Here is a 72,089-nt window from a genome sequence, read left to right as displayed (position 1 = left end):
GTCAGTTAAAAAAAATTACATAAATACTCACATCTCACACCTGCTTCCTTGCCTAAGGGAAAGGCTCTTGATGACACCATTTGTGCTGAGAATTTGCTTTCAGGAATTTGCAGGTGATTTCTACAGCTTCAGAAGTCACTTTCACTACATTGGAAGTCACTCTCATTATATTGGAGGATTGTGCCTCTGATCTCCATTTTACCTGGCATCTGTCAAATCAGCATGAGTGCCGCTTATGCTGTTTCACCTTGGACCTCAGATTCGGACCAAGATGAACCCCAGCAGCAACAACACCAGTGACACCAACAGGAGCAGCAACAGCCTTCTCCTCAATGCCTGCTGCTCCACAGGAGAGAGGGGATGAGCACAGGGGTGCACCTTGCAGTAGGTGATACCCCCAACACAGGGTATATAGACAGAGGATCAGCTTCCTGGACATGACTGAACACCAGTGCCTTAGGAGGCTCAGGCTATTGTGTCAGGTCATGGCAGACATTTGTAACTTGCTGGAAGAAGACCTGCTGCCGAGTAGACCTGGTGGACAAGCTGCCAAAGTCACCACCGCCTCAGACTCCTTCCAGGGATCTGCAGGAGACATTTGCAGGATCTCACAGTTGGCCGCCCACAAATGCATCATCCAGGTGACCAATGCCATGTTTGACAAGTCAGGCACTCATTTACACTTTGCCACTGATGAAGCCAGTCAGACTGAGTGAGCACTCAGCTTTGTGGCTCTGGCTGGCTTCCCACAGGTGCAGGGCATCATCGACTGCACACATGTGGCCATCAAGGCAACCCCAGACCACCCAGGAGTGTTCGTGAACCAGAAGGGCTTCCACTCCATCAATGTGTAGCTCGTCTGCAACCACAAAAATATCATAATGCTCATGTGTGCCAGATTCCCAGGGTCATGATTCATTCATCCTGTGCCAGTCCATCCCCCCTCAGCTTTTCGTGCCTCTGACCAGACTTACTGGCTGGCTGCTTGGAGACAAGGGGTATCCACTGAAGACATGGCTGATGACACCCTTGAGGAGGCCAAACAATGAGGCCAAAGAGCATTACCATCAAAGCCAGGTGACGACGAGATGTGTAATAGAGCAAGCAATCAGGATGCTGAAGATGCTCTTCTGAAGACCCCGCCAAAGGCTGCTCCTCCTGCACGTGTGCGGGGGCAGACTCAGCCATCGGGATACGAGGCAGCATGTGGGGCTCTGACTGAGCCGGGGCAACGAAGGAGAAGTGGGAGCGCTTTGAGTCCCCACTTCCATGTTCCCTCTCACCATTATCCCTCTCATGGTCCACATGGACTTCCCTGCTAGCAAAGGGCTGGAGAGCACTTTGCTGCACATCAGTGGGGCGATTAAGGGCCATCGCTAGGTTTCTATCCATCCTAGATGAGGCTGCAATCAGAGTCTGAAAGCTGTTGTTCACAGAATGCATGCACTCATTCGACTGGCGCATTTAATGCTCCATGCAGGTGGCCACACTTTCCATGGACGAACACATCGTAGCAATGGCCTGTGATATGATGCTGCTCATGTTGGAGATGAACACATCCATTCTCCCTACAATCAAGCACATCAAGGCTGGAAAAGCTGCCAGAGCCTCCCGCAATTTTTGTTGCTCCTCAAGAATCATCTGTTTTATCGATGGCCACCCGAATTTCAGCACCTTCATCCAGCTGAGCATTGCTTGGAGTATCCTGCGCCCTCCGACAAGGACTCTCCACTGCTGTCCCTGTCTCCACCATCTGCTCTTGCTCACATGTGTTCTGTGAGACACCAGGTGACAACACTACTCTCTCTCTCACTGGACCCACCGACGTGTGTGTATCTGCGCTGGTGCTGGGTGTGCATGGGTCGTATGACGGTGCACCCTCAGAGTCTCTGGTTGGGCAGTGGCGGGGACACTTGATGTGCCTGTGGAGAGTAAAGATATGAATTAGAACTGTTATTATAAGAATGTTTTAAGTTACCATTATGCACATGATCATATTTCACTGGTTGATGACATCAAGTCAACATGAGTGACTCTTGTATGCCATGTGGCTGTGTGATGATTAATTCCCCCTCTCTTTATCTCCCACCACCAGCAGCTCCGCAATGTGGCTCAGCTCCAGTGCCTGCTCCTCTGCTGAAGTCAGTGGTGTGGTTACTGGTGGGCTACCTCAGGTTCTTTGCCTCTCCCGGGTGTTCTGTGCTCTCTTCTCTTGCAAGGAGGAAAACAAGAGATCTTTGAGTGAGAGTGATGGAATGAATGTAAGGGATGGATGGGCTACATCTGTTGAGAGTGACTATGAGGGAGAGGTGTAACATTGCATTAAGATGAGAGTGAGTGTCAGTGGTGGAAGGTCAGATGGGGATGTGAGTAAGTGCATAGACAGTGAGGAATGGGTGCATCTACAAGGTAGGCTGGTGTGAGGAGTGATGTGCAGGAGTAGGCTTGGGAAGGCAGAGTGAGGGGTTTGGGATGACACGTACATCAGGATGTAGGACAATGTGGCATTGCACTCACCTTTCATGACCTCATGAGGTTATTAAAACATTTCCTACACTGGATCCGTGTCCTTTGAACAACACTCCTGCTGCTCACTTCTGCTATCTCCAGTCATGCAGTTTTGGTCATGACTGCTGGCCTCTTCCTCCCATCAGCAGAGTACAGGATGTCTCTGTGACTGCAGGCCCTCACTCCTTAGAGCAATATCTCCAAGGAGGCAGCACTAAACCTGGGGGCTGCTTTCTGCCTTTGATGCTGCATAATTAAGGATTTAGTATTGTCAAAGTGTTATAGCGCAAACAATTCCCCTCTGTCACAGTCTGGCCTCCACCAGCCTTAAAGTCGTCGTCGTATGTGTCTTCATACTGTTCCCTTTGGGGAACTGTATGAAGTGGTGGAAGGATTTCTGGCCACGATTAACGCTCCTTCCGTGACCGTAACCATCTTCATACCAGCCATTAGGGTGGTTAGTCCTATGGCGGGAGGATTTTACAGGCTCCCACAACCCATACGAGGGTGGGGGGGGGCACCCACACTCACGGTCGCAAGTATCCCACTGGATGTCAACCCAGAATTTAGAGCCGGAGCTCCGACTCCACTTGCCGGGACTGTCTGGCACGGGGTTCGAAACCCTACGCCTTCTGGCCCAGCGGCGGGGATGCTACCGCTATGCCAAAGGCCCACTCCAGCCTTAAAGTGACATTTGTCCATTGCTCCTTTAAATATCTCAGCTGAAGTCGAGTCATCCGTGACATCATCGGACCCGCTCCAGTTAATTGGTCAGGAAACCCTGAAGTCTGATTCAATTGCAGTGGCTTTGTTAAAAAGCCACTGCAAAATGCGACTCTCCAATGCTCGGGTTCCCAACGCGATCCATCCCCCCCCCCGCCCCGCCCCGCCGCCCCGCACCCATCATGACTCCAAGGTAAAAATTCAGCCCACAGTATCAAGCTAAAAGTAAAGGCTTACACAAATGCAAGGAAACGTCAAAACCCAACAGACCGGGGGAGCTATACAAAGCAACAGTGGGATACAAAGAAAGTATTAAAAGAACAAAAATGGAAAAAAAACTTGCAAAGTGTAGCAAAGCTAACAGTAAAACTTTTTATCAATATATTAAGAGAAAGAGAATAGTAGGGGGAAATATGGGCCTATTAAAGACAGACACAGATGAAACTTTAATCGATAATAAGGAACTAGCAGACTTGTTAAATGAATATTTTGTATCCATCTTCACAGTAGAGGATAAAACACCAGCAATGCAAGGGAACCTAAAAATAAATCAAGAGGAAGAACATACTGGATTTAATATAAGTAAAAAAATGGTAATGGAGAAAATAATGGAACCTAAGATAGATAAGCCACCAGGACCTGGTAGTTTCCACCCCAGGGCATTAAAAGAAATAGATCAGGAAATTGCAGATGCATTATCCATAATTTTGCAAAGCTCTCTTAATTGTGAAATTGTACTGTTGAATTGGAAAATTACAAATATCAGTCCATTATTTAAGAAGGGAGGGAGAGCGAACCCATGTAACTACAGAACTGTCAGTCTAACATTAGTTCTGGGGAAATTACTGGAATGTGTCATTATGGACAGAGTGACTTAGCACCTGGACAAGTATGAGCTGATCAGAGAGAGTCAGCACAGATTTGTGAAGGATAATCTAATGTTTTGAAGAGTTCACTAGCATGGTGGATAAGGACGTGTCGATGGATGTTGTCTATATGGAGTTCCAAAAGACATTTGATAAGGTGATTACTGTACTAGCAAAAATGAAAGCTCACGGAATTGGAAGCAACCTTGTGGTATGGGTTGGAAATTGGTTGGGAGGCAGGAGACAGAGAGTAGGGCCAAAGTGAACATACTCTGATTGGTGAAATATGACAAGTGGTGTTCCCCTGGGATCTGTACTGGGGTTTCAGCTTTTCACCATATATATCAATAACCTGGATTAAGGATTAGAGAACTGTATATCCGTGTTTGCAGATCACACTAAGTTGGGAGGCAAAGTAAGTTGTGCAGATGGGAGCAGGAAGTTACAAAGGGACAGAGATAAATTAAACAGGTGGCCAAAACTATAGCAAATGGAGTTCAATGTGGGGAAGAAAGACAAATTGGAGTATTTTCTTAATGGTGAGAAACTAGGAACGGTGGAGGATGTCCATGTATACAGATCACTAAAAGCTAACGGACATGTACAAAAAGTAATTAAAAAGGCTAATGAAATGTTAGCCTTTAACTCAAAGAGGTTGGACTACAAAGGGGAGAAAATTGTGCTTCAGTTGTAAAGAGCCTTTTACAGACTCCATCTGGAGTCACTGCATTCAGTACTGGGCACCACACCTCAGTGAGGATATATTGGCCTTGGAGGGCATGCAGTGCAGATTCACCAGAATGATATTGGGACTTAAAAAGTTAAATTATGAGGGCAGGTTGCATAAAACTGGTTTATATTCCTTTGAGTATAAAACATTGTAGGGTGATCTAACAGGTGTTTAAAATGACAAAAGGATTTGATAGGATAGATACAGAGATAATGGCTTCCTCTAGTGGGGGAATCCAGAACAAGGGAGCACAATCTTAAAATTAGAGCTAGGAAATTCAGGAGTGAAATCAGGCAGCACTTTTGCACACAAAGGGTAGTGGGAAACTGGAAATCTCTCTAATAAAAGGCTATGGATGATGGGACAATTGAAATTTTCAAAATTGAGATTGAATGGCCCAGAAATTCAATCTGGGCCATTCAACCTTTGCCTATCCTACTGATGTCATGCTCCCTTGCCTTGCTGGTTGACCTTGAGGGGCTGGTGGCTGGGAGTGTGAAATCGAGTGAAGGTGTTTCTTCTTCTTCTTCACTCTCCTCTCCTTCTTCTTGGTCACTCATTGGCTGGGCAGGCTGCATTTCTTGGGTGCGTGAAATGAGGAAGGCACAAGGGTGAAGTTGTGGTGAGGGGAGAGCAGGAAAGCAAGAGGTGCATGCGAGAAGGAGGATAACGTATGAGAATACCAGCATCTTGCATCCTTTCAGCCCCGCTGCTGGCCAAGGGCTCGGCCATGCCCCTGCCAAGAATGGCCAGCACCATCTCCTCCAAGGGGGTGAGGTGAAGCTAGGAATGGGAGCTGTGCCTCATGTTTGGTACAGATTGTTGCTAGGTGAGTGAGTGGGGGGGTGGGAGTCATGTATTAAGCAGTGTGCGAGGCTAGTGGTGCAGTTGGTAGGAGACTGCTTTTGAAGATGCATTCACTGACCTTGACCACTGGTCTGAGGTCATGAAGCTTCTTTGGGCACTGCAGCCAGGTGATGGCGGTGACACTACTGGCAGTGATGGTCTCGGTGATCTGTTCCCACATCATTCTTTCTGGAGGGCCTCCTGGCCCCTGTGGGTAGAGGACCTCTCTTGCAGTGTTGACCCCTGCACAAAGCTGGAGTGCTGCGTGCAAGACCCTGGCTGCTCTTTCCTTGGTTGCTGAGCCATTTGTGTTAGTGCTGAGGCACTTTTAGCATTTTTCTAGGTGCAGAAGGCAATTCAGCTTTAAGAGCTGAAGACACCCATTTGGGAATTCTTTTTAATGTTCATTTTTGTTTTCAGAAGGCAGTTGAGTTGTAAGGCCAAAAACCGCCTATTTTTACATGACTTTTATTTTTTCACTTCAGAAGGCAGCTCTCCTTTAAGGGAGTTCTGCTTTCTGACAGCCTTGCTTTAAGGGAAGGTTGTTTATGCTGCAATAATACTGCGGCCATGCTACATTGGAGCTTCCTGCCAGGACTACCACCATGAAAACAGCCTTGCATGGTAAGCTTAGCATTGGGCTAATGTTAATTAGCCACTGGCACCAATTTACCAGTCCTGTGTACAGATAACTGTAGCTGTAGTAAAGACAGCTGCTTGACGGTAGCTGTAGTAAAGACAGCTGCTTGACGGCAGTCAGATAAATAGGAAGCCATCTTGGCCATGCGGCAGTACTACACAAGCTGGCACTGACTCAAGACCTAATAAAGAGTACTCAACGATATCTACTCGTAAGCCTCTTAATACTACGATATAAGATAACATTACATGGTACCAGGATTTATAGAACACATGATACGGGCATACCACAACAATGGAAGGGATAAAACCACCGACTAGCCTGCAACTTGAAGGAAATCTGGATGAAAATTGGCGCGAACTCAAACAACGCTTTCTTCTCTACCTCACAGCGATCGACGCCACGACTAGCTCTGGAACATGTAAGGTAGCTTTGTTGCTAACAGTGGCTGGCTCACAGGCAATCGAGCTGTATAATACATTTACGTTCGCAGCTGAAGGAGACAAAAATGATCTGGACAAGGTGATAGATTTGTTCGATAAATACTGCACACCTAAAAAGAATGAAACGTTCGAGAGATTTGTTTTTCGCTCCCGCGGGCAAAAGCAAGGAGAATCCTTTGATGTTTTTCTGACGGACTTCAAAACAAATGCACAAACATGTAACTTTGGAGACTTGAAGGAATCGATGATACGCGATCAGGTCATTTTCAGAATACATGACAAGAAGGTGAGGGAGAGAATGCTTAGGGACAATGACTTAACTTTGGATGCTGCAGTAAAAATATGTCATGCTAGTGAACTCTCAGCCATGCACATGCAAAAATTCGATGGGAGAACTACAGCAACGGGCGTGAGAGCGCTGGGACTGGACAACCTACCAGTGGATGTAGTACACAGAAGAGACACAAGAGGGCGCACAGAGTTCAGGACTATGACGCCATATGATTGCAGACGGTACGGCAATAGACACATGGCAAGACAGTGTCCGGCTTATGGGAAGAACTGCGCAAAATGTAAAGGCAGAAATCACTTTGCTAAAATGTACTTTTGGGAAGAGAAAATTGAAGGTTAAAAGACAGTGCATGCTATTGAGACTGAAGACACGGAATTGGAGACTTTGTATGTTGGAATGGTGCAAAATGACTTAAAACAGGGTAAAGATATGGAAAAGGAAGTACATTCCGTAGGACTAAAGACTGAAGTTTGGATAGCCCCCTTGCTGATAAATGACACCATTGTTCCCTTCAAGCTAGATACAGGTGCTAAGGCAAACCTCATAAGCTGGAGTGATGCATGGAATCTCAAAGTGAGACCAAAAATACTGAACAAGACAGTGGCTTTGAAGGCGTACAATGGACAAAGTATTGAAGCAAAAGGAACGTGTAGGCTGAATGTTAAGGTAAAAAATCGCATTCAGTAAGAATTCGCAATAATCTACAGTTCTGAAGATTCATTTTTTTGATTAAAGGATCCCTGAGCGATGTGCTTTTAAATTTCCAGGGATAAAATGGCAGTCACCACATGGCTGAGACAGGAAGGCTTGGAATGCAGCTTCCTGTGTCTGGAAGTAAGGTTCAATGAAGACAAAGGACAATGCTTTGTTTACAAAGCAACTGAATGCTATTAGCATTTGTTTAGATACACCTGACACTGCAGAAGAGACTTTTTGTATCTTAAATGGGAAGCATTAACATTTGAAAGGATTTTAAATCACCCAGTATCTCCCTTTTGTTTCAGCACAGGGAGCTCTGAAAATCACATTAACTCAATCTAACCACTTTGAGTTAGCCTATCACAGCTTTGGGGTAAATTTTGCACACAGCCCTTGCAAGGCAGGATGTGAGGGGCTCACCAGGTATAAAAAAAGGGCTGAGCAGCCAGCTCGCTCTCTTGACTCTCTCTTGACTTCCTGGGACCATAGGTGAGCTCTCTCTCTCTCTCTCTCTCTCTTCGCTGGACCACATGTGAGCAGAGTTTCTGACTCCTCAACAAGGCAACCTAGCAGGAGTTAAGGGGGGATGGTGATTTAAGGGTATTGCTAAGATTGTTTAAATAACATTGTACCATTGTACCCCTCGTTTTCACCGTCTGCAACCCCCCTGCTGTATAGTTTTACAATTTTACTGTGTTCATGTGGGATAGTTTGATATTGTGATTATAGTTTCTTTTAGTTAATAAAGCTTGATTTTGTTCTCTCATCCAAACCACTTGTTCCATTTTAATATCATTAATTATAAGTTCCTCCACTCAGAACTAAAGGAGGGGTAGCGATTTGAAACCGCTGTTTGTAAATTGGTTTAGAGTGCAGCAGCAAAAAGACTGCTGGCCAGGTAGATTACCTTAAACCAGTTTAAAAGAAGCCCCCGAAATCCTTAAAATGCTGCAGTAAAAATATGTCATGCTAGTGAACTCTCAGCCATGCACATGCAAAAATTCGATGGGAGAACTACAGCAACGGGCGTGAGAGCGCCGGGACTGGACAACCTACCAGTGGATGTAGTACACAGAAGGGACACAAGAGGGCGCACAGAGTTCAGGACTATGACGCCATATGATTGCAGACGGTGCGGCAACAGACACATGGCAAGACAGTGTCCGGCTTATGGGAAGAACTGCGCAAAATGTAAAGGCAGGAATCACTTTGCTAAAGTGTGCTTTTGCGAAGAGAAAATCGAAGGTTAAAAGACAGTGCATGCTATTGAGACTGAAGACACGGAATTGGAGACTTTGTATGTTGGAATGGTGCAAAATGACTTAAAACAGGGTAAAGATATGGAAAAGGAAGTACATTCCGTAGGACTAAAGACTGAAGTTTGGATAGCCCCCTTGCTGGTAAATGACACCATTGTTCCCTTCAAGCTAGATACAGGTGCTAAGGCAAACCTCATAAGCTGGAGTGATGCATGGAATCTCAAAGTGAGACCAAAAATACTGAACAAGACAGTGGCTTTGAAGGCGTACAATGGACAAAGTATTGAAGCAAAAGGAACGTGTAGGCTGAATGTTAAGGTAAAAAATCGCATTCACCCATTGACGTTTGTTATAGTGCCTGAAGGACATGAGTCACTGCTGGGGGATAAGGCATGTGTGGATTTGGGCTTGGTAAAACGAGTCTATACTATTAATGAACTGAACTGTGTGCAGAGTGCCCCCCAAGACAGTACAAATATATAGCATGATGCTATAACACACAAGTACGCAGATGTATTTCAGGGTTTCGGAGCACTGCCCTTTACATACTCCATCAAACTGAGAGATGACGCACAACCTGTGATTCACGCACCCAGGAGAGTTCCAGTGGCCCTCCGTGAGAAACTGCGGAAAGAGCTAAACCGCATGGAGGGACTAGGTGTCATAAAGAAGACTGAGGAACCGACTGACTGGGTAAATTCCATGGTTTGTGTCAATTCAAAAAAGACTGATAAATTGCGTGTCTGCATGGATCCCAAGGACCTTAACGTTAATATAAAAAGAGAGCACTATCAAATCGCAAAGAGAGAGGAAATAGTCAGCAAAATGACAGGAGCAAAATTCTTCTCCAAGATGGATGCCTCGCATGGATTCTGGCAGCTGAAACTTGATGAAGAGAGTACTAAGCTGTGCACCATTAACACCCCGTTTGGTCGATACTCTTACCAGCGCCTGCTCTTCGGCATTAGCTCCGCCCCAGAAATCTTCCACAGAGCAATGGAGCAAATCATCGAGGGCCTGGATGGTGTGCGGGTGTACGTGGATGAACTGATATTTTTCACTATGAAGGAAAAGACTATGGCCTAGAAATTCAGTTGGTTGCGCCAGCAATTAACACCTAAAGAGCCCGAGATTTGGGGCGTTACCCAATTTTTGGACGTGCGCAGTGATCCTAGCGCATCCTGCCATACTGAGTAGCCTGTTAGCGCCAGTGCTAAGTCTTTGCGCCCGCTCGCGGGCGCAGCCAGATAATGATGTCATTTCATTGTTCAACGCATTTTTGGCGCCCCATAACGGAAATTCAGTGGCGCCCCCCTCCGTTCCGCCTGGCGCTATTAGTGACAGTTGGGTGGAACATTACCAGGTCCTTCTTGGACTCGGGGGGTGCTCTTTAAAGGGGACAGCACTAGTATAAAACCAGCAGCCATTTGGCCTGCCACTGCTGGAGAGAGTTGCAGACCTTCAGTTACACAGACTTGTTCTTATTGAGCCAGAGGAGCCTTGGGACCTTCAGCCCTGTCCAGAACAGTTGGATCTAGAAAGCTGACTGCGTCTTACTCGTCGGCCAGAATAATGGGAGCTGCTTTGGAGGGGAACGTCATCCTGGCTGAACAACTGGCAAGGGCACAGAGTCGGAGGGAGAAAGGGCTGGGATTGGCCAGAAGGAGGAGGGCCAATGGAGATCGCCAAATCCGACCATACGCTGCCAGGGTTTTCAGGCAGCAGGTCTCCTACCTTACCATGTCGGAGGAGCAGTGTCTGCGAAGGCTCAGATTTGGTAAGGATTTTGTCACTGAGCTGTGCCACCTGCTTGCTGGGGATCTGCAGCCGCGGATACGGTGCAGGACCGCTCTGTTGGTGGCCGTGAAAGTCACTGTTGCACTCAACTTTTACGCCAGCGGATCATTTCAGGCAGCAGCTGGGGACATATCAAAATATCTCTCAATTTGCGGTGCATTGCTGCATCCAGCAAGTGACAGCTGCCCTCTACAAAAGGAGGCGTGAATTAATCACCTTCCCTGTGACCCTGGAGAAGCAGGGGGAGCGCGCACAGGGCTTCGCGGCTATTGCGGACTTCCCCATGGTGCAGGGGGCCATTGATTGCACACACGTGGCTTTGCGGGCGCCATTACAGAATCCGGAGGAGTTCCGTAGCTGAAAGGGGTTCCACTCCCTTAATGTGCAGCTGGTCTGTGATCACCGGCAGATGATCATGGCGGTGAACGCACAATTCCCTGGCAGCAGCCATGACGCGTTCATCCTGCGGCAGACCTCAGTGGCTGACCTTTTTGAGGCCCCGGCTCACCCACGAGGCTGGCTTCTGGGCGACCAGGGCTATCCTCTCTGCCCATGGCTCATGGCCCCGCTCCGTTTGCCCAGCACCCCGGCAGAAGAGCATTACAACAACAGCCATCAGGCCACCAGGAACATTGTGGAGCACACAATTGGTGTGCTGAAGCAGCGTTTCCGTTGTCTAGACCATTCGGGGGGCGCCCTACAGTACTCGCCGGAGCATGTGGCGCGCATCGTTGTTGTCTGCTGCATGCTCCACAACCTGGCCATTCGACGCACCCAGCCAATGCCAGCCGACCCTCAAGGTCCAGCAGAGCAGGCGGACGAGGAGGAGGAGGAGGAGGAGGAGGAGGAGCATGCGGGCGAGGAGGATCAGGAGGAGGAGGAGGAGGAGGAAGATGGGAGGGCTCCACAAACTGGAAGGTCCGTTCGTCAGAGGCTCATAAGGACTCGGTTCCAGGCCCCTCGGACGGAATGGTGGCTGTGATTAGAACAGCGCCCTCCGGTTTGCTGTAAGCCTATGAAGGCCTCGATGATTGTAAATAGTGTACAGCTCGATTGTAAATAAAAAGTTTTCTTTATTTTCAAACAAGTGCTTCCTTCCAGCATGACAACGTAATGGTAACAGAAATCATAACTAACAGGTAACTGTCTGGCAACCCAGTGAAACTAACCAAACCATAACCAACAAACACAGCAGGTGTGGACAGCCTTAAATCCGGAAAAAGAGACGCCTTAGCACCTCCCTCTACTGGTGACCCCTTGATGGAGACCGACTCCTCTTACGAGGTCGGCCCCTTCCCTCTCTGCAGCTCCTCTGTAATTGGACCCCAGTGGCTGCGTCAAGGCTGGGGGACGCCTGCTGAGTGTCTGGAAGCGCTGAAGCCCCTGGGGGACGGCCTGGACGACCTCTGGGCTTGGAGGTCCCGCAAGCAGGCTGCTCCAACTGGGCATGTCTGCTAGCAGTCTGCCGCGCAGGTGGTGGCAGCTGCTCTGCTGATGTGCCAGCGGTGGCATCAGGACTGCTCAAATGCAGAGAGAGGGCACCTGCACCGTGGTCGGCCGAAACACTAGCACTCTGATGGGGCCACACAGGATCATCCGCCACAATCGACTGCTCCACAGATTCATGGCCTGCTGTGGTGCTGCAAGGGCCTGGGGTGATCCTGCCTGACGCAGCTAGGGTGGCAGCAGTGAGTGTTCGCGTGGCCTCAATTTGCATGTGGACGAGGCCAGCAAGTGACTGCGTGGCAGCAGTGAGGACCTGCGTGGCAGGTGCCAGTGCTTGGGAAAAGCCATGGACAGTCCTTTCCACTGCTTCGGACAAGGCCGGAACAGTCCTTTCCACTGCCTCGGACAAGGCCTGGACAGACCTTTCCACTGCCTCAGACAAGCCCTGGACAGACCTTTCCACTGCCTCGGACAAGCCCTGGACAGACCTTTCCATTGCTGGGCCGAAGCCCTGGACAGACCTTTCCATTGCTGGGCCGAAGCCCTGGACGATCCTTTCCATTGCTGCCCCAATGTCCAGCACACTCTTTACCAGTGTGTCGATCGACTCAGGGATCCTCCCCACTGCAGCCATCAGCTCAGTGTGCCTGAGCCGGGCCTGGGCGCTCATCTCGGCAAGGCTACGCACCTCCTCTGCACTCTGTGCAGCAGTCACGGTGGCCTGCCTCGCCCTCCGGGGAGACGGCCCCCGAGCGTCCCTAACCCCCGCGCGTTGCTGCAGGCCGCTGGTTCCTGCAACTGGCTCCTCATCAGAGCCCCCCCCCTCCCCTCAAGGGAACTACTATCCCCAGTCTCCAGATGCGGTGGCTCCCCTGAGGCTGGCACGGATGGTCGGGCTTCCTCCTGGTCGTCGCCTCCGGAGGCACTGGCACTGGCAACTTGAGGGGCCGGCTCCCGAGCTGGTGATGCAGCATCTGAAAGCAGGGAGGTTGAAGAGTGGCTTTAGCAAAAGGACAGTTTGGCAGCAAGGGATGCAAGAGTGCGGCAATGCTATGACATGGCTCCACATTGAGAAAGCATGCTGGCGGGGGAAACAACTGGAAGGTGACAGCTGTAATAGTAGAGAACCTTACCATCGCTGTGGACAATGGGGTCAGCAGCTACAGTGGTGACAGGACCACGCAGTCGTCCTCCCACAATCTGATGTACTCTCTCCTCGAGATCCGTCAGAGGCTCCAGTTGAGGACGGCCTCCTCTGGTGCGAAGCTGCTCCTTGCGGTTTCTCGCCAGCTTGGCCTGCAGGGCAAAGGACAGGAAGTGATGTTACATGATGCCCTGAATGATGATCTCATGCCCCCCATGGTGGAACAGCCCTTACATGATGCCCTGGATTATCATCTCATGCCCCTCATGGTGGACCAGTCCTTACATGATGCCCTGAGTCAAATGTGCATGTGTGTGACCAGAAAGGGCCATGGGTGCTTGCTGACAGATGGCCAGTGGGGCATAGCACACCCTGTAGCCATAAAGTCAGGTGCTAATGGAGGGATGCATAAGTTTACATTAACTCCACTCACCGTCACGACCCAAGTGAGGTCGTTGAATTTCTTCCTGCACTGCACAGGGCTCCTGGTCGCCATGCTGCTGGAGTTGACCCTCTGAGAAACATCCCTCCAAGCTCATCGGTAGTCCTTATGATTAGGCCTCCTGCCATTGTCGGGGTAGAGGACATCTCGCCGGCGCTCCACTGCGGCTATCAATTCCTCCAGAGACTCATTGGTGAAGCGCTCTGCTCTCTTCCTCACCCTCTCCATATGCTCCAAGTTTTTTGCGCCAGAGAAGGGCCTGCGCCAATTTGCAGGCCTACAAGGCGCAGACTGTGGATGCTGGAGCTGCCTGACCCACCCCTTTAAGAGCTGGCCGGCGCCTGGAAGTCTCGTGGTCATGGGTAATTGAGAGTACCTGCGCTGCGGCTGGACGCCCCGATATTGGGTTGCGCCGGCATGTTAGCGCCTTAGGTGCCCCGTGTAACGCCTGAACTCACGCCTCAATCACCTTTGGGGCGCTGCAACCCAATATCGCACGAGGTGTCGATAAGTTGCGTCTGGCTATAAAATTTGCGATCCGCCAATTCTAACGCCCCAAGCGGGGCTATACCCAATTTCTAGGCCTATTTGTTAGTTATTGATTATTACTCTAATTATCCTGAGATTGCTCTCCTACCCAGCACCACATCAAGAGCTGTGATAACTCACCTGAAGTCAACCTTTTCCAGGCAGGGCATCCCTCTAACTCTGGTCTCTGATAATGGCTCTCCCTATGCCAGTCATGAGTTTCAGTTGTTTGCTACAGATTATGGGCTAGATTTTCAGTCGCCTGCGCCAGCAGTTAGCGCCTTAAGAGAAGTGTTTTTCGGGCGCTATGCGTGTAGCACCCGGGCGCAGCGCAGTTTGCGCCCCGCCCCAAATTAAGTTGCCCGTTAGCGCCGGCGCAAAGTTTAGCGCCCGCCCGGATGCGCGCACAGAAAATGACGTCACATCCTCGTGCAACGCCCTTTGTGCGCCCCGATTCCAAACTTCAGTCGGACCGCCCCATTGTGCGGCTGGCGGCCGGAGCGTTTGGAAAAAGGAACGCAACACAACCAGCGCGGGCCCCGGGGGGCGCAAATTAAAGGGGACGTACTCTCCAGTATAAAGGCCAGCCTTTTTTCAGAAAACACTCTTGTGCAACGCATTTCTGGAGACACAACAAGGAGGATAGCTAACTGGTTTCAAGCAGCAAGAGCCAGGTATTTTTGGACTCAGGCCAGAGCGCTGCAAGTGGCCTTTTGGAAATTAGAGTGTTTGCCAGGATTTGATGGGGGTTGCATGGGGTGCCAACGCGGAGCTGCAGCTCCATGTCCGTAGGGCTCGCAGACGCATTGTGAGAGGGGCAGCCCTGGCTAGAGGCAGAGGGGGCTACAGGCGTCGGCCACGTAGGCCTTACCCAGTCAGGCTATACCGCCAGCAGCGCTCCTACCTAAACATGAGTGCCGCGCGATGTGTTAAAAGGCTCCGATTCCGAAAGGAGGTGATTGCAGAGATCTGCCACCTGCTTCGCCGAGATCTGCAGCCAAAGCTCAGGTGCAGGACGTCTCTGTCGGTGGAAGTGAAGGTGACGGTGGCATTGAACTTCTATGCCACCGGCTCCTTCCAATACGCTGCTGGGGACATAGCAAACATCTCCCAGTACGGCGCGCATCGCTGCATCCGCCAGGTGACCGAAGCACTGTTCAGAAGGAGAAGCCAATTCATCTCCTTCCCCATGGCCCTGGAGAGCCAGCATCAGCGCGCATTGGGATTTTCCAGACTTGGGGAATTCCCCTTGGTGCAGGGCGCCATTGACTGTACGCATGTGGCTTTGCGGGCCCCTCTGGAGCATGGCGAGCAGTATCGCAACAGGAAGGGCTACCATTCTCTGAATGTGCAGCTGGTCTGTGACCACAAGCAGCGCATCATGGCAGTCAATGCCAGCTTCCCAGGCAGCAGCCACGATGCCTTTATCCTGCGGCAGAGTACTGTGCATGACATGTTCCAGGCACAGCCTCCCCCAAGAGGATGGCTACTCGGGGACAAAGGCTATCCTTTGTGCACCTGGCTCATGACCCCGCCCCGCGCGCCCTGGACAGCTGCTGAAGAGGTCTACAACGAGAGCCATCAAACCACCCGCAACATCATCGAGCTAACTATTGGGGTCCTCAAGCAGCGGTTCCGCTGCCTTGATCGCTCCGGAGGAGCTCTCCGGTATTCGCCGGACCGGGTCTCCCAATTTGTGGTGGTTTGCTGCATGCTACACAACCTGGCTATCCGCAGGACTCAGGCACTGCCACCTGACGTTGGACCAGCACCTCAGGAGGAGGAGCAGGAGGAGCATGAGGAGGAGGAGGAGGAGGAGCAGGAGTACGTTCCCAGGAGGGAGCGACCAGGGCCAAGGGCCGCACGACGCCACCTTATTACACGGTACTTCTAAGCCCCCTGTCAGGGAATGGCCAGGGGCCATGAGGGAAGATGAATGCAGCCGCTCCGCAACCCCTCAGCCGGCGAAGCCAACAAACACTAAGAAGAACAACCATGGAGACTGCATGAATAAAGATAATTTTTTATTACACAAAAATGAAAAGCCCTTCCCACATGAATCCCCAAAAACAATAAACGGGCCCCACAAAAAGCCCAACAAACGACTCACTCCCACAAACTGGGGAGGAGTCACTCCACCTTTCTTCAAACCGGGCCTCAACGTCGGCCTAACGCAAAAAATAAGCCCTCCAACAACACAACCATGGGCAAAATAAAGATGGCCACCGCCATATAAAAGGAAAGCTGCCCACACCCTCTACTGAGTGGCCCGCGAGGGCGAGACCTTGCCCAGCCTTTTGCCTCCCCTGCCCGGCCTGCTGCTCCTTCGCAAGCTCTGCCCAGTGGCTGCTGCGAGGCTGGGGGAAGGTGCCTGAGGCTCAGATGCCCTTCCGCCAGATGCCGCTGGGGTGCGGCCTACACGGCGTTTGGGCCTCGAGGGGCCGTCTGCTGAGTGGCGCACCTGAGCCTGGCCACCATCAGCTGCAGCCGCTTGCCCTTGACGCCCCAGTGGGGGAATGGCAGCGACGGATGGCGCAATGTGGGCCAGCTGGCGTGTGGGATGCGCTGGCTGGTGCTGTGGCGCGGTGGCACTCGGCCGGGCCCGCACTGCAGGATCCGCAACAATCAGCCGAGGGGCGGCTTGCTGGGATGGTCCAGCGCGGCGGCTGCTCTGGCGATGCCTGCCTGAGACAGCGCGTGTGGCAGCAGTGAGTGCCCCTGTGGTCCTGGTGTGCGCGCGCATCACAGCCGCCAGGGTCTTGACGGCATCAGTCAGCATGCGGCCACTCGCGGCAGTTGCTGCCCCGAACTCGCGCACACTGGTCGCCAGCGACTCGATGGCCTCAGGCATGCACCCCACCATGCTCATGAGCTCCGTGTGGCGCCGGTCCGAATCCTCGGCCATCTTATCCAGCTTCCGCACCTCCTCCGAGGTGAAGGTGTCCGGACTGGAGTCGCGACTCTCCCACTGGGGAGGAGGGGGCCGAACTAGGGGACCCTTGCCGCATTGGTGGCGGCGAGTGTGCCGAACAGCAGCACTCCCCTCTGATCCTTCCCCCCTTTGGGGGGAAGGCCGTGGGCCACGCACACGGCTCCTGGGTGGCTGGACGCCACTGGTCCCAGAAGCTGCATTGCCCTGCGACAGTTCCTCCAGGCACTCGTCCAGTGAGGAGGTGTCAAGCATTTCCTCCTCTCCTGCGGGACGTGACTGTTCCCCCGAAGGTCCGGCTTGCTCCTCCTCCTCCTCCTGGTCGGAGGTGCTGTCACTGGCAGCTTCAGGGTCCTGGTCATCACCAGCTGAAAGCAGGAATGCACAAGAGTAGCTTCAGAGTGAGGAGACGGCGTCAGCGAGGGAGTTAGGACTGGTGGCATTCAGCGCATTGGTGGGACAGTGGCAAAGGAGGTAGCTCGGATGGGCCAGTGCGACGCGAGAGGGCCAAAAGGCGAGGTCCTTACCATTGCCGGGCAGTGGAGGGTCGGATACTCCGCACGCTGTGGGGACAATCACACGGGCTCCCATGAGCACACACACGCGCTCCTCCAGCCGAGTGAGCTTCTGCAGCTTGGCGCGGCCACCCCTGGCACGCGCCTGGCGATTAACCGCTACTTTAGCCTGCAAGAGAAAGGACGGGCTGTAAGTGCGCAGTGAAGCCCTGATGTAGTGTGCACTGCCTCCCATGGTGGAATAGCGTGGACAGAGTGAAGCCCTGATGTAGTGTGCACTGCCTCCCATGGTGGAATAGCGTGGACAGAGTGAAGCCCTGATGTAGTGTGCACTGCCTCCCATGGTGGAATAGCTTGGACAGAGTGAAGCCCTGATGTAGTGTGCACTGCCTCCCATGGTGGAATAGCTTGGACAAAGTGTAGAGTGCTGAATGGCCATGTGATGCTCATGACTGTCCCAATGCTGCTGGCTGAGGGCTGGCCAATAGGACTTTCAGCTCCCTTTGCCCATCATGTCAGGTGTACATGCAAGAATGAGGAGGAGACTGGAAAGGCTACTCACCTTCACAATCCTGGTCAGATCGTTGTATTTTTTACGACATTGTTTGTCCTGGGGGCATCGCCGGTGAACGTCACCCTCTGGGCGATCTGCTTCCAGGCTTTGGTGTAGTCATGGTGGGTTGGATTCCTCCCACTCTCTGGGAACAAGATCTTGCGCCTCACCTCCAGAGCTGTGACCATTATGTCCAGATCACCCTCTGAGAAGCGCAGGGCACGCTGACAGGCCTTCTCTGGCGTTGCCATGACTCCCTGGGGCTGAGCAGCAGTGTTGAGGCCTCTTTGCAAGGCTGCAGTGTGCAGGGCGTGGCAGCAGACCAATTCGTCCCTTCCCCCTTTAAGAGCTGGTCGGCGCCACGGGGTCTGCTGTCAGTCCAAAAATGACCGCACCCGCGCTGCGCCCCGCCTGGGCGCTATCCCTCTGGACCGCCGGCTTAGCGCCTAAAGATAGGAGTGGAACGCCTCTTTTAGCGCTCCACCAATCTCTTAGGGCGAAGCCACTGAATTTCCGGCAACGGGGCGCTACTTTGGGGCGGGCGCTAACTTCGGGCGGGCGCTAAGGTTAGCGCCCCAAAACTGTCTATACTGAAAATCTAGCCCTATGAGTTTAAGCATGTAACCTCCAGCCCGCTCTACCCTCAAGCCAATGGAAAAGCAGAGAAGGGGGTGCAGATTGTGAAAAGACTATTAAAGAAAGCAGCACACAGCAACACTGACCCATATCTGGCCATGATGTCGTACAGGGCGGCCCCACTGGAAAGTGGCAAGTCTCCAGCTGAGCTCTTACTGGGTCGCAAAATCCGTACTCGACTTCCCAGGCATGTCACACCTGATCACAGAGATGAGGTATGGGCAGACAAGGCCCGGAAACTTCAGCGGAAACAAAAAATGCTCCATGACTGCACAGCCACTGCACTAATGCCTCTACAGGAGAAGGATGTAGTTCGCATTGAAGGGCCTGGGTCATGGAATCAAAGAGCCACCGTTCTACAACAGGTTGCCCCCAGGTCATACAGTGTCATGACAGAAAATGGCAATGTGTATCGCAGAAACAGGAGGCACCTACTGAAAACCAACGAGACCTATCAGCCGCAGGAGGACAGAGAGGATGAGCCGATGATGGAAATCCGACAGAGTGACGAGGAGACGAGGGCAATGCCACAAAGTGATGAAGTACACAGGGGTGACAATGAGACAAGGGATCCGTGTGGTACAGACATGAACTTAATGGACACAACTGAGTTGGCCCAGCAAATACCCGCTCAGCTACGCAGGTCACAGCGCACCAGAAAGCCTGTCGTTAGACTCGACCTGTAGACAAGGGGAAGACTGTAAACAGCTAATCGACTTCTGGGTGTGGGTAGTGTTTATATGTACCGGCAGTTATTGCAAGGTATAGTTACACTGACAGTTTTTACATGTTGTTAATAGTAATTAATAGTAGTTACACTGACTGTTTTTATATGTTGTTAATATGTGTTCTATGTGTTATGTTATGGTGTTTACTGTTTATGTCATCGTTGAGGGGGAAAGATGTACAGATAACTGTAGCTGTAGTAAAGACAGCTGCTTGACGGTAGCTGTAGTAAAGACAGCTGCTTGACGGCAGTCGGATAAATAGGAAGCCATCTTGGCCATGCGGCAGTACTACACGAGCTGGCATTGAATCAAGACCTAATAAAGAGTACTCAACGATATCTACTCGTAAGCCTCTTAATACTACAATATAAGATAACATTACATCCTGCCAGCGTCATCAATTTCTGCGGCCATTAAAACTGGCCTGTGTTGGCACCAGCAGGTTTTTAGTGATGTGGAATTTCTAGGCCATAGAGTTTTGTTTTGTTAGGTAAGGGTATCTAGAAGTATGGAATAAAGGCAGGTAAACGGAGTTGAGGTACAGGTCAGCCATGAACAGATTGAATGGCAGAACAGGCACGAGGGATTGAATGGCCCACTCCTGTTCCTATGTTCCTATGACTGCTCTCCCAATGGATCTTAGAATGCCACGAATGTAAACAAAATTCCTCTCTGATACTGGTGCCAGGACAAGCTGGAATACCATAGTGCATTTCAAAATTGCAATTTAGATGAGCCCATGGGTGCACTTTCAATCCATTCTTTGTAATACACAACATTGCACGTACCAGTGTCACAAGGTGGTAGAAATTCATTATAGCCCAAGAATGGGTGGTAACTTTTGAAAAGTTTGAGAATTAGCGCCAGGCACTAATGAATCATGCTGCATGCAAAATTGTGTCTTATCTCTCAAAGAAAAGATTGGAGCGCTAAATCAAGTGCTAATGGCCTAGCTCAGTGGGGCTACACTCAAAGCGCTAACCAATATCAGGTGCAGTCTAATTGCAACTCATCATTGCCACAGGCTCTGTCCAGTTCTTAAAGCAGAGTTTCAAGCATGCTGCAGAAACTCATTCTCAGCATTGCTGGCTGTGAACCTGTGTCAGCAAACAGGAGTAGGCCAAGCCTGTAGTGTATGTACCTTTAAGAGAGAACTACTTTTACAGCTCCTGTATACTGTAGTACCGGCAGTGACCACACCTGTATATAAGCCTTGAGCAGGCATCTGTACTGTCAGTCTTTAGACTACCCTTCTCCAGTAAACACCTGTTGATTGTTAATTTACAGCCTCCGCCTAGTTATTGGAAAACATCATACTTTAAGAATCACGGATTCAACAAAGCCCAAGGAGCCGGACGACTCAAGCAGGTGTCATGATGGCAGATCCACGCCCAGGGAGAGAGTCCACAGATTTTCAGACAAAGCATTGGAGACATTGGTTTTCACTGTGGAGAGACAGAGGGCAGTGCTCTACCCGGCAAGTGAGAGGAGGCCCTCACCGCAAGTCTTCCGTGCCATGTGGAGAGAGGTAGCCCAGCACGTCTTGGGCAGCACTGTGGTCCCCAGGACACCCACACAGTGTAGGAAGAAATTTAACGACCTCACTCGGGTGGTCAGGGTGAGTCAATGCCTCAACAAATGCTACATACCACCAACTGAACCTTAGTCTTCACTCACTGCCCAAAGCACCACACCCTCAGCACTCACCCACCAACAACTTCTACCTACCAACACTCACACCCACATCTCACACCTTGCACACAATGACAGCTATTCAACTATGGCAGGCACATCACCCAAACACATTGCTCCACACTCACTCACACACTTTTCTTTCTCTTGCAGGCCAAAGTGGCTCACAACAGGAGGGAGCAGGAGCGCACATGCGGGGGACGAGCCGACACCCAACCACTGTCTGCGCTGGAGAATACAGTGCTGCAAACCATTGGGCACCAGGTGGTGGGCACATGGCCACCGGTGACATTGTTGACCCTCTTGGGGACAACAATGGTATGTTCATCCCTACTGCTTCTTCTCGCATCCCACTTCCCCCTCACCCCACAAGCCTATCACACTTTCCAGCTAATCATGCTGTATGCATGCATTTCTCCCTTCCTGCCCCCCTCTCCCCTCACCTTAACCTGTCTCTTGTGCCTTTATGCTTTCAGATAATCAGCAAGCACCTGAGCAGCCTGTCCCTCAGGGCACGGTAGAGAGTGAGGCGGGAGAAGAGGACGAGGAAGAACACACCATGTCACTGCATATCTCACCCACAGGCACCAGCTCAGATACTGGCACTATGCATTCTTTAGAGGCAAGTATAGTAGCGGGATCTGCACAGTGTGATGCACCGGGAACAAGCGGGCTACAGCAAGTCCAGGGGGAAAGGGTAGCTCTGGGGGCCAGCTCCCCGGAGTGTGAGTTCGCGCGTGAGTTCTGCTGCACAGGACTCAGATGAGGACCTCAATGGGGAGGTGTTTAGAAGAAGGGTGATGGGCATGCACACGGAGATGATAGGTGCAATGGCAAGGGTGCCCAAGAGCCTATTGGCAATGATAAGGATTGTGGAGGAGTCCGCCTCCAACATTGCACAAAGCTCTGCATACACCATGGAGACCATCATTTCCTGTCTGGAAAGGATGGTCGATTCCTAGAGAGACCAGGATGACCCAGACCTGATGCCGCATGTGATGGGCGATCTGGCAGCTTCCATTGCAGCACAGGCAGAAGTGACGCAACATCTTAGTGCTGTAATGGAGTCTATGCTTGGTGGCATCCAATCTCAGACTGCTCTCATGCAGTCTCAGCTTGATGCCACGCAAGCTCTGACTGCTGCCATCATGGCTGGGTCTACCACCGTTGACCGAGGCTTTCACGGTGTCGCAGCAGGCCAGCAATCTGTGCTGCAACAGATTACTACGGATGCTGAGGTGCTGACCCAGGGGAGAGGCAGTGGGTCAGTGGAGCAGGAACCTGCTGTCCTCTCTCAGGATGACAGCATTCCTGCTCCCACCACTGTCACTCTACTATTGCCCTTGTCGCTGCCTGTTATCCCGCCATCCCAGACCGCAACCGCCCATGTTGAGGTGATGCAGCCTACAGCTAGGCCTTGCAAGTCCAGAGCTGGTCGAGGACATCCTGCAAGGCCATCTGAAGTCTCTCGCACGGACACTCAGCAGCCTTCCACCAGCCCTGCTGCAGCCACTGGGCCAACACTTCATAGGAGCACTAGAGCAGGAAAAGGCACAGTAACAAGAGGCACTAAGGGATTACACAAGGGTGAATAGTTAATATTGTTGTTGTAAATATGTGTAAACTGATTATTGATAAATTTATTAATTCAGTTTGGATTATTTTGTGGTGTGTCTCATTTCAGTTTTGCGCTGTGATATGGCCTGCGACAGGGATGGAATGATGGGGATGTGGTGAGCAATGGGGATCAGGGGTTTAATTTATTGGAACTGCAGTCTGATGAGGCGGTCACAGACTGCCCTTCCAGAAGGCCGATTGAGTGGCTGCCTCCTCACTCGCTGCTGTTCCTCCTCCTCCTCGTCCTCCTCATCTTCCTCTTCCTCCTTCTCCTCTTCTTCCTCTTCCTCCTCTTCCTCCTTCTCTCCCATTTCCTCCTCCTGAGGTGGCCCCGCAATCCCTGATGGCAAGGGCTGGGCCCTCATGATGGCCAAGTTGTGCAGAATGCAGCAGATGACGATGAAATGGGACACCCATTCAGCCGAGTACTGGAGGGCTCCCCCGAGTGGTCAAGGCACCGGAACTGTTACTTGAGCACCCCGATGGACTGCTCGATGATGATCCTGGTGGCGGCATGGCTCTCATGGGCAGGAGTGTTGGGATTGCGGAGGGGAGTCATGAGCCAGGTGGAGGGCGGATAGCCCGTGTCTCCCAGCAGCAATCCGCAAGCTTGAAGTGGTGGCTGGAACAGAGCTGGCACACTGGTCTGGCGCAGGATGAAGGCATTGTGGCTGCTGCCAGGATAGTGGGCATTCACATTGAGAATTTGCTGTGTGTGTTCGCACACCAACTGCACATTAAGTGAGTGGTGGCCTTTGCGGTTATGGAAGATCTCAGGATTGTTATGCGGTGCCCGCAAAGCCACTTGGGTGCAGTCAATAGTGCCCTGCACCATAGGGAATCCCGCTATCTTGGCTAAGCCACATGCACGCTTGTCTTGCTTCTCTCTGGTGATGGTTAAGGAAATGTAGTCCCTTCTCCTTCTGATGCAGCGATGGATGGCGAACTGCGAGATGTTAGCTATACCTCCTGTTGCAGACTGGAAGGATCCACTGGTGAAGAAATTGAGGGCGACGGTGACCTTGACTGCCAATGAGGAGCCGTGGTCACCCTGACCTGAGGCTGGAGGTCTGGTTGCAGGAGGTGGCAGAGTTCTGTGACCACCTCCTTGGTGAAGCAAAGCCTTCTAATACACTGCCCCTCACTTAATTGGAGGTAGGAGAAGTGCTCTCGGAATACCCTCGGAGGGTAAGGCCTCCTGTTGAGAGCCCTCATGGCCCTCCTCCTCCCTCTGGCCACATGTTGTTCCAATCTTTCTCGCTGCCTCTGCTCCCTCTGCCATATATCCTGGAGGGTGAGGTCGACTGCCAGTACAGCCCCCATTAATGTAACCAAGTGTAGCACTTTGATATGTTGTGAGAATAAATGTAACTAATTTTTAGTAGCCATAACACTCCGGAGACTAAACAACCTTTAAATGACTGTGCAACAGTTTAATTCAATGTCAAACTGACAAGGAAGCAGTGAAACAGCACTAACCTGAGAGCTGCGCCTCATTACTCAGGATCTCTTTAAGTAGCACCCCTGGAGTCGGCTACCGACTGCTTCATGCCTCCTCTCCCTGTCGCTGTCGGGGTGAGGCGCTAAGGCAGGGGGCGACAATGAATTTTGCAGATCGGATGCCCAGTGAGCATTGCACGCTCACTGACGTCATGATCTGCCTGGCGCTGAAGTTGCTGGCGCTAACTCGTAGCGGCGGCGCTACAGGGGGGGCCAGATTTGCCGTGCGTCGCTGGATTTGCCTCGCCGCAGCGCTACTGCATCAATTGCCCCCGCCAGGCGCTAACTGGAGCCGCTATGGTACCGAATTTCTCCCCCAAGTAATTCACTGGCTCAAGTTTGTTTGCCTTTTTCCCCAGAAATATTTCCTCCCACATCACTTTCCTTCCTTGCATTTATACTGGGAATGATTTTTCACACTAAGAGGCAAGGAAGGGAAGAACTGATTGGAACTTCATCTTGCTCTGTTTTGAGATAAAGGTCTAGAAATTCAGTATAGCCACGTTTGGGGTGCTACAGCTGGGTGTTCGCTAAATTTTGCGCCCGGCGCAACTTAGTACCACCTTCACCGATATTCAGTTGCATCGCTCCAAGAGGTTGCTGCTGCGCTAAAGCAGGCGATGCACGAGTATCATAAGGCACTAAGCCGGCGAGCCGGGGCGCTACCACCGAGGGCGGGCGCAGCGCAGGTGTGGCGAGTTGCTGATTGAAGGCAGACAGTCAGGCGCTGGTCAGCACTTAAAGGGGGAGGGTGGAATTATTTGGTTGCCATGCCCTGCACACTGCAGCCCTGAAGGAAGGCCTGACCAGTGCTATTTCAACTGCTCCATGCCCAGGAGAATGGAGAAGGCCAGGGAGAGAGCGCAGCGCTTCGGCGAGGGTGACCTGAGGGTGCTGGTTGGCGCAGTGGAGCGTAGGTGCCATGTCCTCTTCCCTGAGGGTGCAAGGAGGCCGCTGCCCTCCGATTATCGGAAAGCCTGGAGGGAGGCGGCAAACAGGGTCACCTCCAACAGCGTAGTTGCCAGGACTCCCATCCAATGCCGGAAAATTTCAACGACCTCACTTGTGTTGTCAGGGTGAGTACCCTTTCCAGTATCCTCCTCATCCCTGCATGTGCACCTCAGTTGATGGCCAAAGGGACCTGAAAGCCCTCATCCAGCAGCTATGGGACTGTCATGAAAAGCACTCGCACATTCAGGAGTTTATACACTGTCAGGGCTATTCCACCATGGGAGGCTGTGCAGGCAAGATGAGGGCTTGACACTGTCAGGGCTATTCCACCATGGGAAGCTGTGCAGGCAAGATGAGGGCTTGACACTGTCAGGGCTATTCCACCATGGGAGACTGTGCAGGCAAGATGAGGGCTTGGAACTGTCAGGGCTATTCCACCATGGGAGGCTGTGCAGGCAAGATGAGGGCTTCACACTGTCAGGGCTATTCCACCATAGGAGGCTGTTCAGGCAAGATGAGGGATTGACACTGTCAGAGCTATTCCACCATGGGAGGCTGTGCAGGCAAGATGAGGGCTTGACACTGTCAGGGCTATTCCACCATGGGAGGCTGTGCAGGCAAGATGAGGGCTTCACACTGTACTTAGAGGCCATCCTTTCTCTTGCAGGGCAAGCTGGCGCATAACCGGAGACAGCAGCATCAGACTGGGGGAGGCCATCCTGACCTGAAACAGCTCAGAGACATAGAGCAGCGAGTGGAGCGGATCATGGCAGGCCGGCTGATTGGCCCCGTCGCCACTGGAGATGCCGACCCTGTTCTGGGCAGCAATGGTAAGGTCATCACCTTTTTGACCTCTCTCTTTCCACTTGCGCCTCACACCAGCATCCTTTGCCACTATCGAACCAATGCAGTGCATAGCAGCACTCATGCCTCCCTCGCTGCCGCCCTGTCCTCACTCTAAAGCAACTCTTGTGCCTCCCTGCTTTCAGATGGTGACTCGCCAGGTGAGGAGGCGGCCCCTCAAGCTGGCACTGTCTCGGAGTCAGACATAGAGGTGGAGGAAGAGGAAACCAGCCCATCAGGGACACCCTCAGCCGAGGCAGCCCATGGCCATGATGGGGACATGTCTTCCCTGGAGGGGAGCAGGGGGGAAGGGTCGGAGGAGAGTGAAGCTCCGGGGCCCAGCCGGCTACAGCAACGCGGGAGGGGTGGGGAAGCTCGGCGGCCTTCTCCCCGGAGGGAGAGTCTGGCCTCGAGTCCTGCTACGGTGAGCGCAGAGGAGGTGCGGCTCCTTGTGGAAATGGGCGCCCAGGCTGAGCATAGGCACACTGAGCTCATGGCTGCAGTGGCAAGGATGCCTGACTCCATAGAGTCACTGGCAAGGAGTGTTCAGGAATTCAGGGCAGCACAGGCCAGGCGTCTGCAAGAATTCAGTGCAGCACAGCCCAGGAGTCTGCAGGACTTCGCGGCAGCACAGGCGGCCTCCAGCCAAGTGCTCAGTCGTGCCATGCATTCACTGGCTGGTGTCATCCAGACACAGACCAGGGCCACATGGGCACTAACTGCTGCCACCGTCGCTGGATCAGCCAGGCATCGCCAGGGCACTCGCCGCGCCGCAGCAGCCCAGCAGTCTGTGCTTCAGCAGATTGCTGCGCATGCTGCAGTGCTGGCCCGTGCGAGTGCCAGTGAGTCAGCCGACCAGGGAGTGCCTGTGCTCTGTCAGGTTGGCAGCATTCCTGCAGCCAACACTGTCACTCCTCCACTGCAGCTGCCACCACCCGTCGGACAGACTGCTGCCGCCCAAGCAAAGTTGGAGAAGTCAGCAGCCGGCCCCTCCAGGCCCAGAGCTGGTCCAGGCCGACCTCCAAAGGCATCTGCCGTCTCACCAACTGACCCTCAGCAGCCTTCCCCCAGCCTTGCTGCAGCCACTGGGGTCCCATTGAGGAGGAGCTGCAGGGCAGGTAGGGGCCAGTCACGGACGCGAGACGGATCACCCTCGCAAGGGGAAAAAGTAGAAGGTGTGGCCATCTGTGTTGTTTTTTTATATACAGGCCGAGACTGGTGTATTTGTTTTTTATATACAGGCCGAGACTGGTGTATTTGTTTTTAATATAAAGGCTGAGACTGGTGTATTTGTTTTTTATATAAAGGTCGAGACTGGTGTTTTTGTTTTTAATATAAAGGCCGAGACTGGCGTGTTTTTTTGGGGGGGGTTTATCTGAATTAGTTTGTCATGCAGGAAGGGCACAGAGTTATCAGAGTGAAAAATTTTCTTTAATCGCACTGTCCATGTTGGCTTTTGGAAGTATGTGTTGCCTTGATCGGCTGAGGGATTGCGGAGCGGCTACATTCATCTTCTTTCTTTGGCACAAGCCATTCCCTGAGAGGGGGCCTAGAACCGAGTTGCAATAAGCCGCTGACGGATGGCCCTTGCACTTTGTGCCTCCCTCCCGTCCTGGTGCTCCTCCTCCTCCTCTGGTGGTCCTCCAATGTCTACTGGCAGTGGCTGAGTCCTGCGGATAGCCAGTGTTGCGTCCGTGTATAATAAGACACAGACTGCGGAGAACGGTACAACAGGTGTTTACTCAACGTGGCTCACACTGCAACTGGTCTGTACAGATTACTACTCAGTGCTATATACAGGTGTGGTCACTGCCGGTACTGCAGTATACATGAGCTGTAAAACATAGTTCCCCCCCTTAAAGGTATATACATGACAATTCCTCCCCTTTTAGATTAACAGTACCATAACACTCATTTAACAATTAAATATCAAACTAATTACAATTAACACTTTTAACATGCAACATTAGCTGAAAATAGTCCATTTATATATTCAGTCTTTGGGGAGGCTTCCTGATCCTTTCTAGATAGCGCCTTTCCCGAGTGTCTTGCTCTTGGTGCGGAGGCGATTCTGGCCCCCTGTCGTCGGTTGGTTCATCAGCTTCCGATGCTACTGTTTCTGGGGTAGATGCGACCTGTACGTCGGGTTCATCACCAGGTACGTATGGGCGAGGCATGGGGTTGACTTGTTCCTGTGACTCTAGGATCTGGTCAGCATGGCATCTCACGATGCTCTCCCCAACATCCACTGTGTACATTAGTGGGCCCTGCCGTGTGCATATCGTTCCTGGCTGCCATTTTTCTGTTCGGTAGTCGCGGGCCAAGACTGGTTGCCCTACATTGAAGCTCCTTGTTGGCTTCTCATGGATGTGCTGGAATTGCTTACTCTCAACATCTCTTCGTACATTTGGTCTGAGCAAATCCAGGAGAGATCTTAACCTTCGGTTAAAGAACATCATGGCTGGGGCCTGGTTGGTGATTGCATGTGTCGCATTCCGGTAGGCGAACAGGAAATTGTCCACCTTGTGCTGCAGCGGAATGTTGTCATTGTACATAGCCTTTATTGCGTTCTTAAAGGTTTGTACGAACCTCTCAGCCAATCCATTTGTGGCTGGATGATACGGGGCGGATGTGTAATGCCTTACCCCATTCTTTTTCAAGAGCCTCCGGAAATCTTCGGACACAAACTGTGGTCCGTTGTCGAAGCAAATCTGTTCAGGCAAGCCATTCCTGGCAAAAATGGTCCGTAGGACTGCAATAGTTTTCTCCGTGATCGTGGAGGACATTTTGATGACCTCAGGCCATTTCGAGTGCGCATCCACGGCTATTAAAAACATTGAGTCCATGAATGGACCAGCAAAATCAATATGCACCCGTTGCCATGGAGATGAGGGCCACTCCCATGGGTGTAGAGGGGCCTGTGGTGGTGCATTTTGGACTTTCTGGCATCCTGAGCAGCTCTTGGTCAGGTCCTCGATTTGTTTATCGATTCCCGGCCACCACACATAAGCCCTGGCTAGGCTTTTCATTTTTACCCCTCCCAGATGACCCTCATGAAGCTCATTGAGCACTCTATCCCTTAACTTGGGTGGAATTACCACTCGGGATCCACACATCAAGGTCCACCGGCACACTGACAGCTGTTCTCTGCTTGTCGAGAATGCTGGCAACAGTGAGTCGCCATGTGCTGGCCATCCCTTTACCGTCAAATCATATACCCGAGACAGCGTCGGGTCATTTCGGGTTTCCTTTTCGATACAAGCGTTAGTTACCGGTAGGTATTCAACTATAGTCGAATGGAATATTTCGACAGGATCCACTGCTGGTGCCTCCTCCGCAGTAGGCAGTGGCAGGCGTGATAGCCCATCAGCATTTCCATGCTGTTTCGTGCCCTTATATCCAATCTCATAGTGGTGCGCCCCTAGAAAAAGTGACCATCTTTGTAGTCGTTGCGCAGTCATCACCGGAACGCCATTCTTCGGATTAAAAATGGAGACAAGAGGCTGGTGATCAGTCAGCAAGGTGAATTTCTGCCCGTGCAGATAGTGATTGAACTTTTTCACTCCCCACACTAGGCTGAGGGCCTCCCTGTCAATCTGGGCGTAGTTACGCTCGGCTGAGGTTAGTGATCGTGACGCAAAGGCTATTGGCCTCTCTGAGCCGTCCGAGAATTTGTGCAACAGCACCGCTCCAATGCCGTAGGGTGACGCATCACATGCCAACCGAATTGGTAATGCCGGGTTGTAATGGGCCAATACCTCTTTCGATGTGATTAGTGTTTTGCTCTTCTGGAAAGCTCGTCTACATTCGTCACTCCACTTCCATGGCACCCCAGTTTGCAGTAGGGTGTTCAGTGGGTGTAGTATTGTCGACAAATTTGGCAAGAACTTATGGTAGTAGTTTACCAGCCCGAGGAACGACCTCAGTTGTGACACATTTTCCGGTGCTGGAGCCTTGACTACTGCCTCAATCTTCTCTAGGGACTTATGTAACCCCTCTTTATCGATAACGTGGCCACAATACGAGATCTGTTTTCTAAAAAACTCGCATTTGGGGCGGTTAGCTCGGAGCCCATATTCCTGCAATCTAGTGAGCACCTGCTCCAGGTTGGCAAGGTGATCACTGTCATTTTCGCCCGTGACCAGGATGTCGTCCAAATAACACTGGGTCCCTGGGATCCCTTGCAGGACTTGTTCCATTGCCCTCTGCCAAATAGCCGGAGCTGATGCTACCCCGAATACCAGCCGGTTGTATTGGTAGAGACCTTTATGGGTGTTGATTGTGAGGTATTTTTTTGATGCTTCTTCTACCTCCATTTGCAGATATGCCTGGGCCAGATCAATCTTAGTGAAGCGTTTCCCTCCAGATAGCGAGGCGAAAATATCTTCAATCCGCGGAAGTGGATATTGTACGGTGTGAAGGACCAGGTTCACTGTTACCTTAAAGTCCCCACAGATGCGAACCTTCCTTGGTTCCCCAGGCGTGCTGCTCAACAACTTTTTCATCACAGGGATGATGGGTGCAGCCCACTCGCTCCAGTCTACCTTGGACAGTACACCTGAACGTTCCAGACTCTCCAGCTCTGCTTCAACGGCTGGGCGGATCGCATTAAAAAAATTTGGACTTGCGTTTTCTTCAATTTTAATCGTCGCTGTCATGCCTTTTAATGTTCCGCGTCCTTGCTGGAACACTTCTTTCGCGTCAGTTAGGATCTTTGACAGTCGCCCAGGTGTGACATCGTCATCCTTTTTGTCAGCCACAGTCAGTGCCTGTATGGAATGCCAATCCAGTTGTATTTTCCGGATCCATTCACGTCCCAGTAATGGTGGTCCTCCATCTTGCAATACATACAGGTCTAGTTTTGGTGTTTCCTTACTGTTATATATAACGGTCACCCTTATTTTTCCTTTGGGGTAGACTTTTTGACCCGTGTACGTCTTCAAAATAATTTTTGTGTCTCTCAAGGGTATGTGTGAGAATAGCCGCTCGTAGTCCCGTCGGTTTATGACTGTTAGGGCTGATCCTGTGTCCAATTCCATCTTTAACTGGACTCCTGCTAACTTGAGAGTGACCCAAATGGTTCGGTGATCCTCCGTTGTGATCACATTATGTCGTTTCAGACAACTCAGTTCCCTGCTTTCAGAGTCATTATCACTCTTTTGTTCATCTGAACTATTCTCCGTCATCTTATGTACCTTCTTGTACTTTCCTTTGGTAGGTTTCTTATTGCTGGTTTTCTTTCCCGACCTGCAGACTCGTGCTATGTGTCCTACTTTTCCACACTGTCTGCACACTTTGTCTTTGAACCAGCAATCATTCTGGTCGTGTGTTGTTCTGCCGCAGCGATAGCCCTTCTCTGTTCCACATGACATTTCGTTTGTGCCATATTCTTGCGGTCTCTGTTGTATCTCTGCAGCGCCCCGTGCTGCTGCTTCATATGATACCGCAATGCTGAAAGCCTTTTCCAGCGTAAGGTCCTTTTCAGATAAAAGCCGTTTCTGGTTTCCTTCACTTTGAAGCCCACACACAAACTTGTCCCTTAAGGTGTCTGCCAGTCCTGCTCCAAACTGGCAGTGTTTCGATAGTTTGCGCAGTTCTGTTAAATAATCAGCATTGCTTTCATCCTTATGCTGGTTCCGTTTGTGAAACTTGAATCTTTCTGCTATCAGCAGAGGTGTGGGGTTTAGATGTTCCTTTAGTATCGTTACTATGTCTTCAAAACTCTTTTCCATTGGCTTTGTTGGGGTTATTAGATTTCGTAATAACCCATACGTCTTTGCACCCATTAAATTTAACAATACCGACGCTTTCTTGTCATCTGACACCTCATTTGCCTTGCAGTACACCTCTATTCGTTCGACATATGTAGTTCAATCTTCGACTTCATTGTCAAATGCGGTGATACTGCCACTCTTCGGCATTTTGGGTGTGGTTTAAAATGGCATCTCCCAATGCCTTAAAATGGCGTCTCCCGTGCTTTACTTCCTCCCCCGCTGCTGCCAACGCCGCTCCCGGCGGTTCTCGTGGCAATGGTGGCGCCCTGTAGGTTTCGCGCGCTTCTCCTGCGCTGCTGCCAATGCCGCTCTCGGTGGTCCTCGTGGCAATGGCGGCGCCTAGCGGGTTTCTGCGCGTCTCTCTCTCCCTCTCTCCAATGCTGCTCTGCCCCTGAACACCGGCTGCGCCCTGTGCGCTCTGCCTTCTCTCTCTCTCCCCCGTCGACGCTGCTCGGCCCTTTGCTGTGTCGTTCGGTCGGGCTCTAGCCCACCGCTGTCCGGGAAGGGTCTGCGCACTACCTGTTGCCAGCCCGTTTCGCTGGACCACCTCGACTGGAAAGCCAAGCCTGGCTCTCGACAGCCTCCCCCGCAATTCTCGAGTCTCTGCTGGATGACAGGATGACAGGGCGGTTGCCCGTGGTCGACGCCCGAGTCTCTGGCCTTGACCTCCAATCCACTGATCTCCAGGAACTAATCCCCGGGAGGTGATGCGGAGTTGCAGGTAGGTTCGAACCTGCCTCGTCGCCAATGTTGCATCCGTGTATAATAAGACACAGACTGCGGAGAACGGTACAACAGTTGTTTACTCAACGTGGCTCACACTGCAACTGGCCTGTACAGATTCCTACTCAGTGCTATATACAGGTGTGGTCACTGCCGGTACTGCAGTATACATGAGCTGTAAAACATAGTTCCCCCCCTTAAAGTTATATACATTACAGCCAGGTTGTGCAGCATGCAGCACACGACAACGAAATGGGAGACTCGCTCAAGCGAGTACTGTAGGGCTCCACCGGAATGATCCAGACAGCGGAACCATTGCTTGAGCAAGCCGATTGTGTGCTCAATGATGTTCCTGGTTGCTTGATGGCTGTCATTGTATCGCTCTTCAGCAGGGGTGCTGGGCACACGGAGCGGGGTCATCAGCCAGGTGCACAAAGGATAGCCTTTGTCCCCGAGAAGCCATCCTCGTGGGGGAAGCTGGGCCTCGAACATGTCTGCCACAGAAGTCTGGCGCAGGAAGAAGGCATCGTGGCTGCTGCCTGGAAAGCGGGCATTGACAGCTAGTATGAGCTGCCTGTGGCCACACACCAACTGCACGTTGAGGATATGGTAGCCCTTCCGGTTGCGGTAATCCTCAGCATTCTCCAGAGGTGCCCGCAAAGCCACATGCGTGCAGTCAATGGCGCCCTGCACCATGGGGAAGCCTGCTAATGCTGCAAATCCCATTGCATGCTCTTGCTGCTTGTCCACGGTCATGGGGAAGGAGATGAACTGACGTCTCCTTCTGAAAGGATGCAGCAATGTACCACGAACTGGGAGATGTTGGAAATGTCCCCAGTAGCGGATTGGAAGGAGCCAGTGGCGTAGAAGTTGAGAGCCACCGTCACCTTCACTGCCACCAACAGAGACGTCCTGCTCCTCAGCTGTGGCTGCAGATCTCTCTGAAGCAGATGGCAGATCTCTGTGACCACCTCCCTTCTGAATCGCAGCCTCCGAACACACTGCTCCTCAGACATGTTCAGATATGAGAACTGCTGGCGGTATACCCTGGGTGGGTAAGGCCTCCTGTGCCGACGCCTGTTAGCCCTTCTCCGTCTGGCCATGACTGGCACTCTCTCACGGCGTCTCTGAGCCCTTTGAATGCAATGCAGTAAGCCAACGTTTGCACCCATTGCAGCCCCCATTAGATGTATCGAATCAATGCTATGGCACTGAAAGTTAAATCTAAGTGCAAAGCTCTGGCCTGAAGCCACAAGTACCTGAGCGAGTGTTGAGTCAAACCAGAAAGCTCTCTCCCTTTGTCTCTCTCCAAATATCCGTCTCTCACAAAGAAGGAGTGGAGCAAAATGGCTGACATTTATACTGCAGGAGGAGTCCCCTTTACTTAGCGCCCCCCGCGTCCCGCAGCGACTGGGAAACGTTCCCCTTTACCAGTCGCTGGGGGCGCCAGACGCACAATAGGCCGGCGACACTGAATTTCCAGTTAGGGGCGCACAAAGGGCGTTGCACCATGAAATGACGTCAGGATCTGCGCGCGCAGCTGAGCGCGCACAAAGGTTTTGCACCGGCGCTAAATCTTAACTGAATTTCGCGAGAGGCGCAGATCGCGCCGCGCCCGGGTGCTAGCCGCTTCGCGCCCCACTTCTCGCCCTCTTGAGGCGCTAGCGGCTGGCGCTAACAACTGAATTTCTAGGCCAAAAATTCTCCAGTACCAATACACTTTTAATTGCAGTTTAGCTTTCTATGTAGTTAAGGGCCAGTGGAGGGAGCCAAATCCATGATGAAAAACAAGTGTATGAAGGTCACAAGGCTTTTCTGTAAAGGATTCCTCAATGTACATTATGTAATGAGATTCGATCTCCTGTTTTTTTCCTGATGATGAGATATTTTTCCACTAAGGGTGCATTCACTACAACTATGCCAATGATATAAAATGATTTTGACCTGATACTGGAACAAAGAGGAATGAGACTGCCTGGTGAAGGTAATCTCACTACAGGTTCAGAATGCTACAAGTCTTTACACAAGTCTCCATGCAGTCTGGCCTCATTGCTTCTCCCACCATTGACAGATTGCTTCACTTCACCTGCCATCTATTCCATCAGCATGGGTGCACTTTTTACTCTCTCACCGTGGCCCTCAGAATCTGACCACGATCAGCCCCAACACCAGCAGCACCAGGCACACCAGCAGCACAAACAATCACACCAACCTTCTCCGCAATAATCTAATGCTACACAGGACAGAGGGCATCAGCACCCGACCACATTGCTGCCCAGGATGCCAGGGATGGCCACACCATGGCCAGATTTACTTCACTTGATGCTGTACACCCTGGCTGCCACATGATGCGCCAGGTTGGCATCACCCCACACCAACACCATAAAGCATCTCTACAATGCCCAAGCCATTCCTTTCACACTCATCAGCATTGCAGGGGGTACCGTTATGTCTCACCATTCACTGCAGCTCACTAAGCCACTTCCAAAGGTGCACACAAATCTGTCCAAGAATGCAAAGTGTTGAAAATAAAGATTTCAATGTTTGACAGCACATTAACAGAAACTTCACATGAACATTGGCTAAAACACCCAAGTGCCTACCCTTGCGTGTTGTTAGTTGGTATGATTGGACTAGGATGAGGGTGAGTGTGAGGGGTGGCTAGTGAGATGGGGAAGTGATAATGTAGATAGAAAGAGATGGGTGGAGGTGCAAGGTGAATTGGTGTGAGTAAGGATGTGCAGGAGAAGGGTAGGGAAGGCAGAGTGATGGGATTGTGATGAGTGGCACAGCAGAATGAGGTTGAGTGTGGCTTTGTACTAACATTTCGTGATCTACTGAGATCATTGAAACATTTGCGCCACTGCAGCCTGGTCCTCCTGACCACATCCCTGCTTGTGCCCTCCTGTGCAATGTGCAACCAGGCTGCATTGGTCTCCTGGGCAGGTCTCTTCCGCCCGCTGGAAGGGAAGAGGACCTCCTTGCGTGCTGTGACTCCCTCCATAAGCATATGGAGAGCCTGGGTGTAGCCGTGCATGTCTGTGCAGTGCTTGTCAGTGTTTGCAGCACCTCAATGCTGTAGAACACTGACAGCACAAATGTCAAAATAAAGTTGGCCATGGTCCCTTTAAGGAAACTGGCTGGCGACGCGTCATCAAATGACGTCATCAGACCCGCTTCCTTCAATTGGCCAGGAAACTCGCTGGGCGGGCTTAACAAGCCCAATCAGGGGAAAGTCATGTCGGAGGCCGGGATGGAGCCAGGAGTGAGGCCGGGACCTGACACTGATGTCGCCTGCCTCTGACCCGCCCAGATAGGGAAAATCGCAGCCTAAGACTTACATTTCTGCTGTTGCTGTGCTATATTATTTTTTGATTCTATGATTCTAGTGTGTGCCCCAGCCAAGAGGCCCGCTGGAATCGACGGAAATTGGTCCTCGGACCACATCAGCATATTTGGGGCAAGCTGCCAGCGCTAGTCACACCGCCACAGGGAAGACATAAATGCTGGGCTGCCTGCCTCGCTGGGAGCAGCCTTCAGGTAATTCCTGGGATGTGGGTTGGAGCAGGGAATGTGAGGGGAGAGGGGGCGATTGTGATGCCTGTAGAGTTGCCGGGAGCGTTCCTGCTCCTCCTGGATACACAGGAAGGAGATTTTTTTTTTAAATTATAAAACTAACCTTTAGTTGGCAGTCGCAGGGGCCACTGAAGATTCCCGAGCGGAGCAGGCCCGACTCCTGCCCCGTTCATCACTGACTAATTTCATCAAGAGGTCCTTCAACAAATATTAGACCCCTAATTAACATATTCAAGGGGCATGTTTTAGAGATTGCCCAGGGCACCTCAGGCTCAACCATCTTTAGCTGCTTCATCAATGACCTTCCCTCCATCATAATGTCAGAAGTGAGGATGTTCACTGATGACTGCACGGTGCTCAGTTCCATTCACAACTCCTCAGATAATGAAGCAGTCCGTGCCCACATGCAGCAAGACCTGAATGACTTTCAGGCTTGAGCTGATAAGTGGCATGTAACTTTCGCATCACACAAGTGCCAGGCATTGACTATCTCCAACAAGAGAGAGTCTAACCACCGCCACTTGACATTCAATGGGATTACCATCGCCGAATCCCCCACCATCAACATCCTTTGGTTCACCATTGACCAGAAACTTAACTGGACCAGCCACATAAATATTGTGGCTACAGGAGCAGGTCAGAGGCTGAGTATTCTGCGGCGAGTGTCTCACCTCCTGACTCCCCAAAGCCTTTCCACCATCTACAAGGCACAAGTCAGGAGTATGATTTGGACAGGTTGGGTGATTGGGCAGAAGCATGGCAGATGTAGTATAATGTGGATAAATGCGAGGTTATCCACTTTGGTGGCAAAAACAGGAAGGCAGATTATTATCTGAACGGCAATAGATTGGGAGAAGATCCTTGTGCACCAGTCGCTGAAGGTAAGCATGCAGGTGCAGCAGGCAGTTAAGAAGGCAAATGGTATGTTGGCCTTCGTAGCGAGAGGGTTCGAGTACAGGAACAAGGATGTCTTGCTGCAGTTGTACAGGGCCTTGGTGAGACCACACCTTGAGTATTGTGTGCAGTTTTGGTCGCCTTATCTGAGGAAGGATGTTCTTGCCATGGAGGGAGTGCAGCGAAGATTCACCAGGCTGATACCTGGGATGGCAGGAATGACGTAAGAGGAGAGATTGGGTCGATTGGGCTTATGCTCGCTGGAATTTAGAAGAATGAGAGGGGATCTCATTGAAACTTATAAAATTCTAACAGGACTAGACAGACTAGATGCAGGAAAGATGTTCCTGATGGCCGGAGAGTCCAGAACCAGAGGCCACAGTCTAAGGATAAGGGGTAAGTCATTTAGGACAGAAATGAGGAGGAATTTCTTCACCCAGAGAGTGGTGAACCTGTGGAATTCTCTACCACAGAAGGTAGTGGAGGCCAATTCATTAAATATATTCAAGAAGGAGTTAGATATATTTCTTAAGGCTAAAGAGATCAAGGGATATAGGGAGAAGGCAGGGACAGGGTACTGAATTTGGATGATCAGCCATGATCTCATTAAATGGTGGAGCAGACTCGAGGGGCCGAATGGCCTACTCCTGCTCCTATCTTCTATGTTTCTATGTGATGCAATACTCTCTACTTGCCTGGATGAGTGCTGCTCCAACAACACTCAAGAATCTCAATACCATCCAGGACAAAGCAGCCGGCTTGATTGGCACCCCATCCACCACCATAAACATTCACTCCCTCCACCACCAGTGTACTGTGTCTGCAGTGTGTACCATCTACAAGATGCACTGCAGCAACTCGCCAAGGCTTCTTCAACAGTACCTCCCAAACCTGCGGCCTCTACCACCTAGAAAGACAAGAGCAGCAGGAGCATGGAAACACCACCACCTGCAAGTTCCCCTGCAAGTCACACACCATCCTGACTTGGAAATATATTGCCGTTCCTTCATCGTCGCTGGGTCAAAATCCTGGAACTCCCTCCCTAACAGCACTGTGGGAGTACCTTCACCACATGGACTACAGTGGTTCAAGATGGCGGCTCACCACCACCTTCTCAAGGGCAATAAAAATGGACAATAGATGCTGGCCTTGCCAATGACGCCCACATCCCATGAACTAATAAAATATTTTTTTGACTCTGGACGATAGTGAAAAACAGGTGATATCAGTTTAGCCACCTGTTGTACATCTCCCCCAATTTTTATGTCAATAGAAAGGAAAATTGGGAGAGATCTATAACGGGCATCTGATCCAATATTACCCGTTTTACACTATTTCCCCAAAGTCAAAATTGCCCCAATTGTTTTGGAATAGCTAGGATTAACCAGAGCATTGCATTAGATTTTTTCCTTCAGTAGTCACTAGAGGGTGCAAGAATTAAGCAATTCTTTGTAAATGACTACTTTAACATGAGCACCAAAATGTTCTTGTTTTATTTAGATATTGTTGAGATACCGCGGCAAACGTGGGAGTCGAGACCAGAGCTGATGGAACACAACTGCTTTAATTTACATCATGGCAAAGAGAGAGCTTGAAAATCCCGCGCAACCACTTAAATACTCCCCAGACAGGAAGTGCTCCCGGCAGCCTGTCCTTGCGGGAAACAAGTTGCCGGAGGAAAGGGCCCCCGGCTGGGGGCGGCTGCTGCCGGCAGTGCGCCTGCATAAACTGTCCGTGCCGCCGTGAGCGGATTATGTCCAATGGTGGCGTGTCGCCACAGAGCTCCCCCCAGAATCCGCTTAGGAGGAGTGGACGAGTCGTGATGGTGGTCTAATGGTTCTGCCGGAGTGGCTCTGAGTGGTCGCCGGTCTAGTTGGTGGGGCCGGGCGGTTCGCCGCCGGCTGTGCTGGCTTGCTGGCGGGACGGCCTCTAGTTGGAGGTCGGGCCACGGGGACCTGTTCCCCTGGTTCTGTGTGTGCTGGTTTGAGTCGGTCGATGGAGACTGTTTCGACCCTGTCGCCGAGTCGCAGCTTGATGAGCTTGTCCCCGGTTTGTAGTACCTCGTACGGTCCGTCATACGGGGGTCGCAGGGGTCCGCGGTGTGTGTCGTGTCACACGAAGACGAAGTGTGCCTGCTGTAAGTTTGGCGGGACGTGAGGTGTGAGTTCGCCGTGTCGGTTGACCGGAAGTGGGGCGAACTGTTGAGCGGAAGAGAAAGAGTTGAGCCGCTGCTGTTCGGCCGACCAAGGCGTGGTAGCCTCCGGGAGGAATTCGCCTGGTACGCGCAGCGGTTGTCCGTAGACTAACTCCGCTGCTGAGGACTGGAGGTCTTCCTTGACCGCGGTGCGTAGGCCTAGTAGCACCCACGGTAGGCGGTCAGTCCAGGTACTGTCCTGCAGGCTGGCGCGGAGTGAGGCCTTGAGTGACCTGTGGAAGCATTCACACAGCCCGTTGGCCTGCGGGTGGTACGCCGTGGTTCGGTGGAGCGTCACTCCAAGGTTGCGTGCTGTGGCCGTCCGGAGTTCGGAGGTGAACTGCGCGCCTCTGTCGGAGGTTATGTCGGCCGGTACGCCGAACCTCGCGACCCAGGTGTTAACGAACGCCCTGGCGATGCCGGCTGTGGTGGTGGAGGTCAGCGGCACTGCCTCAGGCCAGCGTGTGTAGCGGTCGACCATCATGAGGAGATAAGTTTGGCCTTGCGATGGCGGCAGAGGACCGACGATGTCGACGTGTACGTGGTCGAAGCGGCGCCTGGGTACCTTGAAGTCTCCCAGGGGTGCATTTGTGTGCAGCTGTACCTTAGCCCGTTGGCAGGCGAGGCAGGAGGTGGCCCAAGTCCGAACATCTTTGCTGAGGCCGCGCCAGACGAAGTGCTGGGAGAGGAGTTTGACGGATGCGCGGGAACCCGGATGGGAGAGCCCGTGGAGCGCGTCGAAGATGCGGCGGCGCCAGGTTGCAGGGACGACTGTCGCAAGTGACTGCCGTGGCTTCAGGCCCGTGCGCGACCTTGGCTAGGCATAGCCCTGGCAGGCTGGTAGCCGCCGAGAGGAGGTCTGGGTCCGTGAGCTGGGCCGCTGCTAGTTGCGCGTAGTCGACCGCTAGGTGATTCGCGCAGATGGCGGAACGGGAAAGGCAGTCGGCGACAATGTTGTCTCTACCGGAGATGTGCTGGATGTCCGTGGTAAACTCGGACACGGCCGCGAGCTGGCGTTGCTGCCTAGCGGACCAGGGTTCGGTGTTCTTGGCCATCGCGTATGTGAGCGGCTTGTGGTCCACGTACGCGGTAAAGGGGCGGCCCTCCAGGAGGAACCTGAAATGGCGGACCGACAGGTGGAGCACGAGGAGCTCGCGGTCGAAAGTAGAGTATTTGACCTCCGGGGGGCGCAATTGGCGGCTGTAGAAGGCAAGTGGCTGCCACGTGCCATTGACCCACTGCTCGAACACGGCTCCGACCGCATGGTCGGAGGCGTCGGTGGTGAGCGCGACCCGGGCATCAGCCCTCGGGTGCGCGAGCAGGGTGGCGTCGGCGAGCGCGTTTTTGGTGGCGTCGAAGGCGGCTGACGTGTCAGTGGTCCAGGCTACGGCCATCTTGCCGGATTTACCTCGGAGCGAGTCGTATAGGGGCTTCATGAGGGCTGCAGCTCTGGGGATGAACCTGTTGTAGAAGTTCACCATCCCGAGGAACTCCTGGAGGCCCTTGATGGTTTTGGGGCGGGGGAATTGCTGGACAGCCTGCACCTTGTTGGGCAGGGGGACGGCCCCAGCAGGGGTGATGTGGTGGCCGAGAAAATCGATCTCGGCTAGGCCGAATTGGCACTTCGCCAGGCTGAGGATGAGCCCGTGTTGGGCTAGGCGCCCGAACAGGATGCGAAGGTGTTCGAGGTGTTCCTGTTTGGAGGAGCTGGCCACGAGAATGTCGGCTAGATAGACAAATAGGAAGTTCAGGTCCCGGAGGACTGAGTCCATAAGGCGCTGGAAAGCCTGGGCTGCATTCTTGAGGCCGAAGGGCATCCTCAGGAACTCGAACAGGCCGAATGGGGTGATGACGGCCGTTTTGGGGATGTCCGCGGGGTGTACGGGGACCTGGTGGTAACCGCGCACCAGGTCGACCTTGGAGAAGACGGCTCGTCTGGCCAGTCGGGCCGAGAAGTCCTGGATGTGCGGCACCGGGTATCGGTCGGGGGTGGTGGCGTCGTTCAGGCGGCGGTAGTCCCCGCAGGGGCGCCAGCCTCCGCCGGGCTTAGGGGCGATGTGGAGGGGCGAGGCCCAAGGGCTGCTGGAGCGGCGGATGATGCTGAGTTGCTCCATGGTGGTGAACTCGGCCTGCGCGATTTCCAGCTTGGCCGGGTTGAGTCTGCGGGCGTGGGCAGAGACCGGGGGGCCGGTGGTGGGGATATAGTGCTCCACACCGTGTTTGGCGGCTTTGGTCGAAAAGGTCAGGTTAGTGAGGGCGGGAAACTCCGCTAGTAGTGCCGAGTAGTCGTCCGTGGCTCTGGCGAGGCAGTAGGTCGTCAGGCCGGCCGAACGGGCCGGGGTGAATGCGCCAGGGATGGGGGCCATAGTGTTGATGTCGACGAGGCGGTGCCTCGGAATGTCGACAAGGAGGCCGTGGGCGCGTAGGAAGTCGGCGCCGATGAGTGGGCAGAGGACCTTGGCTGTGAGGAACTCCCAGCGGTAGCGGCGGCCTGCGAGGTCGAGCGTGACCATGCGGGTGCCGTATGTGCGGATGTCAGAGCCATTGGCTGCGGCCAGCGTGATACCCCGTGCATCGCGTTGGATTTCGAGGGCGGAGGCGGGGGTGATGCTGTGCTGGGCTCCTGTGTCGCACAGGAATCGGCAGTTGGTGCTGTCGTCGGTGACGTACAGTCGGGGCCCCTTTTGCCCCGCGGCCATCATGGGGGCCGTGCGGGGGGGGTTTGAAAGTGCACGGTGGCGTGCAGCGTTGGGCCCTAGTGCCAAAACGGGTGTGGTAGTAGCAGTGACCCGGAGTGGAAGGGCGGTCGGGCCTAGTGGGCCGGGGGGACCGCGTGGTTGTTGCCGTGAGGTCGGGCGCGACGTCGCGGGCGGTCTGCGCGGAGAGCAGCCGGTCGGCCTTTTCGGCTATCTCATTCAGGTCCGTGGAGCCAGACTCCACAATGAGCGGGCGGATGCTGGCGGGGAGCTGCCGAATGAAAAGCGTGCGAAAGAGGGCGCCGGGGTTTTTGTCGTCCGAGAGGGACAGCATGTGGGAAAGCAGGTCTGATGGTGAAGTGTCACCAAGGCCTGGGAGGTCGAGGAGTTGGCAGTTGCACTGGTAAGAGGACACCTGAAATTTTTTAAGAAGCGCAGCCTTCAGATGTTCGTACTTGCCTTCCTCTGGTGGATCCTGCAGCGCTGCCCAAACCTTGGGGACTGTGGCGTAGGCGAGAGAGGCGATGAGGTAGTCGTACTTCGTGGCGTCGACTGTAATGCTTCTCAGCCGGAATCTGGACTCGGCTTGAACGAACCAGGCCTCGGCCAGGTTCTCCCAAAAGTCCGGTAGTTTAACCGTGACTGCGTTTGTATCCGCCATGCTAGCTTAGGATTCGTCCTGAGCGTCGGGGTCACCAGTGTTGAGATACCGCGGCAAACGTGGGAGTCGAGGCCAGAGTTGATGGAACACAACTGCTTTAATTTACATCATGGCAAAGAGAGAGCTTGAAAAGCCCGCGCAACCACTTAAATACTCCCCAGACAGGAAGTGCTCCCGGCAGCCTGTCCCTGCGGGAAACAAGTTGCCGGAGGAAAGGGCCCCCGGCTGGGGGCGGCTGCTGCCGGCAGTGCGCCTGCGTAAACTGTCCGTGCCGCCGTGAGCGGATTATGTCCAATGGTGGCGTGTCGCCACAATATACTGATTCCCCAGCTATGGAAGGAACACAAACACTGATCATTGCCTCAGGTACACGGTTAAAATGGTGCGGTGCAAATAACAGCATTTAACATCAATCCTGGACTTAAAAGGTGATCATTGTTTCCATTCCTCACCTTGATTAATGCAGAGATTTATCAACTTTTTAGATATCAACAGGTGTCTTAAAGTGCACATGCAAAAGCAATTTTTTAAAATTATGATTCATTCTCAGGATGTGGATGTTGCTGTGAAGGCTGATAGTAATTGTCCATCCCTTGAGAAGGTGGTGGTTGGCCTTCTTCCTGACTGCTGCAGTCCGTGTGGTAATGGTGCTCCAACAATGCTGCTGGTAGGAGGTTTCTATTCCTGTTATTCTTTGTAATGATTCGAGACAAATGAGTGGCTTGCTAGGCCACTTCAAAGGACAGTTAAAAGTGTGGGACTGGAGTCACATGTAGGCCAGACCAGGTAAAGATGGCACTTTCTTTTCCTAAAGGCCATTAATGAGCCAGTTGGATTTTTATGACAATCTAACAGCATCGCGGTCACTTTTACGGATACCAGCTTTTCATTTCTAGATGTTTTTAACTGAATTCAAATTCTCAAACTGCTGCAGAGAGATTTGAACTCACATTTATTGAATTATTAATTCAGGTCTCTGGATTACCAGTCTAATAACATAACCACTGCACTACATTATTATAGAATGCTTAACGTAAACTAAAAAGCATAATTATGTATTGGTAACGTGACAATTTGAGAATAAAGAAGTGCGTTACGTCCTGTGGTCGATGTATACAAAACCCAAGTAATCCCAGGACCTCAAAATTACTGCCTGTATCACTACAGATACTTGAATTTCAGGTAAACTGAAACATTTAAGGTTCCTCTCTTCAAAAGCCTCGACAAAATGGTTTGCTCACTGACGCATTTGTACAGAAATAGTGGGTTATGGGATTCCAGAAGTTATAGGTTGTATGAGCTGTTTATTAACCATGCAAAGTATCTAAGAGGAGTGTGAGAATTAAAAGCTGTGAGGAGATAATTAATAACTTAGAAGACATTAATTGCTCTTGCCTTAATAAACTGCTACTTCTTAATTTCTCATTTAAAAATTTGTAATTTGGATGATGACTTTATTTTACGATCAGCTCTGGCAACTGACATGATAAAGAGAATAAGGCTTGTTTGCAATGCAGGGGCATTAGAATTCAAATAAAGTTTAAAGTGAACACAGCTAGGATATAATTGTTAAAAGCATGTTAAGAATGCTTACAATAAGTTACATAATTTCTGCCTTCCCCTTCATCCCCCCAACAGGCCATTACAATTAAGCTACCATATCCTAAGGATCATTTATGTTCATAATTACAAGGAGGCAAATATAGGAAATATATCAGCGTGACCAGCAACATACAAGGAGCTATAGCCACCTTCACGACATATCCTAACTGACTGATGTTCATGACATATTAGCCTAGATTGGGCATATGCTTGACCTGAGGTTAGGCAAAGCAGAGAAAGCACTCACCTGACCTTCAGTGTACTGAGCCCAAGTGCATTTCTGGGGTCAACCTTATTATCATAATGTGAGTAAACTCCTGGCCGAGAGAACACCTGTCATTGGGAGCATTTCAGTTGGGCAAAGACTCAGCTCCATCCCCCCCAACAGACCATTGCAAAATTCCTGATGACTGGGTCCTGGCCTTGATGCTGTCTGTTCTGGTAGACTCCCATCAAAGTTATGATGGAAATATACAGGAATTGCCATGCCTTAAGGGAACAAAATTGCTTGTTCATGCGCATGTTCATTAATGTGGCCCTCTTACACAGGGTGCATGAAGTGAAGAAACGCTCCCAGGTGAAAGCTGGGGATGGAAAATATAATCTGCTGCATAATGGGTATGCATGGCAAGGCATTGGTCCCTTGCTTTATATATCTATAGACAGTTGATTGGCTAACATTGTTGATGTTCTCAGTGGCACTCTGAAATAATTCCAAAGCATAAAAGTTAAAGGCGTTTGTGGCCTTCACATCCACCAATGGTTGTGGAGGAATTCGACTGCAAGGTTACTCTAGAACATACGACACAGCTGTGTATTGATATCCCTTGTAAGTCTAAGCCTCTGCAGGCATCCTCTGAGAAATGGAAGTTATGGGCACTTCTTCCTGTAAGTGTGAACGTGAGATACTGGAGGCTGGATGCAGCTAGCCTGTGGTGCAGTCTCGTTGTTTTCTTCCTCCAAACAAAAACAAAAGGTACAGGGATTCTAATGGGGAAACTTGTACTATGATTGTTGAAGTTGCCAAAAAATCAGTGCCCCAACAGGTGGCATTAAGATACCTGACAAAAACATAGAAGGAAAAGAAACAAATTCAGAAATGGCATCAAAATGATACCACAACTCTTCATAAAGGACTATTTAAATCCATGTTAGGAAACTGCTCATTCCCTAGTATTCATGGATGTGCACTTTAAATGGATGGATAAATGAATCAACAGCATGTGTGGAACATGGGACAATTGCGTGAAGGTCCCTAGTAAGTCATTTGGGCCTCATTTTAATATAAAGAGCAAAATAGTGGCTGCTTCCGGCGCTAGTGTGAACCCGACCACAGATTTGATGCTGCAGTAAATGGAGAGCCAGCATGATTGAATTTGTGTTCCTTTTTCAATTGATTTACTCCTACTTCATACCTGTTTAGCAGGCATTACCAGTGGAAATCCATATTATTCTGTTCATACTACACATTTAAATTGTATGGGTAATATTTAGTCTTTTGTGCTTCTAGCGCAGAACGTTCTGTACTAGAAGAGCTAAAGATGAAAATTTACCCCAAGATCTTTTTGTATTATTACAAGTGTGGAGATATGAAAAGATCTTCGCTATGCCTTGACTACGTGTAGTATCAATCACAACATCGTTGTAAAGTACAATCTTTTAATACCCTGCAAGCCAGTCACGTGATACATTTGCTTAGGTGAGAAATATTTAAAACATATATTCACTTCAAAAGGGTGAGGTCACTCTGACTATTGGGAATTCCTTAGGAATTTGCCACTTCCTGCAATTAAAAACAAAAATGCATACTACGTTTATTTTTTTAAATGTATATGCAGAGAGCTAGAAAGTAAATGCTGTACCATAATCCTGGGAGTTAGCTAGGAAGTATAAAAAAGCTTCACCCTTATTGTTCATGAAATCATCCAAACCCCTGATTGTACCACTGTCTGCTAACTCTTTGAATCATAGACATTACTCTACATATATTTTAAAGATTAAATCGAAAGTTTATGGAATGGTTTAAAAGCTCATTTACAAGCTGCCACTCAGTGATGGTAGGGTAATTATTGTTAGATCAGTGGAATATAATTTAATACAGTAAGCTTCAGTAATTAAGATCTTGCTGACAGAATAGCTTCACTTGATTCTCTTGCAAACAACAGCTGCACAGGAACAGGAAGTCAGCCATCTTTTGTTGATGTGAGACATTAGCCCAATGGTCACAGATGACACACTGAGGCTGCATACATGCTCAAGCTAAACGTGAAAAGGAAAACACTACAGAGGGAAAACAAAATAATGAGGTGAAACAATTGTGTGAAAAAAGCATGGAACTGAGTTGCACCAGAATATCCCTGAACATCTGGCTTTCTCGTGTTGTAAGGTTGTGTTTTGCTGAATGAAGCTGTTTATTAATGAATAGTCTATCAAAGCAATGTATAAATAGATTCAGTCTAAAGGATGAATGGAAACAGGTGGTCAAGTGCATTTGCTTATTCTTTATTTTCTTCATTCTTTTTCATTAACACATTCTGGAGATTGTCTGAGACCATTACGTTTGGTCTCGAGCTGTTTCCCAAACTGAGTTTATTAGTATTAGTGCCCAATGCACCTACTCTTCTTCATGTTCGTGAAACCATGAAAAGCATGTAAGGCTGGAGGGTTCATATTCTTTCTCTTTTTTTCAAAACTGTATCCTTTCTTCCCTGGCCATTACTGTAGTTTAATATACTGCGTGGAGCTTTAAGTCTGTTCAATTCTTATGCTTTTACTTTTGGAGTAGGGAGGGGTGAGAAGGGGGAGGGGAGTGGGGGAGGGGAAGGGAGAGGGGGGGAGGAGAGATGAGGAGAAGTTGCTGCACCCTTTTCATTTGTTAGCTTCATTAAGACCCCAAATTTGATACAAAAATAGTTAATTCAACATTAACCACAATTCAGTGGGATTTGCACCAGGTTTGCTCTCGTGCATTAATTTGGAATGGGAGCAAGGGGGACTGCATGGATGAAGGAGATCTTAAATTGTCCTTGAATGTATTTTTTGCAACTATTATAGTATGTTTTTGGTACAGTGCTATTATTGTTAGATATTTTACCATATTCGTAAAAGAAATTTGAGTATTTTCCAAAAAGGTTTGGGGGAACTTTTTGTTTGCTTAAAATAAACATGTTTTAAAACATCTCATCTGCATTATGTAATGGCTTGGGTGGTACATGAAAGAAGGCATGCTGAGGAGATAATGGGCCCCCAAATCATATTTGCAGACCGTGGCAGATCTGCCTGCCAGTGATTGAGCCTCAGATTGTTGCAGGCCAACAGGGCAGAACTGTTCCATGCAAACTTGCAATGTACGGATGACACTGCCAATTAATGGGAAAATCACCTGGCTAGCAGAGTAATGTGCTGTCCACATATGGATGAAACAGGTGATTTGTTCATTGGTTAGCAAGGGCACGACTTTCATCTCCTTCCCACTGAATAATATGACAGATGACCAATGTCATTCCATTGCTGCATTTCCCAAAGTACAAAGGGTCACTATTGACTGTCAGATGCTCAATCCAAAGCCCATTCTGGATCCCTCTTCATACTCCTGCATCCTTTCCCTTTTCTTCTTCCTCCTCTTCCCTCTAGTCCCTCCTCTACACCTTCCACATCTAGGTCTAACTATCCCCTTGCTCTATAATCTGCATGATATGAATATACCCTTCATTTTGACTTCCACTATGCAACGGGAGATCGACTGTATCTATTAAAAATGGTGAGGGGTCACAACATGCTAATGGTATTGTGCCTGTAGGTGGTGCTGTGAGGGACACCTTGGGTAGAATGGGACTCTACTGACTATATGACAGCTCCCTTGTATTGACAGTGGGAATCCCTAATTGTGGGTTATGGCAACCCATTTTTCCCCAACTTTTTAAAAAGTTGAACAGAAATTGCTCTCTCTGTTACTGGATGCGTTGCCATTGAATTTAAACAGCCCTCTCCATTTCTGCCCCCACCCCCCCTTCTCCCTTCTCTTCTTCTTCCTCCCTTCTGTGCTCCCCTCCTCTTCTCCCTTCTCTCACTCTCCACTTAACACCCCTCTCCCGTCTCCTCTATTCCTCTGCCATCTCCTCAGCTATTCCCTCGCCTGCCTCCACTCCTTCCCCCACCCCACATCCAACCACTCCTCTCTAACTCTCCAATTTACCTTCTTCCCCTCCCCTATATTGATTTCATTATTACCCCCAATCCTACTTGGCCTGAAAAATTCAGATAGGTCTTGACCATTTGTGTACAACACCATGGGAGATTGACCAATATTTTGAAAACCTACAAATCTCACAATAATCAATAGGAAACTTGCATATGGAAAAGAAAATATCTATATAGAAAGAAATAGATTTAGATAATTTTGCTTACCTAGTTTGCAACATGAAAAATGCAAATAAGTCATTGTGTATTGTTATGTTCACTGTTCACTTCCTCAACCCTAGGAGAGATGTGAAAGTACTGATACCTTTGTTGTTGTATAATTTAAAACATGAAATGTCAGGGACGTGGTCTGGATATTTACCAGCATTCACTTATGCTATTAGCTAAACAAATTGCTTAGAACTTGGGGTTTATAAAGGTAATCATTGGTAACACTGCATGATCGGTTCTGTGCTCCCACTTCCAGCAGTGAGCGGTACGTGCAACATCAGCAGCACCAACTGCAGGAGCAACAATAGGAGCTCCAAGCTGCTGCTCACCCACCTGAAGCTGCACAGATCAGAAGGTGCCATCACAATCCAGATATTTTTGTCAACTGCAGGGGCTTCCACTCCCTCAATGTACAGCTGGTGTGTGGCCACAAGAAGGAAATTTTGCATGTTTGCGCCAAGTACTCTGGCAGTTGCCGTGACTCCTTCATCCTGCGCCAGTCTAATGTGCCTCCGCTCTTCAGTCCGCCAGACCAACTTTTCAGATGGCTACTTGGAGACAAGGGCTATCCCCTGAAGACGTGGCTAATAATGCCATTGAGGAGCCCTTCCAATGAAGCTGAGGAGTGCTACAACTCCAACCACATTTCCACCAGATCCATAATCGAGCAAACCATCAGCTTACTGAAGATGCGATTCAGATGCCTTGATAGATCAGGTGGAGCCCTGCAGTACTCAGCAGCCAGGGTCTCCAGAATCATCGTGGTCTGCTGTGGACTTCACAACATGGCACAGCATCGTGGCTTGCAGCTGCCTGAGGTACAAGTGGCTGATTGCATAGCCTCCTCAGATGAGGAGGAGGACAAGGAGGAGGATGAGGAGGAGGATACTGACAATGAACAGGTTGCGGAGGCGCATCAACCAGTGGCACCAGCACGCGAGCACATTGCTGCCTGGGATGCAAGGGACGCATTCATCTTGGCCAGATTTGCTTAGCCTGCACAATCAAACACTTCTGCCTCGCACCTTCTTACCAGAGCATCAACAATGGACAAGAACCTGCGGATTCCTATCACTCTGACCCCCATACTGACAATTGCAAGTCGCCGTAAGGCCTCAATGTGGAAGTCCCATTTTCGAAATGACACAGGCCACAACTTCAACAGTTTGCCATCAAATTTGTTTATCATCACAATTCACGGATGGCTTTTCAAAAATAAACACAACAGAACACCCAAGTGATTACCCTTGTGACTACTTGTGCTTCATCTTCCTCTTACGCGTGCTCCTACATGGTGCTTCCCCTGTGGCTTCAGCAGATGTGGACGCCCCTTGCTCACTTTCTTGCTGCTCCTGCCTCGACACCTTTGGTGGGTGTCCTCTGGGGTTGTGAGCCTTTGAGGGCTCGGCAACAGTCTGCTGCTCCTGCGGCTGTGCAGGGGCTGAGACGACCATCTCAGTTGGGTGAGGACTCTGGTGGGGCTCTGACCGAGGGCTTTGCAGTGGCATGGTCGTGTGAGCGCTTGGAGAGGAGCTCCCACTTCCTTGTTCTGTGCCACCAACATCCCTCTCATGGGTCAACCCCACTTCAGAACTAGCAAGTGGCTTGACAGCACCTTGCAGCACTTCAGGGGAGCCATGAGGACCTGTTTCTGCAGTGGAAGTCCTACTCCAGAAGACTTCCATGAAGGTCTGGTTTTTATGCTCAATAGCTGACTATCGCTCCTCAAGAGATGTCAGTCTATTCTGAACAATCACCATGTTTTCAATACCCTGGCAACTAAGCTCCTCCATGACCGTAGCCATCCTCTCCTCTACGGTAGCCAGCCTTACCATGGAGGTAGCCATCCTTTCCACGGAGGTTGCCATCCTTTCCTTAGTGATGCGTCCATGTGCCAATGCCTCCACAAAGGCTCTGCTCATGTTCGCAATGGACTCCTCCATTCGCTCCACACTTGCAGTGACCCTGGAGACAAAACCTGCCAGAGACTCCTGCACCTGTTCCTGGAGCTCTCCTTCTGGATGGACCCGGAGGCACAAGGTCGACATGCAGCTGAGCTGAGCTGAGAGAGTCCAGCGCCCTCCGACATGGACTGCTGTCCCTGTCTCCACCATCTGCTGATGCTCACTTGTGAGCTGTGATACACCAGGTGACAACACTACTCTATCTCGCGAACATCCCACCGAGGTGTTAGTGTCTGCGCTGGTGCTGGGTGCGCTGAATTCTGCTGATGCTGCGCCCTCAGAGGTTGCAGCTTCCTCTGAGGAGTCTTCAGGCTCAGGCTGTTCCTCCTGGACAGTGGGGACGGGGGCTCTCAATGGTCCTGTGGGGGAGTAAAGGAAAGAGTTAGAGATGCGAGATAAAGGTTGTGCAGCTGATCATAAGTCAATCTGTTAGAGCATCAGAATCATTATCAGTGACTCATGCAATGTCAATGAGAGAGATGCCAAACTATTCTGTCACCAGCTTGCTGTGTTGCGCCCGTCTGTCCGTCCCCCACTTGCACATCGTCCTCCACTCCCACGATCTCCAGAGCTGCCGCCTCTGCATTGGTGAGCTGGGCTATTGAGAGTGACCCTCCTCCTGTCCTCACCCTTTCCCTCTTATTGTGGGCTCTCTTTTCCTGCAATGTGGGAGACAAGTGGAGTTTGAGTGAGAATGAAGGAGTGAGTGTAGAGAATCTATAGATGCTTAGAAGGAGACAAAGATGGAGTGAGGTGCCAAGACCAAGGGTCCTCCCTGTGTATTGTAAGTTGTTGGCATTGCATCATAGTGATAGGGAGTGTGAGGGCTACATAGTCGAATAGTTCAGTGAATGTGAACATACAGAGAGAGGGAATGGCTAAGGGTGCAGGGATGTAAGGGTGAAGTGGGATGTGCAGAAGGAGGTTGGCAAAGCAGAATGCTGGTGATGAGAGGCAATGGGGATCAGATTAAGGGTGCTGGGAATGTAATACTCACATTTCCTGTGTGGAGAAGGTCATGAAACCTCTTTCGGCATTGCAGCCAGGTTCTGCTGCACATAGAAATAGCATTGACCTCCTGTACCACTTGCAGCCACAAAGCTTTAGTCTGTTGTGGAGGCTTTTTCCTGCCTGAGGAAGGAAAGAGCACCTCCTTGTTTGCTCTTGCTCCCTCCACCAGAGTTTGGAGGGAGGCCTCATCAAATCTAGTTGCACACTTTGGTCTAGAGCTGGACATGCTTGCAGAAGGAATCACTCAGAACAATGGTCACAAAGTTGAAAGGCTGAAAAAGAAGCAAGGCTGCTTGCAGGACTTAAATCCAGCAGCATTGATGACGTCATCGGAGTTTCTGTATGAAAAGGCTCATTGGGCCAGGGGTTCCCACACACTGGAAATCAAGTGGCCAATTAGAGTAAAATCGCACTTTTTTCCGACTTTACATCGGAGTCGGGATCCTGACACGACAACCACCTGACACGCCCCCAGCCCAACCCAATGACAAAATCCAGCCCATTAACTCAGTAGCTCTCTCTCCACATGTGTTGCCTGACCTGCTGAGTATTTCCACCATTTTCTGTTTTTATTTGGGTGTGAGATGAATTGCTCAATTTGATACTGCATGGAGGACAGCCATGCAGCGTGCCCGGCAGGAAGTGTCGCCCAGCGTCAGTGTTGCGCACATTACCCACAGAACCTGTGAACAGATGCGCAAGAAAATTGCACACTGTAAGGAGGCTGCCAGGGTAAGACTACACAACAGTATTATTTATGTGGCAGTTTGCATTGCCATCTTGTTTCACATATACTGTTGGCCCATACCAAGCCCTCGCAAAATCTTACGTGCATACTCAAACTCCAGCAGAAGACCCATTCAAGCTTCAACTCAGCTATCCCTTTAATATCTGCTACGAGAAAAGAACCCAGCAAACGCTCTATGTTAGCTTCTAGAACACAATTCTTAAACCCCTCACTCAACACCTTTAGGGAATTACATAGAAACATAGAAACATAGAAGATAGGAGCAGGAGTAGGCCATTCGGCACTTCGAGCCTGCTCCGCCATTCAATGTGATCATGGCTGATCATCCAAACTCAGTACCCTGTCCCCGCCTTTTCCCCATATCCCTTGATCCCTTCAGCCTCAAGAAACATATCCAACTCTTTCTTGAATATATTTAATGAACTGGCCTCCACCGCCCTCTGTGGCAGAGAATTCCACAGGTTCACCACTCTCTGGGTGAAGAAATTCCTCCTCATTTCAGTCCTAAATGGCTTACCCCTTATCCTTAGACTATGACCCCTGGTTCTGGACTCCCCGGCCATCAGAAACATCCTTCCTGCATCTAGTCTGTCCAGACCTGACAGAATTTTATAGGTTTCAATGAGATCCCCTCTCAATCTTCTAAACTCCAGTGAGTATAAGCCCAATCGACACAATCTCTCCTCATACGTCATTCCTGCCATCCCAGGTATCAGCCTGGTGAATCTTCGCTGCACTCCCTCCATGGCAAGAACGTCCTTCCTCAGGTATGGTGACCAAAACTGCACACAATACTCAAGGTGCGGTCTCACCAAGGCCCTGTACAACTGTAGCAAGACATCCTTGTTCCTGCACTCGAACCCTCTTGCTACGAAGGCCAACATACCATTTGCCTTCTTAACCGCCTGCTGCACCTGCATGCTTACCTTCAGCGACTGGTGCACAAGGACACCCAGGTCTCTTTGCACTTCCCCTTCTCCCAATCTATTGCCATTCAAATAATAATCTGCCTTCCTGTTTTTGCCACCAAAGTGGATAACCTCACATTTATCCACATTATAGTGCATTTGCCATATTTCTGCCCAATCACCCAACCTGTCCAAATCGTACTGGAGTTTCCCGACATCCTCCTCGCAGCTTACCCTCCCGCCCAGCTTTGTGTCGTCTGCAAATTTGGAGATATTACATCCAATTCCCTCATCCAGATCATTAATATATATTGTGAACAGCTGGGGTCCTAGGACCGATCCTTGTGGTACCCCACTAGTCAATGCCTGCCACTCGGAAAATGACCCGTTTATTCCAACCCTTTGCTTTCTGTCCGCCAACCAGTTCTCTATCCAAGTCAATACCTTGCCCCCAATCCCATGTGCCTCAATTTTGCACGCTAATCTCTTGTGTGGGACCTTATCGAAAGCCTTCTGAAAGCCCAAATACACCACATCCACTGGTTCTCCCTTATCTATTTTACCAGTTACATCCTCAAAAAGTTCCAGTAGATTAGTCAAGCATGATTTACCTTTTGTAAATCCATGTTGACTTTGTCCAATCCTGTCACTGCTTTCCAAGTGCTCTGCTATTGCATCTTTTATAATGGACTCCAGCATTTTCCCCACTACCGATGTCAGGCTTACCGATCTATAATTCCCCGCTTTTTCTCTACCACCTTTTTTGAATAGTGGGGTAACATTAGCTACCCTCCAATCCATGGGTACCGTTCCAGAGTCTATCGAGTTCTGGAAGATGATCAGTAGTGCATCTACTATCTCTAGGGCCACTTCCTTAAGTACCCTGGGATGTAGACCATCAGGCCCTGGGGATTTATCGGCCTTCAGTCCCATCAATTTTCCTAACACCATTTTCCTACAAATACTGATTTATTTCAGTTCCTCGCTTTCATCAGACCCTATGTTCCCCGGCATCTCTGGGAGGTTATTTGTGTCCTCCTTTGTGAAGACAGAACCAAAGTATGCATTCAGTTGGTCAGCCATTTCCTTGTTTCCCATTATAAATTCCCCCGATTCTGACTGCAAGGGACCTACGCTTGACTTCACTAATCTTTTTCTCTTCACATATCTATAAAAGCTTTTACAGTCAGTTTTTATGTTCCCTGCAAGCTTACTCTCATATTATATTTTCCCTTTCTTAATTAATCCCTTTGTCCTCCTTTGTTGACTCCTAAACTGCTCCCAATCCTCAGGATTATTGCTTTTTCTAGCCAATTTATATGTCCACTCCTTGGATCTTATGCTATCCCTAATTTCCCTTGTTAGCCATGGTTGAGTCACCTTTTTTGTTTTATTTTTACGCCAAACTGGGATGAACAAATTCTGTAGCTCATCCATTCGGTCTTTGAATGTTTGCCATTGCCTATCCACCGTCAACCCTTTGAGCGCCATTCCCCACTCAATCCTGCCCAACTCGCTCCTCAGGCCATCGTAGTTTCCTTTATTTAAATTGAGGACCCTTGTCTCTGCGTCAACTACTTCATTCTCCATCTTAATGAAGAATTCGATCATATTATGATCGCTCCAACCCAAGGGGCCTCGTACAACAAGATTGCTAATTAATCCTTTCTCGTTGCATAATACCCAGTCTAAGGTGGCCTGATTTCTGGTTGGTTCCTCGACATATTGGTCCAGGAAACCATCCCGTAAACACTCCAGGAATTCCTCCTCCACAGTATTGTTACTAATTTGGTTGGCCCAATCTATATGTAGGTTAAAGTCACCCATGATGACTGCTGTGCCCTTATTGCACACTTCTTTAATTTCCCTTTTAATGCCATCCCCAACATCCACCTTACTGTTTGGAGGTCTATATACCACTCCCACTAATTTTTTTTCCCCTTAGTATTTCTCAATTCTACCCATACAGATTCCACATCATCAGAGCTAATATCCTTCATTACAATTGTATTAATCCTTTCTTTAACCAGTAATGCTACCCTACCTCCCTTTCCTTTTTGCCAATCTTTCCTGAATATCGAATACCCCTGGATGTTGAGTTCCCAGCCTTGGCCATCCTTGAGCCACGTTTCTGTAATCCCAACCAAATCGTATTCGTTTACCTCTATTTGCGCAGCCAATTCATCCACCTTATTACAAATGCTCCTCGCATTAAGACACAAATAAGCCTTCAGGCTTGTTTTTTTAACGCTCTTAGACCTATTAGAATTATTATTTACTGTGGCCACGTTTGATTTAAACCGTTGATTTCTTTGACTGCCACTTTTGTTTTTCTCCTTCCTATCTTTTGCTTTTATCCCTGTTTTCCTTTCCTCTGTCTCCCTGCTCAGGTTCCCAACCCCCTGCCATTTTAGTTTAAACCCCCCTGAACAGTGCTAGCAAACCTCCCCGCAAGGATATTTACATTCGTTGCGCTAAATTTTTTCAACTGTGTTACGAGAATTTTCTTCCAATGGTCAGATTAAAATATTAATGGATGAAAGATGAGTGTCCATAGCAGTTGAGTTAGAAAAGAATATTGGTGAAGGGTGCTTTGTCCCTCCCTATCTCTAAATGCAAGAGGTTGTTTTTCAGTGTGTTTAACCCAGTACCAAGGCTTTAACGTAGAGGTAATTTTTAGTGCGAAGCTGGTTACAACGCAATACACAGAAATCTATTTCTCACTGATGTTTATGGATGTACGGGATTTAGTCTTAAACTTAATGCTATAATTCTCCCTTACAGAACGTGATATCAGGTTCCATTTTTTTAGTGGTTACAATGTAATCACTGCTTGTGTGTCTACAAAGTATGCTTTTGTCACATATACAAGTAAGTTAAGGTTTGCACTGTGGTCGGACTGTGTTCTATTTTTCTTTTGCTAACTGACTTTATGGGCTGGATTTTGCCATGGAGTGGGCTGGGGGTGTGTCAGGTGGTTTTCGTGTCAGGAACCCGACTCCGATGTGAAGTGGGAAAAAAGTGCGAATTTCCCCTAATTGGGCACTTGATTTCTAGTGTGTGGAAACCCCTGGCCCAATAAGTCTTTCCATACAGAAAGTCACCTCCGATGATGTCATCAATGCTACTGGATTTAAGGCCTGCAAGCAGCCTTGCTTCTTCTGGAGGCTGGAAACTTTACCCATTGTTGTGATCGCTTCATTCAGCAACTATGTCCAGCAGTAGGCCAAAGTGTGCTCCACGATTCGATGATGCCGCCTTGCAAGCTCTGGTGGAGGGAGCAAGATCAAATAAGGAGGTGCTCTTCCCTTCCTCAGGGAGGATAAAGTCTCCCCAGCAGACCAAAGCTGTGTGGATGCAAGAGGCCCAGGAGGTCAACTCAATGTCTATGTGCCGCAGAACCTGGCTGCAGTGCAGGAAGAGGTTTCATGACCTCCTGCGCACAGGAAAGTGAGTATGACTTTCCCATCACCTTCAATCTGATCCCCATTGCCTCTCCTCACCAGCACTCTGCTTTGCCAACCTCTTCCTCCACATCTCACTTGACACGGACATCCCTGCACCCTTACCCATTCCCTCTCTGTATGTTCACATTCACTTAACTATTCGACTATGCAGTCCTCACACTCCCTATCGCTGTGATGTTATGAAAACAACTTACAACACACAGGGAGGGCCCTTGGTCTTGGCACCTCACTCCATCTTTGTGTCCTTCTAAGCATCTATGCTATGGATTCTCAACACTCACTCCTTCATTCTCACTCAAACTCCACTTGTGTCCCTCATTGCAGGAAAAGAGAGCCCACAATAAGAGGGAAAGAGCGAGAACAGGAGGAGGGCCACCCTCAGTAGCCCAGCTCACCACCTCGGAGGAGGCGGCCCTGGAAATTGCCAGTGTTGAGGAAGATTCGCAAGTGGGGGATGGACAGGTGCCCATTGTGGCACATGTGCTTGGCTCCTTCTTAACACATGATAGACAATGGAAATGACTCTCTGGCCTCCTTTCACTCTGACCACCAACCTGACCATGCAAGTGTTGCGAAGCCTGCAATGTGGAGCTGCCTAAGCCGTAAAAACAGATGCCATCATGCCAACAGTTTGCCATCACCTAATTTTAATACATTCACACAGGGATGGCATTTCATCAATAAACAGAAACAATCACCTAATCTGCACACACATCTGGAGGTTATATCCTTGCCAGCTTGACCCACACAGCCTTGGTTTCTTTGAGAGGCCTCTTCCTCCCAGATGAGGGGAAGAGCACCTCTCTGCTAGCTCTCGCCCCCTCAACCAGGATACCCAGCGCCTCATCCGAGAACCTCAGGGAGGCCCTTGCCTTGGAGCTGGCCATTCTTCAATGAGATAAAAGTTTGGAGGTGGTGCAGCATTGACCAAAAACCAGTGGAATGAGTCAAGGCAGCAAACAGCCCTTAAATAAAGCTGGATAAGTGATGTCAGCAGTGGCTAATTGGCCCAGGGGAACCCACACCTCTGAAGTTAACTGGCCAATTAGGGGAAAATTGCAACTTTTTCCCACCTGACAGTGGAGGCGGGTTTGGAACCCACCCAAACCGAAACCCGCCTCCAATAGGAAAATCTCCCCCTGTGGTTCAGCAATATTAGAGTAGAACAGCACCTTGAATATCTGGTCAGAACAATAAAGTGAGAAATGTCATGCTTATTTGCAAAGGAGCGTGTAGTGATGAATCAGATAAGCAAATTTGCCATGAAAAGTAGCGTACAGCATTTGCAACATTTGCCTTCCAACAAATATACAAAATCCTCAGGAAAGTTGTTAACCCCTCCCCTCATTCACTATCTACCCAATCTCCCCTTCACTACCCACCCAATCTCCCCCCTTCACTATCCACCCATTCTTCCCCCTTCACTAACCAATCTCCCCATCACTATCCACCCATTCTTCCCCTTCACTAACCAATCTCCACTTCACTATCCATCCATTCTTCCCCTTCACTACCCACCCATTCTTCCCCTTCACTAACCAATCTCCCCTTCACTACCCACCCAATCTCCCCTTCACTATCCATCCATTCTTCCCCTTCACTACCCAATCTCCCCCGTCACTACCCACCCAATCTCCCCCTTCACTATCCGTCCATTCTTCCCCTTCACTAACCAATCGCCCCTTCACTACCCACCCAATCTCCCCCTTCACTACCCACCCAATCTCCCCTTCACTACCCACCCAATCCCCCCCTTCACTACCTACCCAATCTCCCCTTCACTACCCACCCAATCTCCCCCTTCACTACCCACCCATTCTCCCCCTTCACTAACCAATCTCCCCTTCACTACCCACCCATTCTTCCCCTTCACTACCCAATCTCCCCCTTCACTACCCACCCAATCTCCCCCATCACTATCCATCCATTCTTCCCCTTCACGAACCAATCTCCCCTTCACTACCCACCCAATCTCCCCCTTCACTACCCACCCAATCTCCCCCTTCACTATCCATCCATTCTCCCCCTTCACTACCCACCCAATCTCCCCCTTCACTACCCACCCATTCTCCCCCTTCACTACCCACCCAATCTCCCCCTTCACTATCCATCCATTCTTCCACTTCACTAACCAATCTCCCCTTCACTACCCACCCAATCTCCCCCTTCACTACCCACCCAATCTCCCCCTTCACTACCCACCCAATCTCCCCCTTCACTACCCACCCAATCTCCCCCTTCACTACCCACCCAATCGCCCCCTTCACTACCCACCCAATCTCCCCCTTCACTACCCACCCAATCTCCCCCTTCACTACCCACCCAATCTCCCCCTTCACTACCCACCCAATCTCCCCCTTCACTACCCACCCAATCTCCCCCTTCACTACCCACCCAATCTCCCCCTTCACTACCCACCCAATCTCCCCCTTCACTACCCATCGAATCTCCCCCTTCACTACCCACCCAATCTCCCCCTTCACTACCCACCCAATCTCCCCTTCACTACCCTCCCAATCTCCCCCTTCACTACCCACCCAATCTCCCCCTTCACTACCCACCCAATCTCCCCCTTCACTACCCACCCAATCTCCCCCTTCACTAACCAATCTCCCCTTCACTACCCACCCATTCTTCCCCTTCACTACCCAATCTCCCCCTTCACTATCCATCCATTCTTCCCCTTCACTAACCAATCTCCCCTTCACTACCCACCCAATCTCCCCCTTCACTACCCGCCCAATCTCCCCCTTCACTACCCACCCATTCTCCCCCTTCACTACCCACCCAATCTCCCCCTTCACTATCTATCCATTCTTCCCCTTCACTAACCAATCTCCCCTTCACTACCCACCCAATCTCCCCCTTCACTACCCACCCAATCTCCCCCTTCACTACCCACCCATTCTCCCCCTTCACTACCCACCCAATCTCCCCCTTCACTACCCACCCATTCTCCCCCTTCACTACCCACCCAATCTCCCCCTTCACTACCCACCCATTCTCCCCCTTCACTTCCCACCCATTCTCCCCCTTCACTACCCACCCAATCTCCCCCTTCACTAACCAATCTCCCCTTCACTATCCATCCATTCTCCCCCTTCACTACCCACCCAATCTCCCCCTTCACTACCCACCCAGTCTCCCCCTTCACTACCCACCCATTCTCCCCCTTCACTACCCACCCAATCTCTCCCCTTCACTACCCACCTAATCTCCCCCTTCACTACCCACCCAATCTCCCCCTTCACTACCCACCCAATCTCTCCCCTTCACTACCCACCCAATCTCCCCCCTTCACTACCCACCCAGTCTCCCCCTTCACTACCCACCCAATCTCCCCCCTTCACTACCCACCCAGTCTCCCCCTTCACTACCCACCCAATCTCCCCCTTCACTACTCACCCATTCTCCCCCTTCACTACCCACCCAATCTCCCCCTTCACTACCCACCCAGTCTCCCCCTTCACTACCCACCCAATCTCCCCCTTCACTACCCACCCATTCTCCCCCTTCACTACCCACCCAATCTCCTTGTTCACTACCCACCCAATCTCCCTCCTTCACTACCCACCCAATCTCCCTCCTTCACTACCCACCCAATCTCCCCCTTCACTACCCACCCAATCTCCCCTTCACTACCCACCCAATCTCCCCCTTCACTACCCATCGAATCTCCCCCTTCACTACCCACCCAATCGCCCCCTTCACTACCCACCCAATCTCCCCCTTCACTACCCACCCAATCTCCCCCTTCACTACCCACCCAATCTCTCCCCTTCATTACCCACCCAATCTCCCCCTTCACTACCCACCCAATCTCCCCCTTCACTACCCATCGAATCTCCCCCTTCACTACCCACCCAATCTCCCCCTTCACTACCCACCCAATCTCCCCCTTCACTACCCATCCAATCTCCCCCTTCACTACCCACCCAATCTCCCCCTTCACTACCCACCCAATCTCCCCCTTCACTATCCACCCAATCTCCCCCTTCACTACCCACCCAATCTCCCCCCTTCACTACCCACCCAGTCTCCCCCTTCACTACCCACCCAATCTCCCCCCTTCACTACCCACCCAGTCTCCCCCTTCACTACCCACCCAATCTCCCCCTTCACTACCCACCCAATCTCCCCCCTTCACTACCCACCCAATCTCTCCCCTTCTCTACCCACCCAATCTCTCCCCTTCACTACCCACCCATTCTCCCCCTTCACTAACCAATCTCCCCTTCACTACCCACCCAATCTCTCCCCTTCACTACCCACCCAATCTCCCCCTTCACTACCCACCCAATCTCTCCCCTTCACTACCCACCCAATCTCCCCCTTCACTACCCACCCAATCTCCCCTTCACTACCCACCCAATCTCCCCCTTCACTACCCACCCAATCTCCCCCTTCACTACCCACCCAATCTCTCCCCTTCACTACCCACCCAATCTCCCCTTCACTACCCACCCAATCTCCCCCTTCACTACCCACCCAGTCTCCCCCTTCACTACCCACCCAATCTCTCCCCTTCACTACCCACCCAATCTCCCCTTCACTACCCACCCAATCTCCCCCCTTCACTACCCACCCAGTCTCCCCCTTCACTACCCACCCAATCTCCCCCCTTCACTACCCACCCAGTCTCCCCCTTCACTACCCACCCAATCTCCCCCTTCACTACCCACCCAATCTCCCCCTTCACTACCCACCCAATCTCCCCTTCACAACCCACCCAATCTCCCCTTCACTACCCACCCATTCTCCCCCTTCACTACCCACCCAATCTCCCCCTTCACTACCCACCCAATCTCCCCCTTCACTACCCACCCAATCTCCCCCTCACTACCCACCCAATCTCCCCCTTCACTACCCACCCAATCTCCTCGTTCACTACCCACCCAATCTCCCCTTCACTACCCACCCATTCTCCCCCTTCACTACCCACCCAATCTCCCCCTTCACTACCCACCCAATCTCCCCCTTCACTACCCACCCAATCTCTCCTTCACTACCCACCCAATCTCCCCCTTCACTACCCACCCAATCTCCTCGTTCACTACCCACCCAATCTCCCCCTTCACTACCCACCCAATCTCCCCCTTCACTACCCACCCAATCTCCCCCTTCACTACCCGCCCAATCTCCCCCTTCACTACCCACCCAATCTCCCTTCACTACCCACCCAATCTCCCCTTCACTACCCACCCATTCTCCCCCTTCACTACCCACCCATTCTCCCCCTTCACTACCCACCCAATCTCCCCCTTCACTACCCACCCAATCTCCCCCTTCACTACCCACCCAATCTCCCCCTTCACTACCCACCCAATCTCCCCCTTCACTACCCACCCAATCTCCCCCTTCACTACCCACTCAATCTCCCCCTTCACTACCCACCCAATCTCCCCCTTCACTACCCACCCAATCTCCCCCTTCACTACCCACCCAATCTCCCCCTTCACTACCCACCCAATCTCCCCCTTCACTACCCACCCAATCTCCCCCTTCACTACCCACCCAATCTCCCCCTTCACTACCCACCCAATCTTCCCCTTCACTACCCACCCAATCTCCCCCTTCACTACCCACCCAATCTCCCCCTTCACTACCCACCCAATCTCCCCCTTCACTACCCACCCAATCTCCCCCTTCACTACCCACCCAATCTCCCTCCTTCACTACCCACCCAATCTCCCCCTTCACTACCCACCCAATCTCCCCCCTTCACTACCCACCCAATCTCCCCCTTCACTACCCACCCAATCTCCCCCTTCACTACCCACCCAATCTCCCCCTTCACTACCCACCCAATCTCCCCCTTCACTACCCACCCAATCTCCCCCTTCACTACCCACCCAATCTCCCTCCTTCACTACCCACCCAATCTCCCCCTTCACTACCCACCCAATCTCCCCCCTTCACTACCCACCCAATCTCCCCCTTCACTACCCACCCAATCTCCCTGGCACACATACAAATGTGCTTGCTAATATTTTGAAATTTAATGATTAAAATTGGATTTATGAATGAATTTGCTAGTCTCAGTGAGTTTGTAATAGTAATTATTTGTTGTGTTTAAACATTTGAGTTCACAGAAAGAGGGTATTTGAAACCAGCCAAACATCTCGTTTCAGTCTTAGGGCACAGTTCAGGTCCAGCTGATTATTTTGCAATTCACTGCAGGAAGGATCAAATCATTGCCACTGCCTGACATGGAAGTCACAATAACAATGTTGCATTGTGGAATTACAGGCATCTGTGGGACATAAAGGAAATGGGAGAACAGGATCAGAGGCTGGACCAGCCTGTATATTTATCATACAAGAATTGAAAAAAAAGTCTGGCTGGGAAGTTAGTCTAATTTATAAACAAAAAATGCTACTGAACATGTAGGTGCCATATCTGATTCATAGTGTATTTCCTTCTTCTTTACCCTAGTGAATATAGTAGTTCACAGAAATGGTCCTCAAATAGTGCTCAGAATTATCACAAAGATTGGGGCTGCTCTGGTCGCAGTGTTCCGCGAGATAAACCCTGAGTGACTGCGCACTGTACTGTCATAGTGAGAAAAGTGCTACGGATGGAGATCTCTCAATACTGAAGAAATGCATTCCTAGGTTAGATTATGAAACTAGACATAAACCACCTGTCAAGTGTTGCAGCTTTTCTTTTAGCCTCATTGACACAAACGCTTCTGCTTTCTAATTTTGCTTTGAATCTATCATTGGGCTTTCGATCACATGTCATATTGTCTTCTTTATCCTTTTAAATACTGCTACTGTAACTCATGTTATTAATCATTTACCTGTTTTTTAGTAAATATTATTTTCTATTTTGCATGGAAAATATCAATTAAAGAAAATATATTTTTAAATTAAAGGTATTAGAAGAAAAATGCTGCAATCAAATAATGGCGTGTAACTGTTGGTGGGCACTGATAATTCATCACTACTTTTTTTTAAATTGTTCCTGGGATGTGGGCATCACTGGCAAGGCCAGCATTTATTGCCCATCCCAAATTGCCCTTATATAACTGAGTGGCTTACGCGGCCATTTCAGAGGGCGGTTAAGAGTCAACAACATTGCTCTGGGTCTGGAGTCACATATAGGCCACACCAGGTAAGGACGGCAGATTTCCTTCCCTAAAGGATATTAGTGAACCAGATAGGTTTTTACACAATCCAGTAGTTTTATGGTCACCATTACTGATGCTAGCTTTTTATTCCAGATTTATTTAATTGAATTTAAATTCACCAGCTGCTGTGGTGGGATTATGAACTCATGTTGCCGGATCATTAGTCCAGGCCTCTGGATAACTAGTCCAGTAACAACCACTATGCTAGCATACCCCTTATGCAGGTAGTGAATCTGTTAGTGTCATATTTTCATGCTATCTTGAAATAATCTGCTTTTAATGACTGCAATGCTATCTGTGTATGAAAGAACTCATCCTAGTCCGGAACCAGTGTGCTATGGTTATCAATGCATACGCCCCAACACTGGAAGCCACAGACGAGACCAAAGAGGAATTCTACTCCAGCCTCGAACAATCCCTGTCCTGCTGCACAGGACGGGAGGAAAAAGAGGGGGAGAGCTATAGTGATAGGGGATTCTATTGTAAGGGAAATAGATAGGCATTTCTGCGGCTGCAAACGAGACTCCAGGATGGTGTGTTGCCTCCCTGGTGCAAGGGTCAAGGATGTCTCGGAGCGGCTGCAGGGCATTCTGGAGGGGGAGGGTGAACAGCCAGTTGTCATGGTGCATATAGGTACCAACGATATAGGTAAAAAACAGGATGAGGTCCTAAAAGCTGAATATAGGGAGTTAGGAGGTAAATTAAAAAACAGGACCTCAAAGGTAGTAATCTCAGGATTGCTACCAGTGCCACGTGCTAGTCGGAATAGAAATAGAAGGATATTCCAGATGAATACGTGGCTAGAGGAATGGTGCCAGGGGGAGGGATTCAAATTCCTGGGACATTGGAATCTGTTCTGGGGGAGGTGTGACCAGTTCAAACCAGACGGATTGCACCTGGGCAGGGCCGGGACCGATGTCCTAGGGGGAGTGTTTGCTAGTGCTCTGGGGGAGGGTTTAAACTAAAATGGCAGGGGGTTGGGAACCTGAGCGGGGAAACAGAGGAAAGGGAAACAAGGATAAAAGCAAAAGACAGGGAGGAGAAAAAGAAAAGTGACAGGCAGAGAAATCAAGGGTTTAAATCAAACATGGCCACAGTAAATAATAATTCTAAAAGATCTAAGAATGTTAAAAAAACAAGCCTGAAGGCTTTGTGTCTTAATGCAAGGAGCATTCGTAATAAGGTGGATGAATTAGCTGCGCAAATAGAGGTAAATGAATATGATATGATTGGGATTACGGAAACATGGCTCCAGGGTGGCCAAGGCTGGGAACTCAACATCCAGGGGTATTCAATATTCAGGAAAGATAGGTTAAAGAGGGGATTAACACAATTGAAAGGAAGGATATTAGCTCTGATGATGTGGAATCTGTATGGGTAGAACTGAGAAATACCAAGGGGCAGAAAACATTAGTGGGAGTGGTATATAGACCTCCAAACAGTAATGCGGAGGTCAGGGATGGCATTAAATGGGAAATTAGAGAAGCGTGCAATAAGGGCACAGCAGTTATCATGGGTGACTTTAATCTACATATAGATTGGGCTAACCAAATTAGTAACAATACTGTGGAGGAGGAATTCCTGGAGTGTATACGGGATGATTTCCTGGATCAATATGTCAAGGAACCAACTAGAGATCAGGCCATCTTAGACTGGGTATTCTGTAATGAGAAAGGATTAATTAGCAATCTTGTTGTGCGAGGCCCCTTGGGTCGGAGCGATCATAATATGATCGAATTCTTCATTAAGATGGAGAGTGAAATAGTTGACTCAGAGACTAGGGTCCTGAATTTAAATAAAGGAGACTATGATGGTATGAGGTGCGAGTTGGGTAGGATTGATTGGGGAATGTCACTCAAAGGGTTGACGGTGGATCGGCAATGGCAAACATTCAAAGATCGCATGGATGAACTAAAGAATTTGTTCATCCCAGTTTGGCATAAAAATAAAACAAAAAAGGTGACTCAACCATGGCTAACAAGGGAAATTAGGGATAGCATAAGATCCAAGGAGAGGACATATAAATTGGCCAGAAAAAGCAGTAAACCTGAGGATTGGGAGCAGTTTAGGATTCAACAAAGGAGGACAAAGGGATTATTAAGAGGGGGGAAATAGAGTATGAGAGTAAGCTTTCAGGGAACATAAAAACTGACTGTAAAAGCTTTTATAGATATGTGAAGAGAGAAGATTGGTGAAGTCAAGCGTAGGTCCCTTGCAGTCAGAATCAGGGGAATTTATAATGGGGAACAAAGAAATAGCAGACCAATTAAATACATACTTTGGTTCTGTCTTCACAAAGGAGGACACAAATAACCTCCCAAAGATGTCGGGGAACATAGGGTCTAATGAAAGGGAGGAACTGATAGAAATCAGTATTTGTAGGGAAATGGTGTTAGGGAAATTGATGGGATTGATGGCCGACAAATCCCCAGGGCCTGATAATCTACATCCTAGGGTACTTAAGGAAGTGGCCCTAGAAATAGTAGATGCATTGCTTCCAAAATTCGATAGACTCTGGAACAGTACCCATGGATTCATGGGTAGCTAATGTTACCCCACTGTTCAAAAAGGGTGGTAGAGAGAAAACGGGGAATTACAGACCGTTAAGCTTGACATCGATAGTGGGGAAAATGCTAGAGTCCATTATAAAGGATGTAATAGCAGAGCAGTTGGAAAAAAGTGACCGGATCGGACAAAGTCAACATGGCTTTACAAAAGGTAAATCGTGCTTGACTAATCTACTGGAATTTTTTGAGGATGTAACTGGTAAAATAGATAAGGGAGAACCAGTGGATGTGGTGTATTTGGATTTTCAAAAGGCTTTCGATAAGGTCCTGCATAAGAGATTAGCGAGTAAAATTAAGGCACATGGGATTGGGGGCAAGGTATTGACTTGGATAGAGAACTGATTGGCAGACAGAAAGCAAAGAGTTGGAATAAATGGCTCTTTTTCCGAGTGGCAGGCAGTGACTAATGGGGTACCACAGGGATTGGTCCTTGGACCCCAGCTATTCACAATATATATTAATGATCTGGACGAGGGAACTAGATGTAATATCTCCAAGTTTGCAGACGACACAAAGCTGGGTGGGCATGTGTGCTGTGAGGAGGATACCGAGAAATTCCAGTATGATTTGGACAGGTTGGGTGATTGGGCAGAAGCATGGCAGATGCAATATAACGTGGATAAATGCGAGGTTATCCACTTTGGTGTCAAAAACAAGAAGGCAGATTATTATCTAAATGGCAATAGATTGGGAGAAGGGGAAGTGCAACGAGACCTGGGCGTCCTTGTGCACCAGTCGCTGAAAGTAAGCATGCAGGTGCTGCAGGCGGTTAAGAAGACAAATGGTATGTTGGCCTTCGTAGCGAGAGGGTTTGAGTACAGGAACAAGGATGTCTTGCTGCAGTTGTACAGGGCCTTGGTGAGGCCACATCTTGAGCATTGTGTGCAGTTTTGGTCGCCTTATCTGAGGAAGGATGTTCTTGCCATGGAGGGAGTGCAGCGAAGATTCACCAGGCTGATACCTGGGATGGCAGGAATGACGTATGAGGAGAGATTGGGTCGATTGGACTTGTCCTCACTGGAGTTTAGAAGAATGAGAGGGGATCTCATTGAAACTTATAAAATTCTAACAGGACTAGACAGACTAGATGCTGGAAGGATGTTCCCGATGGTCGGGGAGTCCAGAACCAGGGGTCACAGTCTAAGGATAAGCGGTAAGCCATTTAGGACAGAGATGAGGAGGAATCTCTTCACCCAGAGAGTGGTGAACCTGTGGAATTCTCTGCCAAAGAAGGCAGTAGAGGTCAATTCATTAAATATATTCAAGAAGGAGTTGGATATATTTCTTAAGGCTAAAGGGATCAAGGGATATGGAGAGAAGGCAGGAGCAGGGTACTGAATTTGCATGACCAGCCATGATCTCATTGAATGGCAGAGCAGGCTCGAGGGGCCGAATGGCCTACTCCTGCTCCTATCTTCCATGTTTCTGTGAGACCCAATGGGCGACAAGCTGATCCTCCTTGGCAACTTTAACGCCAGAGTTGGAAAGGACACAGACCTCTGGGGAGGTGTGATCAGCAGAGAGCGGGTAGGGAGAGCCAACTCCAACGGTACCCTCCTCCTGTCGAAATGCTCAGAACATGGCCTTGTCATAACCAACACCTTGTTACATCAGAGAGACAAGTACAAGGCTTCATGGCAGCACCCTCGCTCCAAGCACTGGCATCTGCTGGACTACATCATCGTCCGAGCGAGGGACCGCAAGCACGTCCGCATCACCCGCGCCATGACTGGAGCTGACTACTGCTGGACAGACCACCGCCTAATCCGCTCTGTCATCTCCATCAAAGTAGCCCCAAAACAGCGGTGGCAACAGAAACAATGCTGCAGGAAAATCAACGCTGGAGCACTCAAAGACCCCGCTAAGAAAGCCCTATTCAGCCTGTGCCTCACAAACAACCTGATGACTCCCCGTGATGCAAACACAGAGGGCTCGATTTTGCCATTGGGGCGGGCTGGGGCCATGTCAGCCGCTTTTTGTGTTAGCCACCCGAATCCAATTTGATGTGGGAAAAATATGCGATTTTCCCCTAATTGGGCAATTGATTTCCAGTGTGTGGGAACCCCTGGCCGAATTAGTCTTTCCATCCTGAAAGTCGCCTCCGATGATGTCATCAGTGCTGGATTTAAGGCCTGCAAGCAGCCTTGCTTCTTCTGGAGACTGGAAACGCTTTGGACATTGTATGAAGCACTTCATTTACCGACCATGTCCACCAGCAAGCAAAAATGTGCACCTCGCTTTGATGAGCCCTCCCTCCAAGCTCTGTTGCAGGAAGCAAGATCTAATAAGGAGGTGCTCTTCTCTTCCTCAGGCAGAAAAAAGCCACCACAACAGACTAAAGCTGTGTGGCTGCAAGTGGCCCAGGAGGTCACTGCCATCTCTATGTGCCGCAGAACCTGGCTGCAGTGCAGGGAGAGGTTTCATGACCTCCTCCGCACAGGAAACGTGAGCATGACTTTCCCATCACCCTCAATCTGATCCCCATCGCCTCTCCTCACCAGCACTCAGCTTTAGCAACCTCTTCCTCCACATCCCACTTGACACTGACATCCCTGCACCCTTACCCATTCCTTCTCTTTCTATGGTCACATTCACTTAACTATTCGACCATGCAGCCCTCACACTCCCGATCACTGTGACACAATGACAACAACTTACAACACACAGGGAGGGCCCTTTGTCTCCTTCTAAGCATCTATGCTATGGATTCTTTACACTCACTCCTTCATTCTCACTCAAACTCCACTTGTGTCCCTCGTTGCAGGAAAAGAGAGCCCACAATAAGAGGGAAAGAGTGTGGACAGGAGGGGGGCCTACCCAGTAGCCCAGCTCAGCACCTCGGAGGAGGCGGCCCTGGAAATTGCCGGGATCGAGGAGGATTCCCAAGTGGGGGACGGACACGCGGGCGCATCACAGCAAGCTGGTGACGGAATAGTTTGGCATCTCTGTCATTGACATTGCATGAGTCACTGATAATGAATCTGATGCTCTAACAGATTGACAATTCAATGTGCATGCAACCTTTACCTCACATCTCTAACTCTTTCCTTTACTCCCCCACATGACCATCGAGAGCCCCCGTCCGCACTGTCCAGGAGGAACAGACTGAGTTTCCAGACACCTCAGAGGAAGCTGCAACCTCTGAGGGTGCTCCATCAGCAGAATTAAACACACCCTGCACCAGCGCAGACACTCACACCTCGGTGGAACCTTCGGGACATAAAGTAGAGATGTCATCTGGTGTATCACAGCTCACAAGTGAGCATCAGCAGATGGTGGAGACAGGGACAGCAGTGGAGAGTCCTCATCGCAGTGGAGAGGATGCTCCCAGCTCAGCTCCACTGCATGTCAACCCTGTGCCTCCGGGTCCATCCAGAAGGAGAGCGGTGCTGGAACTCCAGGAACAGGTGCAGGAGTCTCTGGCAGGTTTTGTCTCCAGGGTCGCTGCGAGTGTGGCGTGCATGGAGGAGTCCATCACTAACATGAGCAGAGCCTTTGTGGAGGCGTTGGCACATGAACGCATCACCACGGAAAGGATGGCAACCTCCTTGGAAAGGATGACTACCTCCATGGTAAGGCTGGCTACCTCCATGGTAAGGCTGGCTATCGTAGTAACTTGGGTGTAATGTGTTTTATTTTGAAAAGCGATCAGTTGCTTATTGTCATAAAAAATTCTGATGGCAAACTGTTGCAGTTGTGGCGTGTGTCATTTCGCTAATGGGACTTCCACATTGAGGGCTTAGGGCAACTTGCAATTGTCAGTATGGTGGTCAGAGTGATAGGACTCCGCAGGTTCTTGGCTATTGTCGATGGTCTGATAAGAAGGTGCGAGACAAAATTGTTTGATTGTGCAGGCTAAGCAAATCTGGCCAAGATGAGTGCGTCCCTTGCATCCTGGGCAGCAATGTGGTCGCGCACTGGCGCCTTCTGGCCTGTGCAGCTTCAGGTGGGTGAGCAGCAGCTTGGCACTCCTTTTGTTGCTGCTGCTGTTGGTGGTGCTGTTGTTCATGGTTCTGCTGCTACCACGACTGGTCTTCGTCCGAATCTGATGTCCAGGAGGAAAGGAAATAAATGGCTCCCATACTTCTGGTATATGCCTCAGTTGAGGAAGCGCTCAATCAAGGTGGCGAGAGGGGTTTCTCAGGAGGTCACACTGGAGATGGGTGTCAGGCTCCAAACTTCCACAACAATGAGTAGGCCTGCTAAAAGTTCCCACAGACCTGAGACAACAAAGTTCTGCCACCTGCAAATGATGATTGCTTAAAACTCCTTTTTTATGGTGGAGCTGCAGCTGTTAGTAAGCAGTCCACTTGCGCGGCCACCAGGATTCACTGGCGTGTTCCAGAGGAGACGTGCAGGATGTGGGAAAAGTGGGAAAATCAGAAAGGCCTCTCAAAATGGGATTATAGAGGCACTTAACTGGTTGTTAAGGGCCTTAAGGGCCTATCTCACCTCTTGGAGGCGGGATGGAAATGGGGCCAGGAAACACACATTTGGGAAAATTGCTCGGAGGCGGGATGGAGGCGGGATTGGGCCCGCCCGCCATTTTTAAAAATGTTATCACCTCACACGCCTCCAATCCCGCCTCCTCAGGCCTGGCAAAATTGAGCCTAGCATGGCCATAGCACCTGGTCTGCACTCAAGGCCTCCATAATCAGCACCTGTGAAGAGACGCTCGGTCACTCGACCAGGAAACACCAAGACTGGTTCGACGAGAACGACCAGGAGATCCAGGAGCTAATAAGCCACAAGTACAAGGCATTCCTGATCTGAAAACAGCAACACAACTCGAGAGTAAGAATGCAGCTCTACAGACACCTGAAGGCCGAGGACCAACAAAAAACTTGCGACCTAAAGAACAGATGGTGGGTGGAGAAAGCGCAGGAGATCCAGCAACTAGCCGACAACCACGATGTGCGTGGATTCTTTAGTGCCGTCAAGACCACCTATGGCCCAAGCACCCAAGTTCCTACCCCACTGCGAGCCAAGAACGGAGAGTGAGTCATCAAGGACAGAGAGGCAGTCAGTGCCCGCTGGAAGGAGCACTTCGAACCCAGCACTAAGCTCATGGTCTACAGAGCAGCAGTAATACCCGCCCTGCTGTATGCCTCAGAGACATGGACCATGTACAGCAGGCACCTCAAAGCACTGGCGAGGTACCACCAACGCTGCCCCCGCAAGGTCCTGCAAATCCATTGGCAGGATAGACGCACCAACGTCAGTGTTCTCGCGCAAGCCAACATCCCCAGCATCGAAGCTTTGACCACGCTGGATCAGCTCCGATGGATGGGTCACATCATCCGCATGCCTGATACAAGACTCCCAAAACAAGCGCTTTACTCAGAGCTCCGGCACAGCAAGAGAGCCCCAGGTGGGCAGAGGAAACACTTCAAGGACACCCTCAAAGCTTTCTTGAAAAAGTGCAACATCCCCAC

General features: G+C 50.3%; 1 long non-coding RNA gene across 1 annotated transcript; it reads left to right on the top strand.

Annotated features, from left to right (window-relative positions):
* Positions 1 to 27,262: 27,262 nt before the first annotated feature.
* Positions 27,263 to 50,087, top strand: LOC147123283 (uncharacterized). The gene is made up of 4 exons (XR_015074161.1): positions 27,263 to 27,445; positions 36,214 to 36,364; positions 43,396 to 43,512; positions 49,114 to 50,087. It is a non-coding gene; the product is annotated as an uncharacterized LOC147123283 (long non-coding RNA).
* The last annotated feature ends 22,002 nt before the right edge of the window (positions 50,088 to 72,089 follow it).

The sequence above is a fragment of the Somniosus microcephalus genome, chromosome 2, assembly GCF_052327205.1.
Source record: "Somniosus microcephalus isolate GS21.2 chromosome 2, FLI_Smic_1.0, whole genome shotgun sequence".
NCBI classification, from domain to species: Eukaryota; Metazoa; Chordata; class Chondrichthyes; order Squaliformes; family Somniosidae; genus Somniosus; species Somniosus microcephalus.
The sequence above is the reverse complement of the archived record's forward strand: the minus strand, read 5'-3'. Positions and strand labels throughout refer to the sequence as shown.